Source organism: Chroicocephalus ridibundus, chromosome 2, assembly GCF_963924245.1.
Source record: "Chroicocephalus ridibundus chromosome 2, bChrRid1.1, whole genome shotgun sequence".
Taxonomy (NCBI): Eukaryota; Metazoa; Chordata; class Aves; order Charadriiformes; family Laridae; genus Chroicocephalus; species Chroicocephalus ridibundus.
Window position 1 is genome coordinate 92,877,815 of NC_086285.1, and position 64,540 is coordinate 92,942,354.

The 64,540-nt window shown below is 40.9% G+C and overlaps 2 protein-coding genes across 2 annotated transcripts; one reads left to right on the top strand and one right to left on the bottom strand.

The window, feature by feature from the left end:
- Positions 1 to 10,116: 10,116 nt before the first annotated feature.
- SRD5A1 (steroid 5 alpha-reductase 1) lies at positions 10,117 to 25,205 on the bottom strand. Its single transcript, XM_063326208.1, has 5 exons — positions 24,834 to 25,205; positions 22,502 to 22,668; positions 16,255 to 16,356; positions 13,989 to 14,139; positions 10,117 to 11,147 (listed from the first exon to the last, which is right to left on the bottom strand). The coding sequence occupies exons 1-5, from the start codon at positions 25,154 to 25,156 to the stop codon at positions 11,081 to 11,083; spliced, it is 810 nt and encodes a 269-aa protein (XP_063182278.1). The 5' UTR covers positions 25,157 to 25,205; the 3' UTR covers positions 10,117 to 11,080.
- Positions 25,206 to 25,374: 169 nt separating this feature from the next.
- Positions 25,375 to 47,054, top strand: NSUN2 (NOP2/Sun RNA methyltransferase 2). The gene is made up of 19 exons (XM_063326209.1): positions 25,375 to 25,590; positions 25,673 to 25,830; positions 26,106 to 26,210; positions 26,333 to 26,438; positions 27,087 to 27,158; positions 29,844 to 29,928; positions 30,706 to 30,898; positions 31,305 to 31,379; positions 32,526 to 32,656; positions 35,231 to 35,304; positions 38,298 to 38,428; positions 39,038 to 39,134; positions 40,260 to 40,435; positions 40,963 to 41,055; positions 41,734 to 41,869; positions 43,156 to 43,236; positions 43,464 to 43,602; positions 44,570 to 44,609; positions 45,280 to 47,054. The coding sequence occupies exons 1-19, from the start codon at positions 25,501 to 25,503 to the stop codon at positions 45,683 to 45,685; spliced, it is 2,388 nt and encodes a 795-aa protein (XP_063182279.1). The 5' UTR covers positions 25,375 to 25,500; the 3' UTR covers positions 45,686 to 47,054.
- The last annotated feature ends 17,486 nt before the right edge of the window (positions 47,055 to 64,540 follow it).

Sequence of the window (64,540 nt, forward strand, 5' to 3'; positions counted from 1 at the left end):
ATGTAGAGAAAGGCCTGGACTAAGAGTAAGGACAACAGAGCTGGAATGGACAGATGGGGGTGTTGGCTGGGGAACATGAAAACTGGCAGAGCACTTACTCATCCATCAGCACACGCATTTGCCCTTTGCTCTTTGAAAGAGATAAAGTCAAGGCCAGGGACCAGCAGAACAGTATTCAGACAACTTTCCCCCAGACTTTCTATCAGCACTCCAACTTTCTTGCACCAAATCCTCCTGAGCATAATACTGGAACCATATAGCACTTTACAACTTCCCCTGCCTCCCTTGGGACATGATAAACAGCCTCACCAACGGTTCTTTCCAGTGCATGGACAGATTGCAGCAGAGATCAGCTGGGACTTCTCCAGGACTTCTTCAGTTTGTCAGTACCATTTAATCTTGGGACCTTACGCATATGCAGTGGAAGAGATGTGACTTTGGGATCTTGAATACTGTAGATGAACAGGACATACTTAAATATCCCAAAGCCCTCTTGTGATGGCAATACCTGTATCTCTCATCTGTGGGTACTGACGGTGAACAGGATAGTTATCTGCCATGGCAGTCTCCACTCCACAGCCATGTGAACAGAGTTAAGAAGTTTGTTCATGATATTAGTGTGAACCTCAGCAAGCATGAGCTCCATAGTAAGTCCATGCTTCTGAGCTCCTGGGCTGTTGAGCGCTCTGTGGACATGTAAGTAACATGGAAGAAACAGCTTTCATTTACTGTGGTGACAGCAGAAAAGACATGAGAAAGGGGGAGTGAAATGTCAGTGTTGAAATAGATCAGGATTTCTGGTTGCCTGCAGAGCAGGCACCAATTTCTGGTGCTTAGGTTGAGCTAGGAGAATAGCTAATGCCCTTCCAGGCACATCATGGGCCAGAGCAAGGAGAAGCTGCCACTCCTGCTGCCACGTCCCAAGGTGAAACACCCATGAAGGAGCAGCTTCATTTCTCTCCCATGCCTCAAAACCACCATTGGCTTAGAGCATCCAGAAGGCTGGAAACAGTTCCAGATGTGCTTCCCAGCCGAGTGAGAGGTCTGACTGCAGCCAGGAGCCTGCCTTTGCACAGTCTGGCCTCCAGTACTACAACTCTAACTAGAAGCTGTTTGTTTGCTTGTCATAGTTGCTGCTAGATGAAGCTCACAATGGGATACTCTTTTCTTGCAGTCTCTGGCAGAGCTCACGGTATTGACTGATGCCATGGAGCAGATAGATGGAGCACTCATTCTGCTCACAGAAAGATGAAACTTGCTCAGCTGTCTTTTTCTTTTGGTGTGGTGGCAAGGATGCATGGACCTCCTTCTCATTGGAAAAAAGTTAATTTGGACTCTTGGCTGTGAAGTCCAGACCCCTTCAGAGTCTTCCCTTGGACTGTATCTGTTAGGAGTGGAGAGCAAAAACTATATGCCCGAGGTGCATAGCTATATGCCCTGCTGCCCTGAGGATGCGGAAGCTGCTTCTTTCACCTTTTGCCCTATATTTCTTCCTGCTGTTTTCTACTATCCTTTCCCGGCCCTGAGTGTAACATGTTTCTTGTTGAGCACAGGTTGTGGTGCATAAGGCGCTACTTAGCCTGGCTGTAAAGATCCTATTGCTTGGTGCTGGCCTGTAAACGATCTGTGGTTACTAGCAATGGCTCTGGCATAGGGCTAGGAGACAGGGTGGAAGTGATTTGACCTTGATTGTGCCATTTATGGGATAGACAGCTCTGCCTCAGCTTTCTGCACAGCTGCTAAGAACCATTTCTTGACATTTGTATTGCATGGCGTAATTCTTTGCTGGGCCTCGTTCAAACTCTCTCATTCATTCTGAACTCTCTCATTTGGGCCACATGGAAGCCAGCAAGAATTATGGGCAAAATGTTTTGGTCTCACAGGAGTTACATCTGCAGTTACCCACATGGAAGAAGAAATGGTCTGTGATGTCTCAGGGCAGATCTCCTCAATCACCCAGGAAAGTTTCAAAACAGATCTGCTAGAACAAAATATTTACAGTATACATTAGGAAAGATAAAACCTTTTCTAGATCAAGTAGAGCTCTGGCTGAGTGCCCAGCCTTGCTGCCAAACAGCTGGCCTTGCTTTTGGATCAGAAACAAGAAAAAGGAAGAACATTTCTCTGGAGGAATCTATGCAGAGGTTAACAGAGATAAGAGACCTTGTTCCTGGAGACCAAAGTTGCCTGGAGACTTAACTAATGTCCATTCCAAATGCTTGCTGGAGAGCCTTTAAGAAAACTGATTTACTTAAAATGAAAGCCCATTCAATGTCTGCCATTCAAGATGCCCGTGGAGGCATACTTCCCTAGGCTGAAAAATACGGTGTTATGGAGAACAATCTCTATAAAAAATAGAGCTGTGCTTTGTATTTTGTACTTTCCCCCTACATCTTATGCTACACTCATGTACTTTAGAACACATTTAAGTTGCCGGTTGCTAATAAATGTAAGACCAAACTCTGTTTGTGGTCAGTACCAGCATTTCCCTTTCTGCTCCTCGTCTAAAGAGTGTTTTTGCTAAAATTCACCAGCACAAACACAAACAGTTCTATGTTAGTGAGTCTTGCTATTATTTTTTTTTTAAAAACCACAATGAAGTAAAAAATAACAAAGTAAAATTTCACTTCAGTAAGCAATCTTTTCTCCGGAGTTATTTTCCAGATAGGTACTAATGCTGTCATACTAATGAGAATAGTAATGACATAATAATACAAAGTCATGTGAGTGATTTACAGAAGTTTGCTTTTCCTAGCTGGCCACAGCCTCCCTTGCTTTGCTTTCTGTGGATGCTTGGAAGGCCCCTCTGCTCATCCTGCACATATAAGGACCAGTCTGCATCATAGTTACTTTTACATGTGAGAACTTCACTTCTGGGAAATGGACAGAGAAGTTCAATTCCTTATGTGAACATCAGACAGTAATTCTGTTTGTGCAAATGGTTGTAGAATAGATTTTGTATTTATGTCATCACTTCAAATTGGTAAGGGAAATACATTTTGCTAAAAGGAATTTAATTCAGGACAAAAAATATGTTATAAAAGTTATATCTCATTAGTCATGAAACAGAAGGAGCGTTAGAGATGACAAAGCACAACGAATGATTTTCAAGTATCTGGTATCCAGTAACTCCTCTTGTGATCAGTTCATGAGATAGTCCATGCATTCACTATGTGCAAAACAATGTTACATGAATAAAACATTTAATAGTGGTTGTTTTTTTTTTAAAAGTCGAAGGTGTTTAGAGAAAATCTGAGCGGAGAATAGGCTAAATATACCATACCAGCAGTTGGGGTGGAGCTGCGGGCCTCAGAGCTTTGCATGCCCACACGCCATCAGCCGTGGAGAGTGAGGATCCAGAGCCGCTTGATGGATGCCCTGCATGTCTAAGCACAGTTAATGGTGGATCCGTACTTGTGCCTCTCTGCGTGCGTGTGTGCATGGCTGTGGGCAAGCGGGGGCTCTCCCAGCAACTGCAGTGGGGCTGCAGCCTCAGGGGCTCGTACATCCAGGTGCCAGTGACTGGGGAGGTTGGGATCCAGGGGCAGCTACTGAGCAGACTGGGTGCCTGAGCCCAGCAACTGGAGGGATCTGACTTTGTAAGTGGATCCCTCCAGTTTGTGTTGTCTTGTTTCCCACAAACAGACCTTCATCGTGATCAGCCAGAGGGGAACAGGGTGAGGCTGTTGGTGCCGTTTGTGTTTGTGTGTGTGCTGAGTGTGTCTGTCTGTGCTGATCTGTGTAGCCAGCCGTGTATATGTGTGTAGATGTGTTGTAGATGGCTGTTTGTACCTGCCCACTGGGAATACATGCTCAGCCTCACTGCTGATTGTACCCGGGGTTACGGAGTTGCGGGAGCCTGGCCTCTCTCAGGCTGCTGGATTTGGCAACCCCTAATACCTAGAAGTTACAAGTCTGTTATGCTTATACTTCATCATACATCTGTGGACATTTAGGAAGAAACTGAATCCCTTATATTTGTAACATTTACATTACAACAGCTACAGCAAGTGTGTCTGAAGCTTAACCCTCAGGGTAGTTGCTAGAATTACCAACTACTGGGTGAAATAAGGTTGCACATGCTTTAGTATTGTTAGCTTCTTGTTCTTCGCTTCATCTGATAATGCTGTTCTTTTCATCTGCTGCAGCAGACGAAAGCCCCCCTCCCTCCAAATCCTGACAAGAAAAACTCAGTCTTCCTCTGCTCTGCTAAGTCTTCAACACTAAAACGCAATCTTTGATCAGCAAGCCACAGCAAACCCTGTTGCCTCGAAATTAAGAGCTTTTAGATAGCTCCCACTGTGTGTACACCATGCAACGTTTAGAGACATCCTCTGTTTCCTACCTGTCTCGTGGGCCTTCATGCCTGTTTGCCTGGGTGACTCTAAAATGTTCTGCTCCCAGCACCTCTCCCATGCACAGTACGGCAAAAAATTAAGACCATTCTGGGTAGGACATCTCATTCTGCCTGCTCCTCCCCACCCCCCAAAAAAAAACCCCAAACCCAAAACCAAAATAACCACCAAAAAAACTTCCAAACCCATACTAAAATTGTAAGCTTCTGAAAGGCTGAATTTAAAAATTCTCTGTGGGTGTTTCCATCTTTCCTGGCCTGCTTGGCTGAGCAGGTGAGGCAATAGCAGGTGAGTGTCTATGACACAGGTGCTGGCAACGAACTGGTCTAGTTACCAGCAAGTTTGTAGAGGCTGGTGAACCTTAGTGAGGGCTACCATCCTGGGGGCTGGAGGAGACAGAGGATCATGAGCAGGAAGGTTAGCATCCCTTGTTGTTCTACACATTGTGCAACATAGGCACGGATGACTAGTGAAGACCTCTGCTGATGACATTTGGGTGCTTGTTTGGGGGTGTATGTCTGCTTCCGCGGTTCACATGTGGGAGAAGCATAACCCTGAACTAGGGCAGGGGACAGTCCTTGAAATTGCTACTGTGACTAGCGATTTCTGCTCTAGGCAGTGCTTTCTGGGGACTGGAAGAAGCTATGATGCAATAGGTACCCAGTAAGCACACATCTGTGCAGTGCCACAATAAGACAATTGAGAACAGGGTTTGACTGGATTTTACATGTAACAAAATAATCAGTTCATGTCTTAGTGCCTACTGTTAATGCAGACACCAGGTGCTAGAAGACGACATTATTACTTGAAAAATAAGGCATGGTTTTTTATCTGCAGCGTTACTTGTAATTTACCTTTTTTGACCTGTATCAGAAATGGGAATATTCAAGAAAATCTCTGCGATTTAGCCAGAGTAGGAGATGGGATTGCATTTGCAAAGGAGTTGCCTGTTTTGTCTACTTTGAATTGAAATTAAAAGGCGTTGCGATGGCAATTCATCTAGTATGAAGAATTAGGAAACAAAGTACAATTACTTCACTTTTATGGACTTTTGCTAGTAACCCTTTTAAAAGTAGTAATTATAGCATATTATCCATTGAGGTTTGAAATATCTGCCTTACAAAACGTTGCATGATAATTTCAGTTTAAGAAAACAGCTTAAAGCAATTGACAAAAGACTTTTGCCTACAAGTGCCATGTCATTGTTTAATTTTGCAATTTTATAAAATAAAACTTTGTATTGGCTTTGCGTGGCAAGGTTTGGGTAGCTGGGGGCCTACAGGGTGGATTCTGTGAGAAGCTGCTAGATGTTCAATTCATGAGAAAATTTGATAGCAACAGGAATGATGCATTTTATAAAAAGCTTATATATTAGAGGAAGTGACAGCATAACAGCAAAAAGACAGAAGAGGGTAAAGGAAAAAAACCAGATACTTTAAACCAAGATTTTAAAGGGCAGCAAATCAAGAAAGCAGGGAGTTGCAGGGACTAATCTACAAAGGAAAGATAAATTGGAGGAAGAAAATCCAGCAATAGCCACGTGATATCTAGTGAGGACACCAGTCCTCAGTGAGCAAAGGAAGTAACAAGTTGAGAACTGAGAGAATCTCATGAGTATGAAAATTTTGAATGGAACCTGACTTTTCTATATCTAGTTTTATTAGAAAGTGGACTAATTGTTTAAAAAACAAAACAAAAGAAGGTGAATTTATGAGTGAGTTAAAAACAAAGTGATATACATACAAATCTACCTCAGTGGACTTGCCTAGTTTAAGAGATAAACTTCAGTTCCACAAACATGTTATTATTTTTGTCTGGTGAGGTTTGGGGGGTAAGAAGGTGTGCTACGTCCCAGGCGCTTCCATCCTGATCACTCCAACAGTACAAACGGGTCTCTTCAGAGCTCTGTTAGAGGTCTTACACCTCAACTGGGCAGATGGCGTCCCTTCTCAGAAACTGCTCGGAGAGATGCAAGTGTATCTTCTTGGAGACACTGCTGATAAGACACTAGAAAGCAATGAGAAAGTTGTGCTCAATTCCACAAGCATGCCTTGAACAAGAAGGGCTGCTGCCACCGCATGTGCCATGACACCTTCCTCCTTCCTGCTCTAAGCCATGGATCTAAAAATGATGTCCAGGAATAATGCTACAGGAATGCATCTTCGGGAACACTTAGCGGGAATTGAACTATTAAGGCAGAAAAACCTTACCTAATTTATCTGCACCTAGCGATCGTGTTTCAAGGACGGTTTTGAGTATCCTCAGATGGGAACCTCCAGGTGAACGCAGGTTCAACACATAGCACCAGATTTTTCCTTTACTATTTTATCATTAATAGGAAATTATCGGTTTAAGTAATCAAATATATTACCATCTCAATTTAAAATTAATGAAAATTATATCCTGTTCATCAAACTGATTCTCTTTTTGCTCATGAAAACCTTGTTTTAGGCTTATCCCTTCAGTTGCCTTGCAACAGGAATTTCCACAATTGCTTGCTCCCGTGTGTTTTTATGTGGGCACACACATGCTAATAGATACATTGCATCACTGCAAGAAGTGGTGCAATTTTACCCACAGGTCTGTTCTCCTCACAAAACTGACTGAAGTAGGTGTGAAAGGCTGCCCCAACAAGTGCAACTGTTATTGGTAAAACTTAGGAGCACAGAACAGGCTGGAACAGTCTCATACTAAAGTTATTAATTTATTTAAATTAACAAACAGGTGTTTGGTAATGGTGTTTTTTTCCCCCCAAACAGGCTTTAAAACCTGTGGTAGGCATTCAGGATTTCTTGCCTGCTGAAAGAATGTAAATTTGTATGAGTCATTTGTACACTATCTTCATTCCTCAAAAAGACAATATGCTGCTGAACCACAATTAAAATAGTTGAAACAGCAGGTGCTATGGTTGTTCCAAATGAAAAGGCCACCACAAGCCCGAACGAGTAGCCTCTGCTTCTGTTAATCTCTACTCTAGACACAAGTGTAGAACATCTCAACTATGTACTTTGTTTTACATAATTAAGAATGTATCACTAGCCAAATTTATCTTCTGACTTTTAATTTCTGTTTTGAGTGCACTTTAAGTTCACATAGGCATCTAGGGTAATCTAATACAGCCTTACTATTACAGTCATCAAGACCTCATTTGGAATAACAAAATTACGTAGTACAAAAGCCTTGGTCAACCTCCACAAGTTATAGCAAGGATTACTAACAGGAAAAAAAAGTAGTATTCAAGCAAGACACTGCAAATCATATTTTATTAGAAGGGGATTTTGCGGAAAGATGTAGGCAGTCTGAATAAAAGAGTCTGTTAAAAATTGCTACAGATACTACACTCAATAGCAAGCATACATGTTTTCTCCTGGAATGGGCAGAGCACAGTTCGTTTTTACACTATGTAATTTCAAGAGAAGATTTTCAGTACCAGATATTTTCTAACAGAAAAGTTCTGTAAAAGCTGCTGAAAGGGGAAGGAAGAAAGAGTGAAGTACGACAAATAAATGGGATGTTGTTTAAACAAAAGGCAGTTCTAGCATTTGACCAAGTTGATTGTATGCTTTTCACCAATGTGCTTGAAATGCAAGAATCATGGAATCATTTAGGTTGGAAGAGACACTTAAGATCAAGTACAACTGCCAGAGTCCATCACTAAACCCTGTCCCTAAGCATCACATCTATACGTCTTTTAAATACCTCCAGGGATGGCGACTGAACCACTTCCCTGGGCAGCCTGTTCCAATGCTTGATAACAATTTCAGTGTAGAATTTTCCCCTAATATCCAATCTAAACCTCTCCTAGTGCAACTTGAGGCAGTTCCTCTTGTCCTATCACCTATTATGTGGGAGGAGAGACCGACCCCCACCTCGCTACACCCTCCACTCAGGTAGTTGTCAAGAGCGATAAAGGTCTTCCCTCAGCCTCCTGTTCTCCAGGCTAAACCACCCCAGCTCCCTCAGCCGCTCCTCATAAGACTTGTGCTCTAAGGAACTGCCTCAAATTCTGTACTTAGGCAAGTTCCAGCAGTATAATGAGAATCTAAAATATAAACACCCAGAGAACAAAACCTTCTTATCTGTTTTTCTTTTTCTTATAATCCAGTTAACTCAAATTTCAAGACACACTGACATTCACATCCCATAGACCTTAGCTTTTCTATAACAGGAGAAAGAACATGGATAAGCTGTTAGAGCAGCACTTTTCAGATCCTCATCCTGCTATAGGTAAACCATAAATTAACATTATGTGAGCTGAACTTTTAGTCACAATAAATATTTAGCAGCATAGCACCAGAGCAAGACTGAGGCATCAGTACAAGTTTTCTGTAAATGATTATAGAGACTGACTACAGAGAGCTATAGCTCTTGAATATAAGGGGACATACTGAACACTAAGCATTTTCTCTCACTGTTTATTATTAAAAGAATCTTTGTCTTTTCATAACCTTTCCATAAAAGGCCAAAAAAAAAAAAAAGAGGTGGTGGATTAGAGAGTAAAGTGCTGCAGCCAGATCTTTTTTACTAGTTGGTTGTTCCATTAGTAGTTTTTTTTTTTAAACAAATATTCCTAAAGATTAATTCATCATAAACCATGCAAGCATTATTTAAACACCTAGAGTAGATAATGCCCTTTCAATCCTGTACAGCATTTTTCCCCTGCTAAAACAGATTTTGATAGTTGGATGATTTAGATACCAAGATTTTAAAAAGTGTCACAGCGATGTGACAGGGTGTAGAAATACCTAAATATATAAGACTATGTTGTTAAAGTTCTCTTCAGAATATGCTTTAATTGATCCTGTTGAACTTCTGTTGCCCACTAACTCCATTTTAGCATTGGGTAAATCATCCTCCCCACCATCCTCTCCCCAGGGAATTTCATGGCCGAGTGTTCATCAAGACTGCTACGATTAAATGTCAAATTAAAGTGCAACAACAAAAGCAACAGGGCAAGTAAAACACTAAGGAAAGATGTAAACACAAATGATTAAACAGTTTGTGAATCAAGTAATGACACTGGCATCAATGGAATCAGTATTCCTATGTTCTTCAAAAGCAGGATCAGTCATCCCAGTCAACATTACGAGGAGCAACTGGCAGTCCAAGGGCTTAGCTGTAGGTAAGCTACCATCACTGCAGGACTAGCAACTTCTCTCCCCTCCTTCGATTATTTCAGTCAATAACAATAGATTATTTCCCCCACACACACACACACATTTATACTACTGAATAAATCCTTAATGATAGCCAAGATGTCAGTGCAGTAAGTACTATATTAAACATGGCAGGAAGGAGAGGAGGAAGAAACAACTGTTAAGCAGAAGCTTGGGTCACAAAGTCCTTTTTCACTGCCCATTTCCTGAATGTACTTTTTTTTAAACTAATATATACAATTTTTATATATAAGTCCATCAGATATGTTACTTTGATTACTACAGCAGTGTAACTCACTAGCAGAGACAGAATTTTGAGCTTTAGACAAAGCTTACTGTAATACCATACTGGAAAAGTCAGCAACTGGCAAAATTATATTACCAATTTGTTTTGAAGGACATAACCCAACATACACAGTGTAAACGGCTCAGAGGACACTTGGCAAAAGTTTTATTTCCATAGATTTCCAAAGTATATTAGCAGCAGAGTTTTGGGGTTTTTTTTGTGCGTGTTTTTTTTTTTTTAAAGCCAGTATGCCTGGAATCCCGTTATGTTTTTGAAACCCTTTTGGAGTCTTTGGGGGGGGGGGGGGGGGGGGGGGAGCGGAACCACAAAAAAAACGTAAGGGAGTGAGAACTGACATTAATAAAACAAGCAGCACTAAAAGGTTCCAGATTTTTGGAATATAAAATCATATAGACCATTATCAACAGGAGAAGGAATACACCTGATTTTTTTTTTTTAAACAGCATGGTAAGGTAATTTTGTAAAAATCTTAAGGTTTTTTTATAAGTTAGAAAACATTATACAATTTTCAGTGCTAGACTGGCCTAAGTATCCCAAATAAAGAATGCCTTCCAAAAATAGCATTGAGTGACAAAACACATACTGAATATTGAGATAGTTATCAAATTTGAAAGACAGATGACAATCTATTATTTGGGAAATTTAGCACTACAGCTGTTTATTTAAATGGCATTAAGTATTATCTATACAGTGTCCCTACCTGCATAAAAGTGCAAAGAGGGGGAAGAACACTGTCTCTTACCTAACAGCAACTATATTCATCTAATGTCCTTGGTCTGCATCACCCGTTCTCCTGGAAATGCAGGTGGGAGGAAGAAAGGCAAGCAAAAAAAAAGTCAACCCCATTTGTGTATGCAGGCAAATAACGGGCAGAACACAGCATCCAGAGTGCAGTGAGGGCGACTGTGCTCACTGCACAATCTTCAGGACAGCGTGGCCTCGCCAGGTGGAAACAGCAGAAGCCTGTACAGGCAGAAAAGGAAGCATCAGAAGTCCTGTACAGTACTTTCCATGATGTGAATACGGATGCTTTGCCTAACGTATTTATGATGGTGCGCCCCTGTTGGAAAAGCTTTTGTGTTCCTATTCACCACACCCATCAGATTTGGGTTTTCGTTAAGAGGAAAAGCAGTAACTAATAGCAGCACTGATGCAAAGGCTTTGTCACAGTGATGATCAGAGTGTTGTTAACCAGCCAACGCTTGTCAAGCATTAGCTGTTACAAGCAGCCGTCACTTCAAAAACAGTGTTAAAACCACAACTCAGTACACAAAGGGGATCACAATTTTTCTGCACTTTGGGTAGTCTTCAAATTTCTCAAGGTACCATCTGAAAAACAAAGACAGAAATCTGATGAGTATTGAGTCTTCAAAATGCTGTCCAGTAAACTAAGTAATTTTACATCGTGGTCAATTTAACCCATACATTTTCTTGGCTACAAACCAGAAAAATGTTTTTAGAACCTACTCTGGATAGAAAACTGCTGTTTACCAACTCATCCTAATCACCAGCTACAACAAAACAAAGTTATGCTTCCAGCAGTAGGAAATCAGACTAAACAGATGTGGCAAGAGCAGCCAGGGAAACAATAGCCTGTTGTAAGATGTATGTTCGTTATGCATCCTGTGTACTTGTATTTTAGAAATAGAAGTGTGGAAAAAAAAAACATTCAAAGGGTTAACATGTTGAATTGCATAACGACTTCATGTGGAAGCAAGGGATACTTCACATACTGGAATAACAGACAACCCTATTCTGGATAGAGACATCTTCAGTTCCAGTCAGGATGGGGATAATCAAACTGAGTGTGACAAACATTATGCCAGCCTTGCTGCTCATCCCCCTCAAAGACCATCACTATTTTCAAATCCAGACAATTTTAAGACTAAATGCATAGCACTACCAAGTGTTATTATTTGTCTGGTCAACTTTATATAACAAATACTCCCATTTTCACACTCCCATTTTCAAATATTTGTTCTTCTGCTTCTCTAAAATAAAAAAGGAATTAACTTCATCTGGGCTCCTCAAATATGCAGGTATGCACATTATCAATAGCTAATTTCAAGATGAAAGGTGGAATAAGCAAAGAACAGAACACACAATACATGACTACCTGCAGCTGTGGGATACCAGCATTACACCATTTACCCTTTCCAGCCATTTATTCTAAGTTTTTCCGACTAAACAGACTACACCAAAATATTTCTTCACATGTATGTATTTGCTACTTTTAGTTGGGCTTTTTTCTGTATCCCTCTTCCATTTTTTTGGGTTTTCCTGTAGTGGAAATTACTTCCTTCAACAACCCTTAGCTTTTCATAATGCTCTGTAAGTCAAGGGCTCTGAAAGAGTTCAAGGCTTAAGACAGACAGAAACCAACCATGGAATTTGAACCTGAAGAACATAACTAAATGAGGTTGAGGAACCTGGCATTGCTTAGTTTGGTGAGGAAGAGACTACGTGGCCCTGTTATTGCTGCCTATAGGTACTGGAAGGGGAATTAAGACAATGGAGGAAAACTATGAATGAAATGCAAATTCTTGCAGCTGGAATGCAGTGGCCCCATGCAAAAATAAGAGGGCCGAGATGGACTGGCTAGAGAGCAGCTCTGCACTAAAGGACACGGACATCCTGGTGGACAAACTGAACACGAGCCAGTAATGGATCCCTGCAATGATGAAGGCTAACTGCATACTGTCCCACTTGAACAAGTATAGAGCCACCAAGTCAAGGGAAGTACTTATTTTCTCCACTACTCAGCAGTTGAGACCCTGCACCTGCATTACTGCCTTCAGTTTTCAGCTTCCAGTGCAACAGAGAGGTTCACAAACCTGAGAAGAATCCAGCAGATGGTCATTAAGGTTGAGGGTACTAGGCTTGTTCAGCTTGGAAAAGAAGTTAAGAAGCAGATCTAATTGGAGTCTTCCATTAACTACAGTGATATTGGAGAGAAGAGAGAGCCATAACCTTCTCAGAGGTGCACAGCAAGTGGACAAGTGGGATAAGAGTTGCAATATGAAAAATTCCAACTGAACATAAGAAAAAACCCTCTTCCTCAAGAGGACAAGAAAAAACCTGTTCCAGTGCTTTGCTAGAGGCATGCTGAAACCTCCACCCTTGGAGACATTCAAAGGCCCCGGGCAACCTGGTATAGCCTTGCTGTTAGCTGTGGTTGGAGCAGGTCACACCAGATGACTGGATTGGAAATCCTTCAGATGTTCCTCCCAGCCTAAGATATTCTGTGACTTTGCTCAGCAACAGAAGGTGATAAAACAAGGACAGATGGTCATAGGCAACAGGCTTGGAATGTTCATTTGGATAGTATAAAAACTTGTTCACTGGGAGGGCGATACAGAACTGGAACACCCACAAACAAGGTGCAGGAAAAACTCAATTTCTGAAGGTTTTCAAGACTCCAATAGACATAGCCGTGGCTACTCCGACACTGTTAGCAATGGCTTTCTTTCAGCCTATTTCCTCTTATGCACTAACTTTCAGCATGAGAACCAAAGCAGGAAGCTGAAAATAACAAAATGAGATTAAGGTGTTCAAATTCTTTAAAACTTGCTATTTCTTTCAAGAAACAAGTCTTCTCCAACTATGATTCTTCTGCTAGCAGGAAAGTCACACTATGAACATAGTACATTCACAGTCAGACTATAATTATAGAGCAGAGACTTTATTAAATATAGCCTACCAGAATTGTTTTCATATTGTCTACATATTTGATTATAGACAATAGATATAGACTTGACTATAAAGGATGCCTGTAACAGAAGCCATCAGAGTGATTTTCAAAATTTTAATATTATAGAAATAAGTTTGAGCTGCAAGAGAAAGTATAGCATATGATCGAATGAAGAATTTTCCAGTTGTGTCTATAATCTTCACAGGTCCAGGATGAACTATGTTCATTCAAAAGCCATTATTTTGACCATCTCATTGTACATTGTGTATCTTTATGCTCCTCATGCTTAGTACTATCCCTTTGGAATTCTGCAGTGCTTAATACTACTCAAAGAGTATTCTCTGTCATAATTCTCCACTGCAGTAGCCAAGTCTCTCACAAGACTTGCTCTGCAACATCCCTATGGCATGAGGCATAATTTGTAAACTGGAAAGGAAGTGTAGCATAGAGACAACAGAAATTATAAGGCAAACACTTACTGGTGGTGCTGTTTTGCCCTTGAACCCAAGATGAAAAGCGTACACAATGCAAATGCAAGGCTTTCAATGGTGCAGCAGGCAAGGGCAAACCCAAACCATTCCAGGATCTCTCCAAAGAAGTTGGCTCCACTGACATACTCAAACATTCCTCCTAAAAGCAGGACAGAGTTATTCTAAAAGCACCAAAATCAAGGAGATGTACAATGCTGTCTTTTACTGTAAGCCTGATAAAAGCTATAACACCAATGTCTCTATTTATAGATTTTTAAAGGCAACAGGAGCAGTGTTTTTCAGTTCAAGCTGTACTAAGAAGGATCACTTCAGACCTCATTCTAAGACAGACCTTCTCCAGCTCCATTTTTCCTCTTTAAATCGTGGAAGAAAAGCAGATTTACCAGTATCAGAAGCAATTTCATGCCTCTAAGTAATTAACAGTGACATCAAGCTGGCTCTTTGTCATAAGCTAAATATTTTTTTAAATATGTAAAAATAGAAAATGTTTCCCTTTAAGAGTCACAGAAAATACTCCTAGGGTTAAGTTAAATTAAAGAAACTAAACATTGTATGCTAAGTAGTTCAGAAATTAAGTTAATTAGGAACATTATTATTATTGATTAAAGTTCCAAATTTATCCTCTGGCTTAAAATGTTCTTCTGTTCCTGCACCCCCATCAGGTCTACTACTTCAGCCCTGACACTCAGTGAAATAAGTAATTGGCAGTCTGCATTACATGTCTCACAGCCGATTATGCTTAAACAGTCAGTATTCACCTGCTGGGAATTTTTTATAAAAGAACTTTCACCCTGATTCCAAAGTTAGTGTACAAATTGATAACATCTCAGTATGTGCTTTACCAGTGGGACTAAACACACACATATTTGCCAAGTGTAATAAAGGACATATTTTGACCTTGCTTTAATTACTTTGCTTTTCTGACAAGAGAGAGGCAGAATTCTAGCACTTAAATTGGATAAGCAATATCAAAAAGACCAACTCCTCCTAATTGTGTAGCAAATAACATCTTAGTTCCTTCAGAACTTTTTTGTACACTGAACATAGCACAGTATGTCCATATTCATTTTTTTACATGGGCACTTGGATTTACATCTATTAAAGAATGAAGTTATCTTGGTGAAAAATAACAACCTACTGTCTTCTATACCTATTTCCCCCAGTTTTATTAAGAAAACTTCACTGAAATCCAAGAGATTGCAACAACTAAAGAAAAACTCAGGGAAACAGCTACATTCAGAGGTAACTTATTTCTCTGCTCTCACTGAGTTTAATGTACCTGGAAGAGTCTAATGCTTCCAAAAGTATCGACAAGTATTAACATTGCAGTAAGTGTTATCTAAGAAGTACTTTGATTTTCTCTATTTTCCCATGAAGGCCAGAACTTATAATGCCTAACTTCCTTTGGATTTCTGTCCTCTCTTACCGCAGCAGTTGTTGCTCTCTGATTACCTAAGATCCCTCCCTCTTCATACCTGGGACAACATAAGATGGGCCAAGCCATACACAGTTGCGTAAGTAGCCAAGTGCTTTCTGCCTGCCCCCCCCCTACTGGGATGATAATTTAAGTCTTCCTTCTCCACCTATCTGCTGATTCTCACGGAAGTTGCGGAATGCTATGTTACATTTTTACCACTTTGTAAAAATACAGTCAAAGTTGGTCATAAATTCAAGGACTCACACAAGACATGATATCATGAAACAGATCCCTTAAAATACTTGGCATAAGGGGGGGGGGAAATAATGTTTCCCACATTCTGAAATCACTTCTTAAGGTAAGACAGATGACTATTTCCCTTAAAATACACCAAGCTTTAGAAGGTTATCTTTACACAGAATCATTTGAGGTTGGAAGGGACCTCTTGAGATCATCTAGTCCAACTGCCCCTGGCTCAATCAAAGTCAGACTAGAGCAGGTTGCCCAGGGCCCATGATCAGTCAGGTTTTGAGTATCTCTACAGATGGAGACTCCACAACCTCTGAGTACCCTGTTCCAGTGTTTGACCACTCACAGCAAACAGTGTGTTCAGATGGATTTTCATGTGTTTTAATTTGTGGCTAGTGCCTCTGGTCCTGTCAAAGAAGAGTCTCCCTGGCTCCCTCTTCTTCATTCCCTCCCATCAGGTAGGTATACAGATCAATAAGATCTCCCTGAGCCTTCTCTTCTCCAGGCTGAACAGTATTAGTACTCTCAGACTCTCCTGATATGAGATGCTTCTTTTGCTATACAAATTCCTGTAACATTTTTACTCACCTCTTGGTATCTTATAACCAGTTTCCCCTGGTTTTCTCAGATTTCTGAGAATATGATCAGAATGAATATTGATTGCCATGCCGACCAACCACCCTATAAAGCCTGAAGAGAAATATTTAAATTAGTATCTTTAATACACTGAGCTGAAGTGCTTGATCAGAAAAACAAGCTACAGTCATATCACATATTAGGTATATTATCTCAGAGGTGTAATAATGTACACAGTATAAGCAAGTCTAGTGATACCCTCCACAATCCCAATCCCACACTGAGATCTTCAGTCAAAGGCTCACAGTAATCAATAGGTCTCTAAATAGGAACAGTACTCTCTGCATATAGTTTATTCTTATGTTGCTAGACTTACATAAAAGCATGCATGTGGATATATACAGATGTAATGTGTGTACTTCCCTAACTTCCACATAGAAAAATCAAATACATACAAATTTTAAACACTGAAGAATCAGACATTCCCATTCCTGTCAAAAGGACACATCCTGGTGTTGTCCTCCCACCCCTTTTTTGTACTGAAAATATACTAGCATTTCCACAGCAGACTTCTTTGCAACATAAGCAATAATAAAAGCGTGAAGGAATTGTGCACTATTTACTGTTCTCTTGTGTCATTTGGCAAGACAGCTTAACCATTTATACCAGGTTTTCATAGAAACTGAGATTATAGTAGCATCCCACATAGAACCATAGAATGGTTAGGGTTGGAAGGGACCTCAAAGATCATCTATTTCCTGCCATGGGTGGGGACACCTCCCACTAGACCAGGTTTCTCAAAGTCCCATCCAGCCTGGCCTTGTTGCCATAACTGCACAGGTTAAATCAAAAGGAATTCAGGACTGAAATTCAGTATTTTCACTCTTCCATTTTGAGTCTCTGGCTACGTTACCTATGTTATCTTCCTCTGAAGGCAGCATTCCTTGTTGCTAGAAGTAGACAACATTTGGGGTCTGATGGTAGATCATATTGCTTTGAATCCAGCTCCAAAGCCATTGAGTTTTATTTAAATTACCACGTAAATGCCAGTGAAGTGCTTCTAGAACAGTCACTTCACACTCCAGATAAAGAAAGCTTTGCCTTTTTGAACCCATAACTTGAGCCTTTCAGATGGTTCTCTTTCGATAGAGAGAAGCCCAGTAGTATGAGACTAAGTGGATACCCCCCCGATGCATAAGGCCACGTTACAGGAGTAGTAGGCCGTCAGAGTATACTTTACCAAGACTTAAGCTTATTTTGAAGTGAAGCTACAGATGTAAGTGGACCTTGCCTCTCAAACAAGTTGTGAGGCAGCTTTCTTCTCTCAATCCCTTGTGGGCTACATTTACCTAAAGGACCTAGCTGTCTGCTTCCACATGAATTGGGAGGAAATAACTGCTCTGCAGAGAAATTGAGGTTTCTCTATGAAAGCTCTTTCCATATTTACCTATGTGAATAAAAAATTTTGTTTTAATAGCTTGTTACAGTCTGCTTAAATTACAACACTTGTAGCAAAGTTTAATCCCGTGAACAAGCAAGTTTCTTAACCTTTTGTTCATACAGCACAGGGCAATAAGTTTCTATTAGCAAATCAAGGTCTGTAGGTGCCATATACAAAGTGTCTTTTGTAGTAAAATTTTATCATAATTCTTTCAACTATATATTCAGTGTAATTACACCATCATAACATAGATTAGATCAACATGAGGCATTTACAGACCAACAACAACATTTGAAATAATAATTCAAATGCTGTTGAATCCTTCTTTTAGGAAAACAGATTACTTTTTTTCTTCAAAACAGATCTCTATCTGAACAGATAATATTGAGCTCAACTGCATCCAGCAACAAAAAGTTTGCTTCTCTTAAGCATTGGTAGTTACATATCAATTTGCTAATTGCTGGAGAAGATTGAGACTACCTTGGAAAACAAAGGATGTTATTCATACAACTAAATAAGCAAGTTATTATCTCTATCCATAAAATAATTCAAAATGAAATTTCTTAATTAGCACACAAGTTAATTGTATTTAAATGTAAACAATATTTCTGCTAGTTTACTTCAGTCTTAGCACGAGGAAAAAAATCTATACTGAAAGTTAGTATCAGTTCTAGGAAGAATAATAGATTTCTTTCTCAGGAGAGGCAATGAGACCCTTTGATTTCTCTGAAATGCCACAGAAAATGTTGGAGAATGTTACCTGTGAATTCCATATTGGTATCTCTATGTTAGTATATGAACTACTAAGAACTTGTCAGATAATGAAGACTGGAACTTGCTCTAAGAGTGCCTAATTCCTATAGAAGATTAATTTGATTCTTTGCATTTTTTTTATCCCTCCTATTTGAAAACTACCACATGTCAGAAGGAAACAATCAAATCTCTCTTCATGGACAACAAGCCAACGAATGTAGGCTATTTTCACAGCAACCCTCTCCAATTTGAAGATCTACTTTCCCCTGAAGTACTGCATAACCATGTTCCCTGTGTCTATCCTCTGTAGGCATGGTACTTCACTGTTCTCACCATGGCTCAGCCCTGGGATGGCACTCTACAGAGTCAAGAGCTGGGTAAGCACCACGATCTGCATGACTTGGCTTCCACGTAAGGCAAACACAGATACGTAAACAGGAAGGGAGCCACAGCATACTCCAGTGGATTCTCAGAGCCACAGGATGCACCACAGAACATAGATGACCTCATGAGACTATTAAACTTAAGAGGCTTTTTACCATCATCAGGATAATCCTGGAGGTCAAGGACTGGGTTCATAATGGGAGAATACTTGCACAAGAAGGACAGTAACTAGGTCTATATTGCCAAACCACCAGCGCAACAGAAAGCTATGTGCACGTTGTTGTGCCCGTGCCCTCTTTGCCCTCACCCATATACACTCTCACACAAGAAGACCTACTCCTGCTCTGCAGGCTATTTCCAAGTGACAGTATGGTAACTGCTGTCTGGGTCACCTCCCCACTCTGGGTTTCAGGAATATGGAGTGGAAGATGCCATATAAAAGTGGCAGGAGGCCATTTTCTACAGCTGCACTGAAAGTGCCTGGTAGACACGTCAGGTGAACCAGTACCTCATCTCAGATAGCATGGTTATTCTTACCAAGAAGACATAAGATCATTTGAAGCATCGAGATGCCTATAGATATTGGGATAGATACTGACTAACCCTCATCCCTCAATCATGAGACACCATACCCCAGTACAGACAATGCCCATGCTCTCTTCACGTCTGTTCTGTGTGTGCTTAGCTGCCAAATAAAAAGCCTCTCGCAACAGACTAGGTGCTGATGTTCTGTCACCTGCATCTTCTGAGTTATTGGTACTGCTCTGTTTCGCAGAGCTGCTGCGAAAAAAGTGTTTTGACGCATGGAAAGGTTAGCCATCAACATTAAAAGGAAGTAATTTAATGGTGATTTAAAGGAGTAAGAAAAGACATATGGCATACTGCAAAGGGTTTGATGAAGCTAAAGCAAGAAGAGGAAGGAAGGAGTTTCCAACTAGAAGTGCAGACAGATTAGGAAAGAACACACAGGTGAAACACGCATATGCCCCTGTTTGTAGCATTCACTGCTTTAGGGTATCACAGGTGCTCTTGGTAAGTTCACAAGCTTTTTATTGACAAACATGCATAAAGTACCCACTGAAAGATTATGAGTTTGTTCCCACATTGGTTTACAAGCTCATGGGTTTTTTAAGTGTTGTACTGCATTTGAGGCAGAACATTTCCTCCGAAAACAGATGAGTTCATTGCTCTGAACTAAACCAGCACACCGTCCACAGAAACCATGAGGGAACCACATCAAAACTGTACTGCTGCTCCAAATCAATTGCTGGTGTAGATAAAAAGCAATTGCTTTCCCACAATTAACTCCTTTGCATCTGAAAACAAACAGTCAATCCAAATGCTAAAGCTCCACAGAGCTGACTAACATCAGTTGTTAGAAGCCTCCCACCATGATGGTTAATCAGCCTCACTCCTCCAAATTTCTGTCTTCACTGCAAATTTATCTCATTTCAGCTTCCAACTACTGAACCTTGTTTGGCTGCTACTTGTAGACACTCTCCCATTTCTCTTCCACATGTAACTTTGTATAGACTAAAGAAATATCTTGTTAGCTCTCAGCAAATATGTTTTCCTGCTATTGTTATTTTCTAATCTTCTACTCAATTTATTTTTTTATTAGTTTTAAACAGAGGTTTAAAGACACTGCCAGATGTTTTTGAAGAACTAGAATATAATAGTCTGGTTGTTCAGGGAGCATCTAATGTACAATACAGCACTTCTGCATTTGAGTTGACCAAAGCTACAAACACAAATGGCAGATATTTGGAGGTACCTAGCCAGGATGAATACCAAATAGCAATTATATTCTACTATGTTCCAATCATGTCGATGTGCACTACAAAACAAACCAGAAAAAGCCCAAAAGATATTGTAGTTACAGGAATAAGAGAAACAATAAGTCTCAGGTTTGGCTGTTTCATAGACATAGCAAACTATCTTAAGATTTATTGTAATAACAGTCTTAAAGCCAGCAAGTGACACTATTAAAATGGTTGGTCTGTATATCAGGAACCTTCACTTTCTTAGTTTTCAGCATAACATTTTAAAGCAGTATTTTGCCTGACAATAGCCATGAAAGCAACACCTTGCTTATGAATAGCAGTACTGAAAACAAATATATATAAGCATATATTCTAAACTAGTATTATTAAAAAAACACATGAAATCACACAAACAAAAAGCAAACCCAAATCAAATTCATACACAGAAGGCAGATGAACCTAACTATTATCATTTATACATTTACGCCTTTCAGAAATCCTTAAAGCTCAAAAAAAACCTAAGGAAACCTGGGCAACAGTCTTGCTACCTTAATTTTTTAAAGATCTTTCTGTAAGGAGGAATTGATTTATGGCTCCTGACTCATTATTTGTTTACAGTACTGTATTGAGTTATCTTTTGATTAAGGTACTAAACTAGGACACCAGAAATAAAGTCTGTGGTGCATCAGTCTTCAACAGTTTTGATCAACAGACCTTTTAATCAGTTTTTTGTTGGATGCAAGTTTAAGGAGACTAGAATTTCAAGAGTACCAAGAGAATTTCAAGTATATCCAAGTGCCTAGTGCCCACTGAAGTCATTCCCTTATACCTCAATTTCTCTATTTTCAGAGGCCAAGCCTCTTAACCTTGGCAAGAGAAACTATTTTGATTTAAATTTCTTCAATCTTATAGTCATGACAGCATTTAGCACAGTAGTCCTATATCGTCATCTGCAATAATACTGTAATAAAGACAAAATCTTCTTATTCTTGCTGCAAAAAGGCTTGAGAAATCTGGGAGAAACACTAACTTGCTTAGGCTCACAAACAACAACAAGAACAGTACCGGGTCAGACCAAGGATCCACACAGCCCAGTATTCTGCCTTTGACTGACAAGGCAAAATATTCCAGTTTATCTTCAGATCAAAGATCTTTCTATAAAGATTTCCTTGGAAAATGATACTATGGTTTTGACAATAGGCAGAAGTAGATGCCTAGGAAACAAAGAAATAGGGCAACAACAATACTTTGTCACTAAACATCTTAACCTCTTAATTGTATGCATGGCTTCAGGTAGAAATGTAACCTGACTTCCTGATAGGAGTGAATGACCAACTCCTCCACCCCCTTTCCTTGTGGGCCAGCTTTGGTCTTCGACAAAGCCAATTCCTATTACGTGGGTGTGTGGGTTGGTACACATGTGTGCATGCATGTATAAATATCCTAACACCAAGAACTTCTGGCATTAGAAGTGGTATTTAGCAGCTACCCTTACTGGATTTTTACTCCATGAATATCTTCACTTCTGTTTGACCACATAAAAACTACCTACAGTGTCAAGAAACAAGGGATTTCAGTTTGATCTACATGTTATATAGAAAGTCTGTTTTGTATATTCTAAACCTGTATGCTGCTGGTTGCATTAAGGCCTCAGGTTCCTATACTGGAAAAAAAAATACACGATCACATTCACTTTGGTGTTAAAGAATAAAGATGGCCATCAGCTCATCTAGCACTGACATTACAGAAAATGTCATTGTGTTCACAGTTGTAAAATAAAGCAAGGTTAAAAGGCTTCCAGCTACAGCAAACGAGAATTAACTAAGAGAAAAGTTATAAAATGGGATGAAGGTAAAATAAAAGCTCTGAAGACAAAGGAAAACTACTCCTAATGTTCTTATAGCATGTTTTAACTCACCTGTAATGAAAAGTGGATCTTTTAACCAGCCTGAAGGGTATTTTGCATAGTTGCTTAAGCTTCGGCCTTGCAAGTATCCATTATAAACACAGAACAGAAGTGCTAGCACAAAAGTGAAAAATGGTGTTGGTTTTCCTGCTCGGATGAGAAGAGGAAATATGAGCGACCTATAGCAAACAAAGGAAGAAGAAGTGTTGTATTAACAAACAGAAAAGATACTTTTTGGGTCCAAAACCGCAACCCATAGTCCATATCATTCTGCTTTCCAAAATCTTAGTGGAGTCTTTGATCCCAGTTCAGAAGCATAGTTACTTGCTTTTAACACCTAATTTTAATTTTATTGACTAATCAGAATTACAAGATCAGCCCAGTGAGAGATTTTGAACTTTGTATCCAAAATGGTTACTTTGACAAGAGCAGCGAAGGCAACAGATGTTAAGCACAGTGGGTTTTTTTTGTCCTCCTTTGTTCCCAAATCCTCAGTGGAATCACCAAGCTTTGTGAAACAAGCCGGGTCTCACAATCCATACACCAAATCCACCAGCACTTCCACAGGGAAAGCCAATCTCCTTGAAATTAACCTAATTGAGCTCAGTTTCCTCCTTGCCCTAAAAGTCACTTAAAAACATGAATTGCTTTGCCTTGACTATCTTGGTCTGCCCTATCACACCTATTACAGGCACAGCAAATCCACAAGTGCCATCCAAGTTGGGATAGGCACCTTGATTGCTCTTCCCAGGGGATTACGTGAGTAAACGAACAAGCTCCAAACAAGAAAAGCAGATGAATGTTTTTGTACCCTGCCTCATGTAGCTCACCAAGTGCCAGTCACCTATCGGTTTAATTACAATCTAGAATGATACAGGAGCAGGATTACTGAAGCCTGAGCATTCTTCACATGTTTTCCAGCTAGCCAAGGACTACTGCTTCAAAGGAGCCTTTCCAGTGGAAGCAAAACTGTAACAGCTTTCAAGAAAGCATAATAAAATCATTAATATGATTATTTAAAGCCCGCTACATTACAACAAATGGAATAGGATAACAGAGGTCTCTTCCAGCCTATATTCATCTACAGAACAGTCCGTCAGCCCGGCAACAGCAATAAACAACTGGAAAAGAAACTGCGGTACAGCTCAGCTTTCTCTACAAACCTTCGTCTTGTGTTTCTAGCTGTTCCCCGACATGGAAGATGAGTTAAGATCCCATGCAAAAGCTAATCCTCTCTTTATTCTCAAGAGTGGTAAAGGGAGGAGTAAAGACACACTCCTGGGTTTGCAAAGCCAGTCAGCCACCAGCCCAACTACACACTGCATCCCTCTCGACCACAAGGATGTGGAATACTTTTGGTCAGAAGCAGCAGCTTCTCACAATAAGAACTGGAAAACAACCATGTATCAGCCACACACTCATCTTAAAATTAACCTGGCAAATCTACCTCAGCTGTATTAGCATGATTACAAAACTACTTGTGGAGTACCACCAGTAACTTTTGCCAATGACTTGACAGGAAGAGCAAAATCTTATCTGAGCTCCACCCAAGCTGACTTCTCCTGAGTAGCTTCACCAAATACCATTGGCTACATGGGGCACTCAGCCTCAGTCAGCTTTGCCAGTATTTTAATGAATCCTTGAATATCCCGAACTGGAAGGGACCCATGAGGACGATCAAGTCCAACCCCCTATTGTGTACTCCAACTCCCAAAATGAGCAACACGTTGAAAGATGTAACAGGAAGATAGCTCCTGTTTCGCATTATTAAATTTACATTATATCAGCATCCACAGCTGATCTTTCCGTGTTGGAAAACTGTGTCCTTAAGACTACCTGGCCCAGTCACTGCGTGAAGGGGGGGCCACGACAAGAGGTACAGCTGTAGGGTACAGATGATATGCACACACTGAGAGTGCCAAACGCTCTGGTTTTATGCCATTTCCAAAAGGTGCCATGATGGCACTCCCCCGCACACCACACAGCAGTAAAATAAAGCAGTAATTACTTGCTCAGCTCCCATAAAAAACACAGAATAACTTAACATAAAGAAGCAGGAAAGGCTTTAATGATTTTGATATTAAATAATACACATGAATTAACAGCAGAATGTCAATCCCTGTAGTCAGAAAACAGTAGTTTATCAAGTTTCTACTAAGTTTTTATCTAACAGTTTTTATCAAGACCGACCCTGAACTGCTGCAGAACCGCACTTCTCTTCCCACCAGCCACCCCCGCCTTTCGGGCAAGCCCAAGCGGGAGCCCCCCGAGGGCGGACACCCCCACCCCGGAGCCCCGCCGGTGCCCGCTGCCAGCGCTCCCCCCTGCCCCGAAGGGGCCGCACCTGTGCGCGTAGTGCAGGACGAAGCAGCCCAGCAGCAGCCGGTTGGGCCAGGCGGCGGCGGTAGCCCCCCCGCAGGCGGCGAGCCCCAGCGGGACGAGGAGGGAAGGCAGCTCCTGCAGCGCCCAGGCGAGGCGGGCGGGCAGCAGCCAGCCGAAGCGGCGGGAGGAGTAGCGGCCGTAGGGCATGGGGATGAAGCGGAGGAGCAGGGCGGAGGCGGCGCCCAGCGCCACCAGCCCGTAGGAGAGCAGCTCCAGCAGCCGCTGCTCCTCCGGGCCCGACACCCGCCGCCAGAACGCGCACACGCCGCCGCCACCGACCCCCATAGCGCGCTACTGGCACGCGCCCCGCCGCCTCCATTCATCAGTCGGCAGGCGCCACGCCCACCGCCTCCGCCGACCAATCGGCGCCGGGGGAGGGGCGTGTCCCGCACCGCCTCCCCCCCCCCGGTTGGTGTAGCCGCGGCGGGTGGGAAGAGGCTCTCGGAAGCGGAAGTTTCGCCGGGGTGGCGGCGGCGGCACCGCCCGGAAGGAGGGCCAGCGCGTGCGCGCTCGCGGGGCGGGGCGGCAGCACGCGGTGCTGGTGCCGTGCGGCCCCGCGGTGCCTGCGGGCGGGAGCGGCCGCACCGACGGCGGGGCGGGCGGCGGGGATCGTCCGGCGGCTGGTCGCCATGGGCCGCCGGGCGCGCGACCGCCGCCGGCAGCAGCAGCAGCAGCAGCAGCGGCAGGAGCGGGGCGGCGGGGGCGGCGGCGACCAAGCGGTGAGAGCCTGGGCCGGGGCGGCGTGGCGTGGGGCGGGGAAGCGGCAGGGCCGCCGGGTTTGACGGTGTCGGCGCGTTTCAGGGCTGGGCCGGCGGCTACCCGGAGATCGTGAAGGAGAACGAGCTGTTCGAGCGGTACTACCGGGAGCTGGGCATCGTCCCCGCCGGAGAGTGGGGCGACTTCATGGCGGCGCTGAGGGAGCCGCTGCCCGCCACCCTGCGCATCACCGGCTACCGCAGGTATGGGGGCCCGGGGGGCGGGCAGGGTGGCCCTGCGGGGCCGGAGAGCGGGCAGGGGACCTGAGGATGGGCAAGGTGGCCCCGGAGGGACGGGGGGCGGGCAGGAGACCTGGGGCCGGGCAGAAGCCCGGTACCCCCTGCTCCCTCGGTGGCCCTGGTCTGGCAAGTACTGGCCGTTATCGCCGCGGAGGCGGTCCGCTGTTTGGAGAAGGTGGGGTGTGTGTGTGTGTGTGCCCTGACCACCCGCTCTTCTGGTGGTCTCTTCCCCCTTGCAGCCACGCCAAAGAGATCCTCCACTGCCTGAAGGAGAAGTACTTCAAGGAGCTGCAGGACCTGGAGGTCGACGGCCAAAAAGTGGAGATGCCGCAGTCACTGAGCTGGTAAGCAAGGGGGGAGCAAAGTCAGGCACCCTGTAGGTTCCTGACATCCAGCCCGGCGAATTGGTTGGTTTCTTTCTTTCTGCTTCTGCCCTTTTTTCCGCCCGTCTCTTTCCGCCTCTCAGGTATCCAGAAGAGTTGGCGTGGCACACTAACTTGAGCAGAAAAATCCTACGCAAGTCACCGCAGCTGGAAAAGTTCCATCAGTTTCTCGTTAGCGAGACAGAGTGTGTAAGTTTTGTGTAGATCTTGACTTTTTTTTTTTTACCTTCTCTCTTTCATATCCTGAGCAGTGGTTTATTTAAATGCATTATGAGAAATTGAGGCTGTACCTTTTCTCTTAGAAGTTGAATAGCTCAGAATAATCTGGATTTTACGTTGCTGTTGACAGTGATTCATCCCATGACTCTGGCACATAACCGCAGTTACAAATATTTCTCCTAAACTAATTGCAGGGATTTTTTTTTGTTTGTTTGAGAATGTGAAAACGGGTCCCCATAAAATAATTAGTTGCTGTTAAAAACCAGATGTTTAAGTCTGGTAAGAAGTGCATATGTGTACGTACCAAGACTTACCTTTGATGATGGATGTTTCTCACTTGATTGAAGCCAATTTCTTATCTCTGAGTAGAAACTACATCCGTAGAATGAATAAAATTGGAGTAAATATGCCATTGTCAGAAATTTCAGTTGGGTGAAATAGTGTGATATTTTGTTTGTTAAATGCTAACAAAATTTAATCATAAGTTTATAATAGCGTGTTTTTGATTACTTTATCATTTTACTACGTAGAAATTTAAAAAAATTATTGCAAAGTTGATGCGTTATTTTTAAATGGAATAAAAAGGAGTTTGATTTGGTTTTGTTTTTTCCTTTCAAGGGAAATATCAGTCGTCAGGAGGCTGTTAGTATGATCCCACCTCTACTGCTTAATGTGAACCCTCACCATAAGGTAACTCTAGAATATACCGTGTACTAGAGTTTTTTCCTGGAAGTTAGTCTGATTAAACCACAAATTACGACAGCAATATCAATGCTGATACACAATTCTGTTTTGTGTTGGTATGTTTTATGCTTTCTGCCTGTAAACCACGGCAATCAACTAGTGTTCCGATCACAAATAGACTGTCAGGAGAAAGTCTGCTTTTTCAGCTTTGTGTAATATCCTTTAAAAAAACACTTAGTTTTTAAGTAGTTACATAATCTTACTTTCAAAGTGTAAATGTATTTAGTTGCATCTAAGTTATATATTCATGTTTCACCCCCCTTTTAAAGTAAGGTAACTGTCTTTAACTTCCTGCTATCCGTCACACTATGAACAGATGTAGTTTTCCGGATCTGAATGATAATGTTCTTTACCAGGTAGTTTTCACCCCTCTCTGCCTTTTGCAGAAGTTGCAAACTTCTGCACTGTAAATCTGTTAGGCAGGATAACTTGGGTGAGCTGAAACATGCTGTTGATGGTGGCTAAAGAGTACAGATTGCTAACTTTAACTGAGCGTGTAAGGAATGCCCGTGATATTGGGCATTTGGATGGGAGACTATAGGAATGGGCATATCTGGTTGCAGACTTCCTGTTCTAACTTTAGTGACGTTTTCATACGCTACATTTGTTTGCAGAATTAATCTGTCAGGTGGCCTGATTCTCTTAATCTGTTTAATGAGCTAGTTAGAAGTACCTTGCTATCTCAAGCAACCATATTGTGCACTTCTTTCTTACATTTTTCATGACGTATCTTAAATTTTAAGTTTTTCAAACTTCTAGCATATATGTTTTAGAGACTCATTGGTACATGCTTGGTTTTTATATTAACATTACTTAGCATATGTAACTTTTCAGTTTATTTTCTTCTATTCTCACCCTAACCCAACGTATGACACAGGGCTGATGGCTATGTTACGTGAGGCGAGGTCTCCTGACCTCTCTTAAATGAATAATAAATTGAGTGATAGATTCAGTCCAAATATGTCACAGGCACATTTTGTATCTTTTTTGGAGTTGAACAGGTAGTGAATGTGTTCGACTTACGGTAAAACACAAACTGTGAGAAAGTTTTTGCACACATCTTACTTAGATTGCATATACTAAGATAGCAGTAAACATTTTTTGCATCGAATGTTTAACTTCGGTGACTATATTTCAATGAGAGCTTTACAGAAATGCCTGTAAGATTTCACAAATTTCCTCATAAATGAGACTCAGAATAGGTTCTTTGTCCTCTCTTGTGACAACAGAGCAAATAGCTGCTGTAGCAATGCCTTGGCTGTTGTCATTTAGGACTTTTTATAGTTCTTAGTGCCTTATTTTCTGAGCTGCTTGTTATGACCAGAATTGCATGTTACTTTTCATGCTTAACCAGCATGTTCTGTACATCAGGTCTTAAATGCTGATTCTTATCTTACACAAGGATCAGCATGAGGACTGTCAAAATTCTCTGTAGTTGTGTTCATTTTCAAAATACTTTTCACGATTTAGTTTTCCTTCACCATCAGTTTGCTGGACAATTTCAGAGCACGTTTAGGCTTGCTTGTTCTTCATTATCTTGTGCATTAGCTACAAAAGTAAGTAGAAACCAGTAGGGTAGCAACTGTTACTTTAAAGAGCGGATAATGACACTGTTGTACTGAGCGTGGTTCCCGATGCATTAACACTGCTGCATGGCAGCACTCACCTCACGCTCTCTGGAGCTCTCTGTAAACGTTCCTTGCATTTCTCTGGGGTCTGTCTTCCCGTTTAGTCTTGTTCGTGCTGGGAGCTTGCATGAGGATCTGAGCAGATCCGTCTGCATCTTTTCTCTTGTTTCACGACTTCAGCTAACTTCTACTGGAGCTAAAGGTCCAGAAGGTAGACAGTCTTTTATGTTTCTTAAAACATTTCTTAAAACAAGAGGAAAGACTGTAAGCTTCCTTAGTTAAGAAAACAGCGTTAGCTGTCAGATGGCTTGCTGTGAAAGTGACTGTATGAATGACTCGATCACAAGCCAAATTTGTGATGAACCAGGAGGGAGAAATACACTAGAAATCAGGTGTTGGTGTCTGTGCTGTTCTGTTCTGCTGCCTAAGGGCAGTTCGAATACTCCCAAGTGCTTCTTCCAGGTTATAGAAACAAGCAGTTTATGCTGCCCTGATTTTTTGCATTAAAATGCAAATATGTGGGGAGGGATAGCCGTTCATTTTTTTAAATCTATTTAATCAAATGTGTCAGTCTCCGATTAATTTACTGATAGTTAAAGAAAAGTACTACGTGCTCTTGAATGTAACTTTGCCCTTAATGTATGTGTGTGTATATGTAAAGTTCCATTTAACTTCAGTAGGAATTGCTTGTAAGTTCATAGAAGGACCATATCCCCATATGTATATTCAGATTTCTCTTTCAGATTTTTTTCAGCTGATGTGATGTATTTCTTCCCTACAAACCAAATTCCTTTTTATGTTTTAGACCCTCAGAGATAAAGCCGCATTCTGTGATGCATGCAAGGAACAGAACTGTACTTTGTAGTTTTGCGAATCAGTGTTCAGAACAATCATAATTCTGCAATTGTATGCAAAAATATTTAAACAAGAATACTTAGTAAATTTCTCAAGTACTTAAAAAGCACAAGGTAGGACTTTTTTTTTAACTTTCTGGTGTTTGTAGATTCTAGATATGTGTGCTGCACCTGGATCTAAGACTGCACAACTCATTGAAATGTTGCACGCGGACATGAATGTTCCTTTTCCCAGTAAGTCTGGAAAAACTACCAAAAACTTTTGTGACTTTGAATTTCCACTTTTTCTCGTAGAAGATTATTTTTAATATCACAGATAAGCATTTAACTACATATTGCATTCCCAAAGTGGTTGAGTGATATGAGATGGGAAGTACTCCACCTTTTCCTTGAAACGTTGTGGACTTCCTTGGCTTGAAATATATCTTCGCAGTTCAGACTACAATAGATGTGATTAGAGCTTAATTTTTGTATATAAATGAGGTTTACTGAGCAGACGTGGCCCATGAGCCCTTGTGGTTTAGTGGTATGCTGCAAATACTGGGTTAATCTGCTTTAGCCTTGAAATCATCATGATATTTATCTTTTTCTTAAGCTTCAGAATCTTTACTTTCAGATGCTTATAGAAAATACTGCCTACAGAAATGCTGAAGTTGGGGGAGGAGTGTATTCTTTTCATGTTCTGCTGAAAATCTGCTGACATGCAGAGATTGTCTTTGATGGCAGCGGAAGTTTTCTCTGTTACAAGGATTTTACTTTGAGAGTGAAAAGTTGAAGGGCCCTTGGTTGTGTCTTATTGCCGCTGCATGCAAGCTAGAACTCTTGAGACTATATTTGACACATACTTTATGTTATTTTATGTTCATTAGGGGGTCCTCTATTCATAAGAAGTCTTTTAAGTAAAGATCTCTAGTGAAAGGTTTACACAACTTTGAAAGTAAGGCAATAAACTATGTAAAATTACTTAGCTTTTGAAAAGTAAAGCATCTTTCCACTATTTTATGTTCTCAGAGGGTTTTGTAATTGCTAATGATGTCGACAACAAGCGCTGCTATCTGCTGGTTCATCAGGCTAAGAGATTAAACAGTCCGTGCATCATGGTGGTCAATCACGATGCTTCCAGCATTCCTAATCTACAAATAGATGTTGATGGAAGAAAAGAGGTCCTCTTCTACGACAGGATTTTATGTGACGTCCCCTGCAGGTATCTTGCACGTGAACTTCAGTACACAGGTTTCATTATATTAAGTGCAGTGCTAGAATTTTTTTGTTACTGAGTTATGCTTTTTGAATAGCTTAGGGAGTTACAATTTGTAGTAAGTTCCAAAACAGGTGAATGCCTTAAACTGTCTTAGATAAGGGGATACCCAGTCAAAGTGGACTTTTTTCATTCCACGTTGTACTTAAATTTAGTCAGCTGAAGGGCCTCAAATTTCAAACTTATGCTCAGGGTACTGAAATACAAAGAATAGTGTAGAAATAAAGGGTACAGCACAGGAGAACTAGTTAACATGGGAGAGGGACTGTTAATTTTTTGCTGCTATAAATGACTTGGACGTGAAATGAGTTTTACCCACAAATAATACAAATCAGTTCAACCTCTGTTACAGTGGAGATGGAACCATGAGGAAAAACATTGATGTGTGGAAGAAGTGGACAACACAAAACAGCTTGCAGCTCCATGGGTAAAAATGCTTATTACACATCTGCACTTCTTTTATTTCCGTCTCCTCCTTTTTTCATATCTTTGACATCTGCATGCATTCACATGTTAATATATGACAAAGCAGAGACTTAGAAGAGTTGCTTTTCTCTCAAATCAAGAGCTTATGCGCTATTCAGAGGAAGTGTAGTATTTTAGATGTGAGTGGAGTGTGTGAATCTAAATTGCTTGTATTATGAATATCTGACATTAATGTTCATTGAATTAATTTAGACAAGGTAGCTAATAAAACAAGGAGCTAATAATTTGGTTGGAATTCTTAGTGTTTAGGCAGGTAAAATACTGTTGGAAAATGCAGAAACTGGTAAAATTTAATAGTAATATTTTAAAGTCTTTAGGATATTAGAGATCACACATAAACGGTTTCAGTTACCTGAGACTGGTTTACATTAGCTGATGGTGAATGAGTACTTAGCTTAGTGCAGGCACGTGGTAAAAAGCAGTAATTTAAACACAGATGAAAAAGCTTTGAACATCTTACTGTGCGTTTGTAACAAGCTGGGAATGCCATCAGTTACTGTGACTCATCTGACCCGTGGTGACTTGTTACTGCTTGATAACTCATTCATAATTACAGGTTTTATTTTAGTCCTAAGTATGCAGGTAGGATATAAACTGGTTCAGCTGATCCAGCTCAGTGATACTTTTCTCAGAAGGCCACTGCTAGCTAAGCTCTGTTGTCAGTAATAGTTGTGATAGCCAGATTGCTCCTCATTTTAACTCTAGATTTCTGAGAAGAAGAGTCAGTTTTTGGGGTTTGTTTTCTAGTGTTGAGTACTTGATAATAAACTTGATGGGGCACTAGAAAGAACAAAATACAGAATGTTATGTTGAAAGTTATCATGCAGTAGTGTTAATGCTTGACCTAATTGCCATTTTAATAGGTGTAATTTGAGTGTGTCCGCAGTATAGACTGCACTAAGATGACTTAGTTTAAAACTGAATGTAATTTTTGTACTGGTGACCGCTGTGGAACTCAGTAAGTGCTGGCTTAGTCCATGGAAAGTTATGTGTCAGAGTTATGTTACAGCTTCACCTGTAAGAAATTTGATGGCAAATCTTTCTGGTTGCTGAATGATACCTGGCTAGATCAAGAGTGTTCTGTTAGATTGCAGTTAAGAATTGCAACCCGTGGTGTCGAACAGCTGGCAGAAGGCGGGAGAATGGTATATTCTACGTGTTCATTGAATCCTATTGAAAATGAAGCTGTGATCGCGTCTCTGCTGGAAAAGAGTCAAGGTGAGAATGGACGGAGCGGGGAAATCCTTTTTTCTCAGCCCAAAAAAGGATATGTGTATGATAGTACTAGCAATAAGCTTAGTGTAGGTAATGTGCTCTTCATATGCAAAACTGCAGCCATTTTTTGGTACCAGTAGAATTTCATCGGTGTCGATACAAGCAGTGTTCTTAAATAAGCCTAAATCAGGTGCAAATATAAAACCTAAAGAAGTTGTGTTAATGATACACAAAAGACTTCTACAGATCAGTGGAATTCAGTCTGTGTTACCTGGCCTCTGCTAACCTATTCCACTGGTTGGGGTCCACGCCTGACATTTGTATTTCCTTTGGAAAACATGGAATGGGACATTACTGCTGTATGCTATGTAAGTAAAAAACCCAGAGTGTACTTAAGCAGTTAGAGGACTGTTATTGTGCACGGGTAGGTGGGAGTCACCAATACCTTTAGCCTCCTTTGACCCACATTTTGACATGCTTGGAATTTTAATGTCTTTAAGCTCCTGGATTTTTTTTACGTTTTTGGCTTGCATATGAAGGCTTGCTTAAGTTGCTGTTAAGTCTCCATCATCTGAAGTAACAACAGGTGGAAAAATTGAGATGAGCTGGAAAGCTGCACTGCATACGTTTGTGATAGTAGGGCTTAGTAGCCCAAATTTCTGGTCTTGAGCTGATGGACACTGTTTTTTCTGAGTCAGTGACCTGAAGTTGGGAGACATTTAATTGGATTTTGCATGAAAAATTCCACAGATTTTGTTAAGATGAACCCTGTACAGAGCAGAAGCAGCTGTATTGCTCCTGGAGCTGAGCTGGTTCTGGAAGTAGGGTAGCCTGCTTTGTGTAATGTTTCCTTTGTGCCAGTCACTATCGTGGCCCCAAGTTGCACATGAAATTTCATTGTCTCTGAAACAGCAGTTGATCTAAAATGCCTGCAGATAATTAGGAATTGACTATTTAATTTCCACTCAAACTACATCTTTATTTAGAGGTAGTTTCTTTGGCAGGCTGAGCGAAAGAAGAACATAGACGTGTTTCCAGTACATTGTAGTATGCTTGGCTTGTTGAAGGTTGTGGTACACTGGAGTTACGTTTAACTACAACCAGAGTGGGAAGTGGTAAGGACTAGTTTGGGTAGGAGCAAGAAGCCAACAAATGCAGCGTCTGGGGAAAATTCAGTACTTGGAAGTAAGGATCTTGACTGTCTGTGGCATTTGGATCTTGTCTCTGCCCGGTTGGAGGTATTTTGAGGCTTATTTGGAGGCTATGATGCAGCAAGCAAACAATATCCTTGGGGCTAGAGCGTAGGTGTAGCTAAAGAAGGGTGAGGTAGTGCAGTGGTCTGCAAGGGGCACCTGGACCTCAAGGATATGCTCAGGTCAATCCAGAATGTTTGTTGGTTCCTCAGTGTTAATGTTGCCCCTAGCACCGTGTTAACACCGGTACTTGTGGAGCAGATCAGAGATTGCTTTCCCCTTGGGGCTGAAGGAGTAAGGAAAAGGCACTTTTGTACCGTTTCTCTACTGGGAGTTGTACTTCTGACAGACTATTTGGTGCTTGATCAGTCTGATGTAGTCTTGAGGCATCAGCTGAAGTCATGCTGTAGGTAGGCAGGAGTATTCAAAGGACGGATGCAAACATCAAGTTTAATCAGATTTGAAATGTCATTTTGGAATTTGTCTATGAATTCAAGTGTCACTTTTCCGTTTATTTAAAAGACTTGCTTAAACTGTCACTGTAAGAGTAAACGGTTAGTCACATAGAACAGGCTGACAAATTGAGTACAACATGAGGAAAAGCCTACCTAATTGTTAAATAACCAAATATTCAGAATCACAAAAAAAAAGTTTTAAAGTTGTTCTTCTCTAGAGAGATCACCTATTTAAACAGTAAGTTTTATATCAGTCTTTCTGGACTTGGAGCAGCTTGGAGTTTTTATTCAGTAGATTAAATTATACTCTGTTGATGTTTCTTATAGTACTTTGGCATATGTTAGCCATGTTAGGCCTTTTGTCCTGTTAGGTTGATAGTACTTACCTTATTGTTAAACGGTTTGGAATTTTCCATTTAAAAAATAGTAAATTCTTTTTCCTCGCACACTGGAATATATTGAGATTGTAAATTCATAAAATGAGAATGTATCAAACATTTTAAAAGGCTCAGTCATCCCAAAAAGAGTACTTCTCTGAAAAAATACTTGATCAGTGTAGGAAATCCAAATACTAAGTAAGTGGAATTCAGTCTGTGTTATCTGGCTTCTGTCTGGAACACTGATGTTTAGTGATAGAGGTTGTAGAGTATTACTCTATGCAGCTGCTACAAAAAGTACCTAACTATTATATTCTCGTTAATTTATAGGTTGCAAACTTCTGTAGTTATTATGAACTGTTCTTACCATCTTACCATCTTTCTCGTTAATTTACACGGTAGTAATTGTGTAACATGCTCCTTGAAAGCTTTAAAAAACAATGGTCTTTAAATGGTCTTAAACTTTGAAGGAAAACTATTTTTATGAACGTTAGTTAGGAACATGACTCTCAAATTCTGTTTTCAAGAATGTTTATATTCTTGGGATTTCAGGTGCCTTAGAACTTGCTGATGTCTCTTCTGAGTTACCAGGTTTGAAGAGGATGCCAGGAATTACCAAATGGAAGGTACTTACCTAGTATTTCTGTGAAGTTCTTGGTCTGTGGTAGAGTGTTAAATTAGGGAAATTTTGAAGTGTAACATTTCAAAACAGTAGATTAAGCCGAAGTACTGGTAGTGATTTGCTAGTAATTTGGTAGCGATTGTTCTAGACAGTACAGCATCGTAGGAGAGAGGGCTAAAAATCTTTCTGATGGTAAGTTCGCGTCTTCTCATCTGCTCTCCTGTTTTCCTCTAGCTTCCTTTGCTCTGTCTCCTATACTTTCTTAATATAATTCCCTTTTCTGTTGTGTGCATGTGGCCTGTAGATGGCAACATAATTTCAGCCACTTTTTAAGTTATCCCTCCTCCTTCGTCTTTGCAGTCTGTGAGTGTTAAATTCTACAGTTCTTGAGCTGATCCACTTGAATCATTTGGAAGTAAAAGCTTTTAAACCCTTTCTGGAAATAAGCTATAAAACCTACAGTGATGTGAGTAATCCTAGAATATTAATAGAATCCTTAGGCCTTATGTGATTTCAGTTTTGGAAACAGACTAGTAGGGAGGGGCAAAAAGCCCCAAAGCTTCTTCAGCTTCTTGTTAAGAGTATAGTTAAGAAGAGTAGAAGGCCATCCTGGTAGTAGGGAAAGAAGCTCAGATTAAATTTTAATTATGAGCGTGTGCCTTTGCAACGCCATTGTTTGTTCTCTCTTCTCTCACCATTTCACTAGCCTCTTGCAATGGCAGTCTGCAGATTTATGCCTCAGTCTAGGCTAATGAACAAGATGCATGGAATAAAGATTTGCTTATGTTCTGCCATTGGAAATAGAGCTTAGAAACAAGCTGATTTCTTTCTTCTTACAGTTCCAAAAGTTTAAATTGTATGCTGGTACCTGAAGGATAAATGTAAAATGCATAGTTCTATAATCTTAATTTTACTTTTTTTTTGTTATTGTATAAAGCTACAAAATGTATATATAAAGATCACTAAGAGTATATTGTATTCCCTGTAACATTTCTGTGTTTGCAGTTGAAATATAAATCTCCCTAATGGGTATTTTAAAAAGCAGGCTAATAAAATCTGTTGAAAGTTCACACTTATTTGCTGCTACCCTGTTTTTTCAAGCCTGATTGGCTAGCTCATTCTTGAATGTATTTGCTTGCCTTGGTGCTGCTTTTACTTGGTTTAGTCTTTTGTTTCCTGGTGAAACATTTGTTCAGTGGGAGCTCTGTGACTTAGTGATTATGTTGACTATGCCTGAGCATCAGTTGACTGTAGATCTCTGGAAACGTCAAAATAAAAATAAAGTTTTGTTCAAGGGACACTTAGGCGCTTGAAAATAGCATTCCGTACTCTCTCCTTAAGACAGATGATGAGTGAGCTCAAATGAATTACTTGAGAGTCTTGAAGGAAGAGACCTTTTTAACTCCAGATCTGGTAATCTACTTCTGCAACACTTCTAGTCTTCATTCTACCCTAACGAGAGGCTAGTGAAATACGCAATAGAGAAGAGTTCAGCCTGTTGTTTGATGCTTTGTCATCCTACCGGTTACATTGTGCAGTTAGGCTGGTAAACCAAAACGGAACAGAGCAGGGCTGTTAGGCAGTTGTTCTAGTACATCCAAAATACTTCTAAACTTGTTTGCACTTCCATTTATTTATCACTCCCACTGGTTGTTTCTCTCAAGCTGAACTCATGACTTCCAAGGAAGAGCAGTTAGTTCAAAATCGCAGTGTGTCTTGTCTCCATCTTAGCAATATGACATATAGCGTATTTGGACTTGAAATACTAATTCTGGAAGCACAGTCAGTCATTTCTATTTCAGGAACGTGCAAAGGCATAATATTTTAGGTGTGATCTGATCAGTGTCTGAGAAACGCCAGACTTCATGACGCTGAAGTCTGTGTTCTAACATTCTTAGTGAAATTGCAATCTAGATAAATCTTACATTTCAGTTTCCAGTAGAACTCTTAATTAAACGTCCAAATTAATCACAGTGAGGTGGATGAAAACAGTTCATCATACTTGCCAGTCCTGAAGTCACCATCACTGTGACTTCTCTATTTTGTTGCCTTAACAACAAAAACAGGCCTTCATGTCAGTCATTAATTTTATGCATTTGCCCCACAGATTCCTGGATGTGACCTTTCTTACAGCCCTAGAGTCCAGTACAGAACCAGGCGTCTAGAGTTCTGAAGTCAAATTTTCCCTGTTTTTCTTCCCAGTTTCGTATTCTTGCTTAAAGAGCATTCACAATGCCTTGCTACAAGAGTTGTGGCTCTAACCTTCTGCTTGTATCTTAAGAGTCCTTCAAAAGCTTTGACCCTTAGACGGAATGAGGTAATGTTAATGCCCACACAGTACCTTGGAGTGGATTCATAGAGGTGTTCTGAGTCCTGGATAAAGATGCAGGTATTAGAAAATTCATAGGGACATGGTTCTTCAGTAAGTTTCCTTGAAAACATCTCTGTCTGTGACCTGTGTAGGGCTGTATGCTTAGCAAGCTGTTGTGTTGCGCTCTTGCATCTTTCTTACGTAATGAAATTGGGATTCCTTGTTTCTAATCTCTACTAGACTGCAGTACCCTTTTCTTTTGTATACTGCTGGGAAGCTGCCTATAGCAGAATGTCTCAAAGCCAGTCTTGTGGAGAAAAAGAAGTAACGTATCCTAAATCTGATGTCATACTAAACTTGTATATTCTACCACTGTCTGTCCTTTGGGTTTTGGTGTTCTATATGTTCTAAAAGGTTAACAGAGATCACTGCAGTTGATTCTCCACCGGTCTTTAGTTGACTGCACACTTTGCTCCAGTTTTTATGCTTCTAAAAGAGGTACAGCTGGCAAGAATCTCCTGCACTTAAATGTGCAGAGGAATGATACACTTTAAAAAACTTGATGTACTATACCAGAAAATAACTTATCTTTAAGGCATCTGAACCTTCATTTGAAAGTATTTTAATTAAAACTTGTAAAATGTTGACCCGTATTCTTCACAGTATTTATATTTACTCCTTTGAAGGTAATGCTGAAAGACGGACAGTGGTTTGAAGAGTGGAAAGATGTGCCTTCAAATAGACAAACACAAATACGTCCCACTATGTTTCCAATAAAAGATGAAGAGAAGCTAAAGGCAATGAATCTAGAGCGTTGGTAAGATTCCCCAGAGTAGATGTTATGACGTTTTTTGATGGTTACCTTGTATGGTGGTGGGCAAATTATAATTCAGTCAGATTAGGAATGTATTGCAGTATAGACCTTGGTTTGTATAGGTCTGAGTATATTTTGATTGCTTCATGTATAATGGCAGTAACACAATATTTAAATTCCAGTGAACTGAGAGTAGTTATTGAAAGCTTCTTACAAGGAACAAGTACTCACACAAACAGGTCAAATTCTTTGCATCCAATAGAGATACATAGCCAAAATTATTGGAAAAATATATAAAACTTTAACATTTTAACAGTGTGACTTATTTTCTATGAAAGACTTTTCATAGCTATTCTAAAAATAGTGTTTAGAAATGAGTCATTAAAGCTTAGATGTGAACGGTGAAATGAATACGTTGCACTGATGCAAGTTATTTTGCCAAGATGCTCTATTTTAGATCCTGTTTCTAGCTTGATAAATCAAATCTGCACAGTCCTGTTAGGAATACTTAGTCTATCCTGAAAGTAAATATAAATGTGACACAGTACTTTGTGAGAGCTTGAATACTGACGATGAATACATGGAAACATTTATTATTTTTTCCCTCCCTAGTCTTAGGATATTGCCACATCACCAGAACACAGGAGGTTTCTTTGTGGCTGTGTTAATAAAAAAATCTCCAATGCCATGGAATAAACGCCAGCCTAAGGTAACTTTTAAAAGAGCTAAAATGTTAACCTTTAATAACATTTCTGGAATTTTTTGAAAGCTTACATAATAGAAAATATACTATAACTGTGGTATATCTGCCCTTCAGTTATAGTTCAGTGTGTCAATTAAAAATAAATTCCTAAATCCCTTAAGAACTTAAATTTTTTCCAAGTTAATCTCCTTTTAAAATAGGGAAAAAAAAAAAGAGGGAGGGAATTTTGAAATCATCGTAAAATAGCGAGATAAAATTTGAACCTAAAATTAAGGCTTTGAAAGAATTACAGAAGCAGATTAGATTGGGTTGCTAATGCTGTCACTTCCTTCAGCTGTGTGCGGTGCCTCTGCCGAAGGCTGTTTCTGCTGTGTTGTAAGCTAATTCTGATTTCAGTTTATCTTAACTCTGTGGCTGGCTGCTCAGGAGTGATTCACTAGCAGATTAGTCTAGCGGATCAGCAGCAGGGGGAATGGATGTAAAGCTGTGAGGAGCCGCAGCAGCTTCAGCCATCTGACTTTAATCCATTTGTTGTCAATCGTCTTTAAAATCCTGTCAACAAGATTTTAAGTTGACGTGATTTTTTTTGATTGCTTAGACCGTTCGTATCTTTGAGAGAAACTTCTTGTGTGAATCCCTTTCAGCTGTTTCTGTTAATTTGTTTTGCTTCATTAGAACACCTTATGAGTAAAACGTGTGTGGCAGTACGGAAAAAGCATTTATTCAGAAGCAAGCGTCATCCAAATAGTTGATGCTGTTCTAAATTTAATGTTGTAGCACTCTTACAGAAAGTGTGCAGCAGCAGGATATGTGTGTCACCTTGAGTGCTAGGAGGAAAGCAGCAGATCCTGACTTAAAAGACTTCTCTTTGAGTGCTTAAACATGAATTTGTAAATGGTATAACAATAGCTTTCTTGGACGGTTGGTAAGAAACTGTGCAGATCAGTGCTAGAGATAAATGCAGCTTACAGTGGTATCTTGATTTAGTAATCAGATTAACTGCCTAAATTGATCTGTTTAAGCACTTCAATTTGATAAGAATTAAGCACATGCAAAGAGAGAACATAGGTACCTTCTATTACAAGTTAGATACTACTTTTGCTTTGTTGAAAATATTATAATTTAAAATAGGTTCATCAGAAATTGCCACAAAGAACAGGAGAAACTGAAGTGACAGCAGCTAATTCAGATAATGGTTCTGAATGTATTACTGAAGAATCAACGCTTGCTGAAAATGAAGAGTCAAAGAAAGCACAAGAATTGCAGAATTCAGACCTTGAGCAAAGCAAAAAGGAAGGAGTCTGTGGGTAAGAGACCATGTCTAAGTATTTGTCCTGTGACAGTTTTGGAATTGCTGAGTATTCTGTAGTTCTTTTGTTATTGGACTCATTTAGAAGTCGATGAAGAGGAGTTAATGAATTTCCTCAGTTGTCCTATGTTTCCACATTTTCTGTCTTGTATATCAGCAAGTTAGGAAATTAACTTTTCTTATTAGCATTTGCAAAGTCTGTTAGTCCTTTCTTCTCTGTTCAGGAAAAAACTGCTTTTAGAAGTTAACCTGTGGAAGATCTTTACTGTCTCCACAATTACTCCCTCAGAAATCTCTGCTTACTTGTTTTTGTGGTTTCTCTTTTCAAGCACTGCTTTCACTTCTTCATTTTAAGAAGTTAAATTGTGGGTAGTGTTGCCTTAGTGAACCACAGGAAAATGTCAGTATTCTGTTTGGCATACTGTCATTATCATAAGGCAAGCATTTTCTAAATGAATTGAATATACTGATTTTAAATCATGTATTTTTACTAAAATTGACAATGCAATGGTATTGTCTTTTTAGACCACCACCATCTAAGAAAATGAAGTTGTTTGGTTTTAAAGAAGACCCTTTTGTGTTTCTGCCTGAAGATGATCCATTGTTCCTTCCTATACAGTAAGAAAAAAATGTTTCTCTTTTGGCAGTAAGATTTGTAGTAGTTCAGGAGTATTAGGAGTTCAGTTCATCACAAAAGATGGGTTTTGTGTTTCTCCCTGAAGAAGATCCGTTGTTGCTTCCTATCCAGTAAGAAAAAAATGTTTCCATTTTGGCAGTAAGATTTTTAGTAGTTTTGGAATATTAGGAGTTCAGTTCATCAAAAAAGATGGGTCTAGTTGGTCATACGTAAAACTTTTCCCCTAACTTTGCACCAGGTTCCCCTCTCCTCAACACTTTAAAACTCTCTTCTTAAATGAAAATAATGGTGGTGGAAGCCCCATCCCTGGAAGCGTTCAAGGCCAGGCCGGATGGGGCTTTGAGCAGCCTGGTCTAGTGGGAGGTGTCCCTGCCCATGGCAGGGGGGTTGGAACTAGATGATCTTTAAGATCCCTTCCAACCCTAACAATTCTATGAAAATAGACAACTATAGTTTGCATCGGAAATTTTTGAGCGTATCTTAGTGTCTATGACAGCTTGTCTTTTCCGATGTCATGCATCTTAGAAAGTCTAATCTTTGTGTTCTGGACCCAAAGTGTTAAGTGTTTGCAGAGATAGCTTGAGGAAATGGGCTAACCCGTGCATTCTGAGTATGTAATTTCATTGTTCAGTTAATCAAAACAAGTGTTATGGCCACAGGAAGTTTTATGCATTGGACCCATCATTTCCCAAGATGAATTTACTGACTCGAACTCAAGAAGGGAAGAAGAGACAGCTGTACATGGTTTCTAAGGAGCTAAGGAATGTGCTTCTGAACAACAGTGAGAAGATGAAGGTATGGTTCATCTCTTCAGGTTTTCACAACAGAGATCATAAGCATCAGTGGTTGTGCCCTAAAACTTTATTGCCAAGCTGATTATTTATATAGAGGATTACCCTCTGATAGGCCTGGTTTTTTTTAGTCTGAATGAATGTGTTCCTCTGTTAAAGAGATGAAACGTTGTCTCTGAAAGGTAAATAACAGTCTCCAAGATTAAAATTGGTATGTTTTTTGGCAGGTGGAAGGGAACTTAAAAGTAGAGGAAGGGACTATATAACTGCTGCATGTGTACCAGCATTGTTATCTGGTCTTCAGGTACCTTCACAAGTTTACATTGACACACTTGTATTTATGAGCCCCTTAATTGTAAAAGTATTAAGAGCTTTGAAAGCCTACCAAAAATAACGGATAACTTCAGCTGAATTATTAGCTGGCTGTGTTACGTGAGGACATTGTTTCCAAGTAATTTCAACATCTGAATATTTTGAGAAGTGGTTAAGATGAATGATAATGGGATAAGAAGTAGGTTTTTGTGAATTAGAGGGGAAAATAGTAATTTATTTTATATGACTCTCCATGGAAAATGCCTTGCAAATGCTAAAGATTTGTCTTCGAAGCTGTTGAACAATTTAAGTTAAAATAAGGTCATCTAGTCCAGCTTCCTTCCTACCCCAAGCAGGGCTACCTTCAAAGCTAGATCGGATATGTTCAGGGCCTCATCCAGTCAGTTCATGAAAATTTCCAAGGATATTCATTGCATCTTTGCAACAGATCTTTGAGATGGATAAATAATTACCCTTTTATCCCACACACAGAAAATGGCTATGTAGTTGACAAAATTTTAAGAAATGGGTGCATCATAATAGGCAGTGACACTTTGAGTGCCACGAAGCATATAGTGTCCTAATATTGAACACTTGTGCATTTTTAAAATCCCATCCTTGATTGGCTTTCACAGAATCGCACAGAAAATTCTTCCTCCAACTAAAATTAAAATTAGATCTTAATAGTTCATTGTCCTCATTTTAAGACAAACGCTTCCTCACAGTGTTTGTTTTCAGCATGGAAAGGAGTAGAAGGTGTTTATATTGAGAGAGAACTATGTTTTGATAGTGGGAATTCCTTTTTCCCTCAAATGAATTTTCACATGAATTTAATTCAGTGTCTGGCGCAAATGAACAAACTTTACGGCAGAATCGTCCTTTCTTCCTCCTTTTAGTCAGTTGAGGAAAAACAAAATTCAGAGTGGTAATTTAGAGTTTATACCCCGTGATGATGCTTGTTGGCTTTGTCGTTTGCAGGTCATTAACACAGGGATAAAAGTCTGGTCTCGCAACAGTGACGGTGAACAGTTTGGATGTGCATTCAGATTAGCACAAGAGGTAATTACATAGCATTGTATTTTCGAAGGAGATAACTTTGTTTTCCTCTAGAGCCTGTAGCACAGCTGGCATTAGCTCTGTCAGATTAATGACAATTTGCGTTTTCAGTATGGTTTTAAAATGTGAAAATCGTTTTGTGGTATTAGCTAAAGGGCATACTGTTTTTAACATTTTCTTCAGAAAGTAGAGACTGCATTTTGAAATAATTATATTTATTTATTAAACAGGGAATTTATACTCTGTACCCATTCATTCATGCAAGGATTATAAATGTCTGCATAGAAGATGTTAAAATCCTGCTAACCCAGGAAAATCCATTCTTAAGTAAATTCAGCAGTGAAACACAGAAGAAAGTCAAAGATATGGGTAAGCCTTCTGATACGTGCTATGACAAAATGATTATTATACAATACACGGAAGACTGAAAATTCTGTCACGTAAACTATGTTTGCTAAAAATTTTGACTAAATTTATCTTAAATGTACTGGTTAATGAGGTAAGTAAGCATTACTGAAACCCAGTGTGCTACTAGAAACTGTAGTCCTTTCTGATCATGGCCTTAAAGGTTTATGAATTCCGGAGAACAGAAGAGTTGCCACACTTATGACTTCTGTGAAACAATGCTGTGATGCGGCATTTTAAAAAGTCTGATGAACAAAGATTTTATATATACTACAGACCTTTACGCCTGTTAGTGCTCCAGCTGAAACTGTTTGTCATCTGCAATTGTTTGTCATGATTTTATGCATCAAATATAGTTATTCAGAGATTGTCTTAAATAAAAGGTGCAATGTCTGCTCATTAAATTTTTATTCCCTCTGTGCTGGATGCTTGAAGAAATGAAGACTGGTTTTCAGTCGTTTGTTTATGTTGGTTTATTTCCAAGTCATCACTTGTCCTTGTGCTTCAGTGTTTGATGACACAAACTGGGGAGAACAATTTTTCTAAAGTTTGGGCTGGCATACTCCGATATTCATTTTACTTAAGTAAAAGTCCCTTGCTAGATTCACTGACTAAATCAATCCACTCTGTGGTTTTGTATTTTAATTTGTTTGTTTGGGTTTGGGAGAGGGCAAGGTTGGCGGTTGCTTTTGTAACTATATAAATACTTCAGTCTGAAAAAAAGAGAAGGGAATAAAACCTGGTGTTGTCTATGGTTTACTGTACTGATGTAGGTAACTGTTAACCAGCTCATGCTGTATGGCTGTCTAAAAACTTGTTTTCTTGAACATTTTCAAATTACAGTCATTTTAACACTGTACCAAGTAACACATCTGGTTTTTTATGTGGTTTTTCTTTTTTTTTTTTGTTCCCCCACCTCCCTTCCCTGCAGCAATGGGAAGTATAGTTCTGAAGTACGACCCAGATCCTGAGTAAGTAGATGTGTTGCTTTCCATTTACACGTTTTAAAACTTGGACAAGAATTTATTTTCACTCAGCAAAAACAAAAGCGGAGGCATAGAGATGCAGTGAAGTCAACGGTAAAGCCAGACAGCATACAAAGAATATAATGGGGAAAGAAGCTCTCTTGCCTGTGTATTCTTAAAACAATTGTAGGATTTAGCTTTATAAAGGAGAGCTAGTAGTTCTGCCAGAGGTCCACAGCATCACTGCATGCGGTTGGTTGGTTGGTTTGTTTGTTTCCCTGTGAAGTCAGCATTTGGAATAAAAAAAGTTTCACTTTTTCATTGTTCGTTTTTGTTGATAAGGTAGTATCGGAAGTTCTTGAGACCTTTTTAAACGTAAACTTTCATCTTACTGTTGCTTATTAGTTTTGAAACCAGAGCCAGAAAATTAGTTTGGCTGTTGCAGAAATTTAATAGCATTGAGCTTTTTTTTTTTTCCCCGCTTGCCTGCTTGTAGACAAGCAGGTACCTGTTTACATATTGAAGCTAAGACCAATGTACTCGCATCTTTTATAAATAATTATAAAATGCATTTACTGTTAAAGATTGGGTGCTTATTTATCAGGGCATGGCTATAAAATTAAGTTCTGAAGATTAACTTTCTCATAGTTGACGGAACGTAACTGCTTGTTTGTAGAAAACCTGATGATCTGCAGTGTCCTATCGTGCTGTGTGGGTGGCAAGGAAAGACATCACTCCGTGCCTTTGTCCCCAAGAACGAGAGACTTCATTACCTGAGGATGATGGGAGTTGAAGTGTTTAAAGCAAAGAGGAAAGAGGAGGAATCGGAAAGTAAAACGGAGGAAGAAGTTCAACATAGGCTGGCTGAAACAGAGGAAGGAATGGATGTGGAAGATAAAGAACATGATTTAGTCACGAAAATGGAAGCAGAAATAGGTGAAGAATCTTCCCACAGTCCTGTGGAAAGCAGTGCTATGGAAGTAGAAAATAAAATTGAGGATTTAGATCAATCTAGTAAAAATGCCAACAGTCATGTAAGCCAGGAAAGCAAAGACACGGATACGAGTAATGTGAAAGGTTAAAGTTCTTCCTCTATTACTCGGCAGCTTCCATGAGGCTCACATCCAGACTTTTGCTTTTAGCATGGAAGTATATTGTAAAATTTCATTTGGAATGGGATGTTCCTCTTTTAAAGTTTCACGGTTTTATTTTTTAAATGAAAACTATAAAGAGAATTTCTCTTCACGTGTGTTGTCTTTTTACCATTTTAAGCTCCGTATTACTGGTGGGTTTGTGTCTCTGTTGCTGGCAATGGACCATGCACCGGTAAAATCTAAAGCCCTTAATTGAAATGGAATAATGATGTGTACAAATGAACTGCCTGCGTAACTGATCACGAATTCCCTCAGAAGAGAAAAACTGCAGTTTCATTCAAAGCACACAAGTTCTAGAAAAACATTTTTTTTCTCTTAAGATTGCTTATCCCACCTCCCACCCAGTCTGATTACTACTCATGCAGGTTCTTTAATGGATAAGAGAATCGGTATGAGTATGCATACAAAGGCGCATACAGGATTTCTAACTATCAACCCGGTTAACATTTATTCAAAATAAAACCATTCACAGCATCCTGAAAAAAAGAAAAGGGCAGAATGCATTTTGCCAGCGACTGGTGTCAGATTTTTCTCCAGAGTGGTGAATTGCTTGACAGGCACAACTAATAAATGTCCTTAACTAGATCTTTGGGTATGCTGAGCATGCCTCGAACTTATATCTTGAAATGTCCCTGTTTAAGGGTCTGTGACTGCCCCTCAAATCTACTGCAGTCGTCTGTTTCTCTGCCATTTCTTCAACTGGGCGTCATCTCTAATTTTTGCAAGATACTTGTTTATAGCTGAAATAATCGGAAAAAAAAAAGTGTGGTGGTGTATATATATAGTTGTATAGTAGATGTTTAAAAGAGGTTATTTAGGTCCAAAAGGGTAATTTACTTAATCTGACTTAAAAAAGAATAAATTAGTTGGCTACCTCAGAAACTTAAAATATAAATTCCATCTTTTGTGGCTTAGTTTCAGCAATACTCTGTACTTGTATCAAGTTGACCTGAAAGGAAGGTGACCAGTGGTACAAGGTATTGTCCTCCACTAGGACCATGGTGATGGAAATATTTGTGTTTCTTGTCAAATTAAATTTTACCATGTGTATTTTTACTGATGGAGTCCTAATGTGGCTTGGATCCATTTGCTGTACCTTGCTACCACAGATTCTGATGCCTGTCCTTGAACTACTTCATCAAAGGGAGTATTCTTGAGGGAGAGACGTAAAAGTGAAATAATGCCATGTCCTCTTACAAGATATTAGCCTTATGCAGCGAAGAACCATTGACGGGACTCATTTTCCTCTTGAGAGTCTGTAAAATAGGTTAATAAAAAATCAGTTCTTGTCCTTGTATTTTGTGAAGGTTTGAATTTGTTCTTTGAATCAGGAGCTGTGATTGGACAGGTTCTTTTTTGTCAGCTCTGTGGGCTGAAGAACAGCATAGCAGGACCTCCTTCTGAATGGAGATGTAGGCAAAGTATAATTTTTAATTCTTAAAGGATTTGAGGAAAAAAATTACAGCAACTTGAAACTTCAAGCGTGAAACTGAGCATTGATTTTCATATCTTTGCATTTATTCTGACATTGGGCATTTGAAATGGAAGAAGGGTGGAAGACCAGTGTCATTTTTAAGTCCTCATCACCATCACAGTCTGCAGTGCTTGACCCTGGGGGTGACTGATTTTAATCCTGCCCATCTTTTTATGCTCTAGTGATCTCCATAAATTATCAGAAGGTCAAATGTTAAAACTTATGTGAAGAAACCAGAATTTGTTTAGAATTATGCCTGCTGCTAATGTATGTACTGATGTCCCTGAGCAGCAGGTTAAACTTCCCTTCAAATCAGTGGCTCTGCTAAGGATACAATTTGATGACAAGTTAAGCTGATATGAATGCTTGTTGATACAGACAATCCAGACAATTAAATCGGTGAAAAGCTAACTGTATGGAAAATGAACAGTCCAGATTATTATTTTTTTTGACTGAGCTTACCACTGGCAGACTAAAATGAAAGTAGGAAGCTTTTATCTGGGAGCTGAAGAAAAGTAGGTTCTTGGATCATAAACTGACTGAAATTGGGTATAACTGAGACTTGTAATAGAGTAACAGCTCACATCTGCATCACTTTAAATCCTTTAAGTAGACCCATTTTCCTGCATTATCTATGAAATTTCGCCTTGCTCTTGGCTTTTTTGAGTTCTTTTCTTCCTGTCAAGTGCAAATGGGAGGTTTCAGACAAGAAACTGGGAGTCTAGTTCTCTTCTGCTGATCAGCAGTTTTATTCCATATCTCAAAAAAAACCCCAAAAAACAACCCCAGAGACTGCAGATTTATTTTTTTTAAAAAACTGCGAGTTTTCTTGCACCGGTTTGCTCTGTCCCAGTTACTCTTGCCTTGATTGCCAGAAAGGAAGATGCCCAAAACTCTAGTTAGTGGCTGAAGATGCTGTCCTGGCTTCCCAGTCCGGGAGCCCGACGAAAGGGGGTGCGTTTTGTTTGTCTCTCTCTACTGAGCGATGTGCCGCTGCGGCTCTGATGGTCAGGTGGCCAAACCTCTGCTTAGGTGGTTTTGAATGTGGGTTGCCGCAAATAATTTAAAAGGAAGACGAAAAAGAAGTGATAGGTGACTGCGTGAAGTTTTAAAATGTGAGAGTCTTAAAAGTCACTAGGTTTGAAGTTCAGGAATTAAGGTCCATCCTTGTAAGCAATCCCTATTCAATGTGAGATTTCTCTAGTTAATGTTGCTTTTTTTTTAAAAAAAAAAACCAACACAGGACTGTCGATGTTTGCACTGATGGCAGGGGTTTTATGTGTTGATAGAGAGGAAACAGGAAAAATTTCCTGCATCCAAATGAATGGACTGTTTACGTTCTCCTTAGAGATGCCCTCAGGAGAAGCTGCTGGAGCCTTCAGAAAATAATCTGTTGACTGAAAAACCTAGAAAGAAAAGGAGGGGAAATACCACATGGGATAATCCTTTGTAGATTTTTCTTCAGTGTTTAACTAATGTTAGTCATTGCTTTGGAACTTTGTTAGAATTTTCATACTTTGCCACATTACATAGTTTGCCACAAAGTTAATATGCCATAATCTACTGCCACTGGGGTGTTTTATTTTTTTCTTAAACGTCTGAGTCCTCTTAAAAGTCAATGAGACTTCTCAAAGTATACAGACCCCTTGAAAAATTCCTGCCTATAAACTTCAAATTTAGTCTCAGCAGTAACAGAAAGCAATTTAGCTCCTGCGACAACCCCTGTCAGAGGCTGCGGCAAAGGGAAACCTGTGTCTGTCTTTCTTCCAGTGGGAAAAATTCCAGCCTGGAATAGAAGGGGCGGTGTGCTCCTGCCGCGTTGCTGCCAGGGCTGAGCTGGGCACGCCGTCGTGCCCCGCCGCCTCGCCAGGACAAATCTTGTAAACAACCCCCGGCAGAGCAGTGCGGGTACAACAGCGGTTCTGTTATTCCCAACCAAACGTCCCGATCGAGTGGGCTGGTGGCACCGCATGGTTTTTGCCACTCGTTTTTTTGCAGCTGGCATTGGGGAAAGTCGAGGGAGGGGCCCTGCATCCCGCAGAGAGGTGCAAGGCACCATGTTGCCTGCCCCGGCCACCCGCAAGGGCACCTTTTGGAGGGACCGAGGGCTGCCCGTACCCTCAAGGTGGCGTGTTTCTTGCGGGGTGTCCTCACCTCTTGTCACTCCAGGTGACAAGGTGACACTCCAGGTGGATTTTCCACACCTGCCACTGATCCTCTTATCAAACACGTGGTTGTATTTAATTATTTAATTTCTTGCTCTGCGTTTCTTAAACCTGAGCATTGTTTTTTCATGAAAATCTGGTTTAGTTCTTACGGTGTGGCTGCTTGTGTTATGAATTTGAGTTAAGTTTCTTCCTTCTGCACTTGGTATTCCTATGCAGTTGCACTGAAGCTGGCTGCTGGCTGCATAGCTATCTGCCTATAGGCCTGCTTTTTTTCTTTAAATGAGTTACCCACGCGTGGCTCTGGCAGCATGGGTAACTCCAGGCACTCCGTCACCAAACCATCCCTCGGGACCGTGCCTGTACACTCCTGCTTCACCTGCGTAGCTCTTTGTATTTCTGATGCTTTGCATCTTCCACTCCCGTTTTCCATTTGTCTTCCCTTGAAATTATTGACCCCTCCCCATTTGTCTTTTTCTATAGCTCAGAGGCTTCCAGGTGTGTTAGCAATTGACATTTGCCTGTTGCTAAAGGGGAAACAGATATGAACAGTGGCCAAAACAATTCTTACAATTTTTACAAGAACAGGGCAGGCATACAATGATCCTTGCCCAGAATATTCTCCCAGACTCCACTGGTTTCTTGGACCAGATATATTGTCTTTGAGTTTAATGGTCCTTTGAATATTTCTCCTCCATTAATTTGCCAATTGCTCCCTGAGACCACGTGAGCTTCTAGCGCTCATGACATCCTGTGGCAGGGAGCCCCCAGGTCCTACCTGTTGTGTGAAGTATTACCTCCTTTTGGTTACTTTGGCTCCTAACAGTTTTGGTGGATGATCCCCACTTCTTGCATTGGAAGAGACAGCACACAACTGATCGCTGACTAGTTTCTTCAGGACGCTTTTGATTTTATGGTCTTCTTGTCATATCCCTTATCCATCACCTTTTTTCCCAGCTGAAGAGTCCTAGCTCACTTGTTTGTTCCCTGCATGGAGACTACTCCAAACCTTTCATCATCTCTATCAAATGTTTCTGAACTTTTCTCAGGTTTTATGTCCTTTTCCAGATGGGGGAACCAGAACTGCACATGATGCTTAGGATGTGGCGGTTGTGCAAGTGTGTGCTCTCTGTTCTAACCTCCAGTCGTCTGGTTGGTGGGTTTTAATGCTACTAAATATCAAGCCGATGTTTCAATGGAATTGCCTGTCATAAGTTCATTATTATGTTCTGAACGGCAATAGAGACCCTGTTGTTTTACGTGTGATGTTAGCATTATTTTTCCCCATGTAAATCACTTTTATCTGTACTGAGTTTCGTTTGCTGTTTTATCACCCAGTTGCTCAGTCTTGTAAGGTCCTTCTGCAGTTCTTCAGAGCTGGACCTAATAGCTACTGATTCAACAGCTACTGATGGAATTGTAACCCACCCAGAATGGTTTTCTGGCAGTCTGCAGGCCTTTGGCAGCTCTGAAGGGATCCTGAGCTAACTGTTTCATTATGACAAGATCATAGGAGAGGAATTTCTCATCAAAATGCTGATGAGCGGGATGACTGAGCAGCAAAGAGAATATAGTATTTTCTTTCTAGTATTTTAAAAAATTAAATCTGTCCACAAAATGCTCTCATAAAATGCTTTTCTTCTGGAAAATACCAGCTTCTTGGAGGAAAATAAGTGTCCTTAGGAACACGGCAGTAAGATTTCTGGCAGTGTCCCCTGAATCTTTCCCAGTTCTCCTCAACCTAGAAATCTCTCCGTGAGGCTTTTGAGAACCACCCCCTAAACTCCCATTTCCTGTGGCTTCTCAGGCTTCAAATTCACCAACTAACTTGTTATGCAGCAAGGTGATACCCTGAACGTTGTGTTACCAGGATTTCTTGCCCTTGTAGGTCTGAATGTCTCCCTGGACAGCTGTCAGGCTGGTACACTGTCCACTTGCCTGCCCATGTCTTCAGCTGACATTCTAAGGCAGTGAAGAAGGAAATGGGGGAAGTGGCCTGAAATACTAAAAATGTCTGTTTCAGATGTTCCAAGTGGATTCTTAAAGCCATTTTACCCTGTAGAAAACGTTGCATTTCAACTCCTCTTTCTCCATCATCTGAATTTTTACAAATGCAAAATCTCTGGAATGAAATTCCAGGTCCTGCATGGTAGCAAACAGCATCATGAACCTAACACTAAGTTATAACACTGCATTAAATATGGGAGCATCTCCCAATAAGAAATATGAATGTAGTGACAACCAGCATAATTAAAACTTCCTAAAATGTTTTTTGAAACCCACTTGCTGACGTATCAGCATTTGATTAGTTTCTTCAGCCAAAGAAAAAGGCAGAAGTAAGGGGGAGAAGGCAGGACAGAACAGAAACTGTTCAGTAACACCCACGGTGCTGGTTGCAGCTATGTAAGATGTAAACCCAGGTGGTGGGTAACTTAAACGTTTCAAGGTGAGCTAGCTGGAGGATGGTTCTCAGAAGCTATTTTTGAAATGTTACAGGAATTGTATGTTCAGTTAGGCAGCCTTGGAGGTTCCATATTCTTGCCACGGAGAGGTGAGCCAGCCTGAGCTTGCAGATAAAGACCTGCTACAGACAGCAGCTGAGGACAGCGCATCAGGAGACAGTCGATCACAGAGAGTTGTTCTAATTATAAAATCACAGAAACACAGAAGGATTTAGGTTGGAAGAGGCTTATGGAGGTCACCTAGTCCAAACCCCTCCTCAAAACAGGGCTAACTTCAAGGTTGGGCCAGTTTGCTCCGAGCCTTGTCCAGATCAGTCTTGAAAGTCTTTAAGGATGGCGGTTGCACGACATCTCTGGTCAAGCTCTTCTAATCCTTAACCATTCTCCTGGGGAAGAAGTTTTTCTGTGTGTCCGGTTGGGAGTTTTCCCTGCTGCAACTTCTGCCTGCTGCCTCTTGTCCTATCACTACACGCCCTTGAGAAAAGTTTGGCTTCATCTTCTCTGCAACCACCTCTTGGGGTGTTGAAGAGAGCAACTGAAACCCCCTTAACAGTCCTTTCTCTAGGCTACGCAAACCCAGCTCCCCTCTCCTCATTCGACATGCCTCCTAACCATCTTGGTGGGCCTCCTCCAGTGGGCCTTTCCAGTATGTTGGCAAATCTTCTCATGGGGGAGCTATGCTGGGCCCAGTACTGCAGATACAGCCTCACACACAAGTAGAGGGGAATAATCACTACCCTCAAACCCCTGGCTACTTCATGACTGTTTTAAATTTCAAGAAGTTTATGCCGCTGCAATTATTCTAGAATATTCTCAGTGGGTTTCCATGCCTCGTAACTTCATTTTCATATTCTAATTTTTCAAATTGCTTTTCTCTTTACGACAGAAAAAATCTGTGCAGCTGTGCAAAATGTGCCGATTTACTTAACAAAAAGAAGATATAACTAGCTTTGCACAAAGGTCTCTTGAATACGAAAAGAAAACAAAATGAAATGCAAACATTTTTCGGTAGTCATTGCTTAAGAGCTTTTTTTGTGGTGACAAAGTCATGATGATAAATAATGTAAATTATTTTGAACAATGACTTGAAAAAATGTCATATTTAATGTGTGGATCATCTTTAATGCAAAGATACACACCTTCTTTTCTAATTCAAAATACGTACCTCTCATGCAGAAAGGGGCTGGAACTTGTGGGACTGCCTCATGATCTCCACTTAGTGGACCAGTGAATTGTTCTAGAAATAGAGGCCATGGAGGCAGAAAAGATGTTTTTCAGGTCTGCCTGCGGTACAGAATGGACCCAAAGGGCATGGCTACATCTTGTTAAAAAAAGGAACAGCCAGAAGCTCCCAACTTCGTCCACTGCCTACACGCATATGTCCTACAGGCAAAGAGTGTCTGAGCTCTTTGAGTCTTGCTGTCTGGGTCGATGTATAACGGGTCTGCTCCTGGGGGCAATCTGAAAGTACTAGCAAAATGGCAATGCAGACTGCTTCGCATCCCCTTGTCTGAGGTCCTGTCTGGATTTCTGAGCGGGGGGGTCTCCACCTTAGCTTGAAATCCTCTTAAACCTGCAGGTTAGGGTTTTAGATAACAGAATTTCTGATCCCAAGGAGGGTTGACTCCAACCAGCTTCCCTCTCCTAGGAAAAAAAAAAACCAAAAAACTGAAAGGATATCTCTGATAGAGGGAAGGATGGAAGATAATGTGTTTTCTTAGGTTTTGTCTGCTGCTAAGAGTCCTCTAGATAGCCAGGGTGGTAGAGTATGCGCACTATTTGGTGTAAGGCCTTCACAATGCTAACAGGCCTCTCTGATTGCAACGGGTTACGTATCACACTGATGAAAAAAACTCTCTAAACTGTGGAGAAAGAGGAGACATGACTTCTTTGAGCTTTCACATTGTCCCACTGGGTGGGGTGGGGTTGGGTGTTAGCGGCCCGCAATCAGAGATCCATCTTTTCTGAAGAAACCTCCCTCTGTCTTCTGTAACATAATTTCTTAGTGCCTATAGGGTCTTAAGCATGAATCCACAGAAACGATGAGTTGACACCTTCTTCCTGAATCGCAGTTTACAAGGACAAAGAGGAAACAACCCCCCACTTTCCAAAATGGTCGAACATTGCTACTTCTCTTGTGCAACATTAATTGCTCCTATGGATATTTTAACACCACCTTGAGTTTTGCAGTCTCAGTCAGTCTGTTCTTTGTTTTTAAACCTGTCATTTGCATAGGCACAGACCTTATGGTGGTTATAACTAACCAATTTTTTACATATGTTTCTATATCCTGTCATTTCCTAGCTTTTAAAGTGTAGGGGGTAGGTGCACTCAGTTGGTCTGAAGTGGTCTACACCTTAGGAATATGTGTTCTTTTACACCTTAGTAATATATTTTCATGGGCGAGGGGGGGCAAAGTTTAAATCTATTGCTGCAAAATCAGTTTAGGTTATCTGGATTTATATTTTTTATTGCTATGGTAAAAATAATTTAGAGCTTGTGAAAGGTGCCAGATCGACAGCCTAAAAATTAAGCTGATTGCTCCATTATTTCCCAGCTCCTCTCTTTCAGCCTTTCAAAGGCATCTGCTCTTCTTTAATCTCCCGTAACTCAGTTTTTCAGATGACTGCTAAGGCTTCTGAGACAGTGAGAGCCACTTCTCTAGGTATCCTTAGATGATGTTTATCAGGCTTGTCTAATTTGAAGATGTCTGATTTATTTCATTAGGTCTAACTTATTCCATTATTCGCTGTCTTGTTCTTTTTCTGGTCCCCGAGACCTTTTCACCGATATTACGTGCATGAACAGCCTCATCTTTTTAAAGGGCTAGTTCATCTTTTTGGATACATTAATTACTATTTAGAGAGGACAGATTCAAAAGAAGTAATAGGCAATCCAGCTTGAAATCATCTGCTGATTCCTTTCCCTTGAATATATTTATCAGTGTTTTCTTTGGGCCACTCAACAAGGTAATAACAAACCGCAGAGAATGATTTCTTGTTATCCTGTAATTCTCTTGCTAAATTGAATCTCATTTTGCATGTATTTCTTCCTTGTATGCATGAATTCTTTTACATTCCCTTTAGCAAACAGAAGTTTCCACTATTTTGATGAGTCCTTTTTCTGCTTAAAAGTCCACAGGTGGAGGACCCCTCAATGTGGTTAGGAGGCTGGAGCCCATGCTGTGAGGAGAGGCTGGGAGAAATGGGTTTGTTCAGCCTGGAGAAGAAGTAGTAGGTGAGATCTAATTTCTGCCTTCTGGTAAATTACAGGTGCCTATAGAAAAGACAAAGCCACTTCTCAAGGCAAAGTGACAGGACTCACAAAAAAGGATACAAGATGCAGCAAGGGAGACTCTGGTTGGAGATGAGGAAAAAATTATTCCCCACAGAGGAGTTGAGCACTGGGGCAGGTTGTCCAGAAAGGTGGTGGATCTCCATCCTTGGAGATCTTCAAAATCTGGCTGAGCGAGGCCCTGGGCAAGCTGATCTAGCTGGGAAGGTAGCCCTGCTCTGAGCAGGGGGTGGCTGGACCAGCTAACCTCCGGAGCCGATTCAAACCTCAGTCTTTTTCTGATTCTAGGATCGTTCCCAGAGTGAATGCTTTGCACAGAAGATCACAGCTCTCTGAGACTCTTCTGCTCGATACACCTTCAGACGCCCTCTGGCTATTCAGACACCAAAGTACTGCATTTAGCAATTAGGGAAGCATGTGCACATGTTTAACTCAAGTTAAACCAGAGTGCGATGGTTTAACAACACAGTCGCTGCATCCCCTACTGACTATGTGCAGTAGTTTAGTATTGCTAGTGCTTTTCATTTACTGTAATTCAAGTTAATTCAGTGGAATCTGCCAAAATGCAGTAGGAATAGCTTTATTGTTAATTCAACTATATCATAAATTGGAGGATAAAAGAGGACTGAGTTGAAACTGTTGATGAAATTGTTAACGTTAGCTCGCTCTGGTAGAAACGGGCCTCCACCTTGGCTTTTTGTCTCACTGCCCCATACGTTACTCCAATAACACCACACAAGGTACAAAGCTGGTGAATTTTGTCCTGTGTTTCAAAACGCTGCGCTCCTGGCTGAAGGAGGCTGCGGTACATGAGTAATGTCAGGCATCTACAGATCTGAATTGTTCCTGTTTTTATTAAGTCATATATTCAGCTGTAAATGTTACATCGTCTCTAGAGGCAAAGGATGAGCTGTACACAGTGACTGTGAATTTAAGATAGAAAGGGCAGATCTGAGCAATTCGCTTTGTTCTAGACGGCTTGTGAGACAATCTCAAAAATGGTCGGTGGAGAAAAGTAACACATGCGTGTGCTGATGGGCCTCCAGGAGGTCCCATGTGACGTCAGCCAGTCCTGTGGAGAGGTTTCCGATGCTCTAGAACACCTTAGAGACAGTCAGAGACAAGGTTAAGGCAACTGAATGTGACTTCCCTGTGTGGGGGACTTCAGTGTTTGGCTAATATCAAAAGCAATTCAGTTAATCTGCGTTTTCTTTCAAAAAAAAATCATTTGGTGGTTTTTTTAGCAAAACCTTTTCAAGCAACACTAGTACGCCTTGCACTGGAAAAAAGGTGAGCTAAAGAAAAACACAGAAAAAGTGTGTCAAATAACAAAAGCGATCATCACCACTGACAACTTATTTGCTTCCTATGGAGAATCTGTTTTTTCTGCTTTTCACATCCAAATAGCATTTGAATCCACATCCAGTGTTCAGGAAAACTCACATAATACCTCACTCAAACCCCTCAAATAAGAACTCTTTAATGCTTCCCTTGACAAATTGCAACAGGTCGTGTAAGTGACATGCTTTATTAAGAATTGATGTCATACAAAAGGGTTTGCAGGGTTAAAATAATATGAAATCTCTGATCATGCTATTACAGGGATTGTGCTGTTCCCTCTGAGAAGAAATAGGAGGGATAATGCAACACTAATGGTGAAAAATATATTTTTCTGAGGAGTCTGAGCACAGGGCAGAACATTAACATTTTGTACTGCAGTCTGTCTTGGTACAGCGCCGCGATAACAGGGTAATGCTGTCGACCTCTGTGAACTACATCGAAAGGAGAGCCAAACTCAGCCATATTCTTTCCTGAAGTTCATAGAAAAGCACGTTAAATCAGATTTGATCTGAAAAGGTAAACGTCATGAAACGGTATTTTCCCTGATATATTCTTTGAGGCATACCAACCGCCTATGAAAAGCTGATGTAATTTTCCATCTCTAGCTTAATTTCCGGGCTATGCTCTGAAGCAAACAAGGCTGTGTTTCAAATTGGCTCTGTCCACTAAACCAAGAACAAGGGATCATGGAAACAGTAGAACAAGTTGGGTTGGAAGGGGCTTGGGGGTGGGCGAGTTGCGTAGTGCAGCCCCCTGGACCACAAAGGGCCAGCTTCAAGGCTGGAGCTGGTTGCTCAGGGTCCAGATGGGTCTCGGGAGTGTCCCAGGGTAGATGGCCCACCGCCTCTCTGAGCAACTGCTCCAGCGCTTACGCACTCCTGCAGAGAAGGCGTTCAGCAAAATGTAACTAAACAAAAGTCATCTGGCCCTTTACACAGCTGTCCTGAAATACTGTATTTTCCTGAAATACAGCATATGTGTTTAACACCAAAAAACCCCAGACAGTACGTGGGAGAACAGAGAGGTCTCGGTAGGGAATGAGTGGTTACCAACAAATTACTGCTGATTTACAGAGAGAACGTACAGAGATTTATACGAATGATACCTTTTGTCAGCCTAACTGCTTAAACTGCCAACGGAGGGGCTTTACTGTGCAAAAACGAACAGCAGATGCTGATCATAAAAGGAAGTTAAAAGTCTCAAGCAGCTGGTAAGGAAAACACTTGAATTTATGGCTGGTAGCAGCAAGCAAAGCTGTCAACTGTTGTTTCCAAGCTAGGTCTGGGGACAGGAGTCGAACAAATGCATCATGATGACTGTGTTTGCCTCCAGACCCCTGACTGAGCTCGAAGGTCACAGACAGAAAGATCTAGAGCTGCTCACCCCCTTACATGCAGAAGATGTGCGCTGACAGCAACAAATTGCTTTCACATACGGCACGTGTAAGAGACGGCCCAGAAACAACCTGTCAAAAGAAGCCGAAGCATATTCAGCCTGTGATAACAGCTCCACAAGCTCTCATTATATAAATGTTCTTCAGAGTGGGGCTGACTGTGTTCAACAAACTGTTCAAAACCGCTGTCTCCCGGCACCCCTGGAGGACGTAGGACGGGTCTGCAGGACCCTGAAGAAGCACTGCAGAGCGGAGCAGTGTGGACGAGCGATGCTTCCTCGGAGGAGGGCGAGCAGAAGCATTGAGAACACCAAATAAAAGCCTCTTCCTCCGACAGGCGTTCCTGCAGCGCTTCCCTGGGTTAGGGGAAAAAGCTCGCTTGGCCTGACTGTGGATTATGCCCTTAAATGCTGCGCCTGCTTCTTCTCATGCGGATTTCTCCATTCACAAACCGCTCTGTGCTTCCTATCAGGGAAGTGAAATGAGCTGCGCGCCCCTGGGGGAGGCTGCGAGGGAGAGAAAGCTCTGGGGAGAAGGGATGAACTGGATGGGAGGCGGGAGGGCAAAGGATAAGCACTAGGAGAAACTTGGGAAGCTGGGGAAGATAGCTGGGGGAAAGAGGAATCCTGCAACATTTGGAATAACAAGCAAATGGAAGAAATTGCAGCTGGCTGTGGATGAGAGGAATGTTAGAAGGATTTTGAAGATCAAATATCCAATGTTAAAAGGAAAAGCTGCACCTGGGGCGTTGTGTGTATGCACAGCGCTAGAACAGCGGCTTTCCAGGAATGAACAACACATTTAAGCACTGATGCACTTACTGGCTCCAGCTCCTGGGGGAAGTGTGTCCACGCGAGAGCGGATCTCTTGAGTGCCTAAAGGGAGCAATTAAGGGCACCGCTCGCAAGCTACATGAGTTCTTAGTGGCAACCGCCTCCCAGACAATGTTGAAGACAAGCCAGTTCTGGGCTTGGGAGTGATGATGAAGTCTTACGAGAACGGGAAGTACCAGAACAAACTGGTGAACAAAATAGTAGGTACCAAACCAAAACGGCACGTTAAAGAGCAGCCTGTTCCGACAGGCCCGGTTGGTGTGTGTTCAGGAGCTTGGAAAGGACATAAGCCTGACACTGGAGAGCTGCAAATGAAGTTATGTTATAGTATATAACATCATAAATATTAATGCATACTCTATATTCAATGTTTATTAAATAGATTTACTAAAACTAATTTTGTTGATTTAAATTTATGTTAAATGCTTATGTTGAATTTATATTTTAAATCTATTATTTTTAAATTTTACTTATTTATAAACTATATGTACTATAAGTTATATTACATACACTATTTACTCTATATGTATATTGTTATATATCTGTATAACTCATAGCATATAATATATGCATGTGTTAATTATTCATAGATTGTATACTATTATATTACATAATGACACATATTATTTAATATTATTGTGTTTTATATATTATATAATAAAATGTAAACAGTTTTCCTAAACACATTTACACATATTGCATTATACATTCTATCTATATAAATATGTATTGCATAATGTATAAAATAATATATATATATTACATATTAAAGAACCCTTAATTTCTCACCGAAACCTGATTTTGTGCTAGAGGTTTATAGATACATAAAATACTCAGTGTCTGTTTTGTTCTGGGTTTATTTTCAGAATAAAGAAAAAGCTTTCTGGGTGATCCAGAGAATCAAGAGCCAGCAAACATTGTGCCTGTAGCTGGGAAATAGGTTTAAAAATCAAAAAAGAACAGATAAAGGACAATATAATGTAATTAATCATTCAAAAACCTTAGAGGAAGCCCTTTCTTAGCAGCTATAAAAATGCAGAATCTTCTTATGGCTACAAATCTGGCCATGATACAGAAAGCAGAGTACGACTGAGAAATCAATTTTCAGGATGGCGAAAGATTAGAAACGTCAAAATGTTTAAAAAAATTAAGCCTCAACAGTTGATCTGCATAATGTATTAAATACTTGGTAATTTGGAAAGAGGATCTGAACAGTGAATTAGCAAAATCTGCAGAGGCTGTTTGTTTTAGTTAAAACCTGAGAATATTACAAGGCGAGTCAACTGAAGAAGAACCTAATGAAAGACAAATAAATGGAGGATACCGTGACGAACGACCCTCCATAGTGAATACAAAGGAAAGAGCACTGGAGGGAAAAGACAAAACTCTTCAAGCGCTTTTTTTGAATTTTAGATGGCAAATGCCATGATGGTTGTGAGATCTGCGTGCCTCTGTACGCAGCTCAAGGGAGACCTCTGCTTGATGGGTGATTCCAGGTGGATAAAGCACCGAGACGCCAGGTTGAGACACAAACTGGGAAAATGTAGCAATTCTTTTATTTCTTTTTGAACTGTTTTTATTCGCTTCTCCCAAATGCAGGCTCCTCTGAGAGTTGCTCATGAAAGAAGAAAAGAGCCAGCAGCCACAATACTAGTCAGAAAGGAAAAAGTCAGAAGGAAAAGGTGAATCACCCAGAAGGTGACTACGCACTGGAACAGGCTGCCCAGAATGGTATCGGGAGGTCCACCTTGTGAGATGTCTGGGACTCAGTTGGACGATGCCCTAAGCAACCTGATCTAAGCTTGAAGTTGGCCTTTCTTGCAGCAAGGGGTTGAAAGAGATCATCTCCATTCCAGCCTGAATCATTCTGATCCCCAGGACAAGAGTCTGATGCTCCTGTCTGAGCCACCAGGATACAGAATTAGATGTCTGTCTCATGCAGCTGCACAGTTCATTTGTACCGATCTCAACATCTCAATACTATATCAAAAATACAAACCAGATGCCTGTTTCAAATCTTGCCTAGCACAAGATAAACCAGTAGTTTTTATTGCACATCATGCACACAGAATGGAATTTGCAAGTAATACTGAAAGATTATGAGATATAATATATATTGTCAGGCATTCTTCAGGAAAAGCTTGTAGGTTTGTACAGCACGTTCAGAGTCTTCAAATGCCCTGGCAACAAAGTTACAGACTAGCCAAAGCTGCCCCACACACAACAATATGAAAACTACAGTTCCTTTTTGATCAGCTTTGAGCATGCTGAAGTTTCCAGTGGGATCAGGTCCAGTAATAGACAAAATCAGAGCTCGCTGCAAACTGTGAAGATTTGGTTGATGAGAATTTCAACATTAGCCGATAACGTGCACTCACAACCCAAAAAGCCAACCATACCCTGGGCTGCATCCAAAGAAGCATGGCCAGCAGGTTGAAGGAGGTGATTCTGCCCCTCTACTCTGCTCTGGTGTCATCCCACCTGCAGTACTGCGTCCAGCTGTGAGGCCCCCAACGTAAGAAGGACATGGACCTGTTGGAGCGAGTCCAGAGGAGGGCCATGAAGATGATCAGAGGGATGGAGCACCTCTCCTGTGAGGACACGCTGATAGTTGGAGTTGTTCAGCCTGGAGAAGAGAAGGCTCTGAGGAGACCTTAGAGCAGCCTTCCAGTACCTAAAGGGGGAGACAAACTTTTTAGCAGGTCCTGTTGCTATAGGACAAGGGTAATGGCTTTAAACTAAACGAGGGAAGATTTAGACTAGATATAAGGAAGAAATTTTTTACAATGAGGGTGGTGAAACACTGGCACAGGTTGCCCAGAGAGGTGGTAGATGCCCCATTCCTGGAAACATTCAAGGTCAGGCTGGACCGGGCTTTGAGCAACCTGATCACGTTTAAGGTTTTCCTGCTCATTGCAGGGGGATTGGACTAGATGACTTTTAAAGGTCCCTTCCAACACAAACCATTCTGTGACTCTATGACTACCATCCTTTTCAGTTGCCCCCTGAGGGTATGCACAGCTCCGAGGCAGCGCCAGTGCCTTCTGTCATCCTTCAGTCCAACACCCAGCACTGTGGCATTCAGAGCAATGTGGAGAAGCCATCAAATCCTCCGAATGGTACACAGGTCCCATTGAAGTCCACAATTAACTCTTCCACAGGGCCACTTTCCACTTTCTGAAATAGTTGTGTCCCTTTACATCAAGTAACAGGCTATTTTTTGTTTGAGTAAAAAGCATGCTTCTGACAAGTGCTGCTTTTTATTTGGTTTGGGGTTTGTTTTGTCGGGTTTTTTTTAATTACTTTTGTCTCTGAAAATGGACGACAAGGTGAAGCTTTCTTTTAAGCAATTTCTCGGGTTCAATCCAAAGTGCTACATTGCTCAAGAAGGAAGAGACTGATACATGGAGGCAGGGCGAGGTTTTTCCTATGAGCTGAGATTTAACTGTGTGAGTCCCTTTTATGGATTTTTGCCTTACAGATAGAAAGTGGCAAACAGTGAGAGTACAGAAGGAGCGACATGAAGGTGGTTGTCTGTCTCAGCTGAGTTCATTTTCTTGTCCGCTGATCTTCTGAATTTTCTCCCTTTGGCTAGATTGGTAACACCTTTGCTGGTTGCTTGGTGTTAACTTTGCTTTCCTTTCCTCTCCCCTTACCCTGCCCTACTCTCCTCCCTCCATTTCTGCCCCACCAAGAGGAATCTGGTAGGTTTATCTATTAGGCAGCAGCAGATGATACAGTTGGAGAAAACGCTGGGAAGGTGGAAAGGTACATTTAACTGAATGGCTGCGCCAGGCATGTGAAGTCATATAAGAGAAAGAGGTATAGAGAAGAATTTTCTGGTAGTCTTTCAAATTTCTAGGTACCCCCTGATTTCTCATCCTTTTCAGTTTGGCTTTCTTTACCATCAGGAATTTATGTTCTTCTCTGTTGAAAGAAGATTTCAAGAGAAATCAACAGCATAAACTGAAGCTTCTCCTTCAGGAGGCTGCAATACCTTCTGCTTCTTTTCCTTCCAAAGAACTCGTCAGTTCTTCCAGGAACGTGGTTACCTACAATAATTTATGGTCACCAGGTGTACTGGTGGACGCTGGTTCTGTCTTCTCCTTTGCCACCTTCACTGTGGTGGGTCTCACCGTTCATACCCTGGTTCGCCTACTTACATTTATGCTTTTTCACAAAGAACTTACCATGGTTATTATGGGCAGTGTCCAGTTGTCCCTTTCTGAGAGCTGGTGCACAAATTGTAGAGCAGATGGCTCCAACTAGGAAGTGGATCATGTCATCTGTTAGTGATATTCAAGAAACACATTCTCTCTTCAGGTCACTTCCAATGGGCAGGAACCTTTGAGTTGATTACTGCCAATGCCGAAAGGAAGAGCAGAAATGGCCTTCAGATAAAATTGTCATTTATGCTGCAGAAGATGTATATGTAGTTATGTTCCGGGTTTGAAAGCCTTTTGGTTGTTCTGGTGGAAAGAATACCAGAACAGTCTGTTTCAGCTTTGGTCGTGATTCGGGTCCAAGTTTCCCCTGTATATATATAATATACATACATATATATGTAAATATAAAAAATACGTAGAAAAAATTTAAATTACCTCAAAAATAACTGAGTGCCTGTAGAGTAACTGTCCAGAAGGTCAGGCCAAGAGTCAGATTTTTTTTCTGCTTGGTGATGGAGGCGAAGTGACAGGCAACTCAACACAGATGATACACCTTGTTTGCAAGATGATACCCCCTGTCAAGGCTGGCCACCCCTTGTGCTCGCGGAAAGCAGCAAAACTGCTCTTGCCACGCTTAACATTCAAACCACCGGCACCTCCAGTGTGACTCCATTTTGCGCCGGGCTGAGCTGAATCACAGCACTATTCACTGCTGCAATGTTAACAGCTGGGCTCTAGGGCCAGTCACTTTGAACACATTGGTCCTTTGTTCCAGCCCTTTGTTTTTCCAAGTGCTCTGACTGCGCTTGTGAGGGAGGGGTACTCGACAAACACAACTTTCTCTCAGAAATGGGGTCAAAATAAGTGCAATCGGAGAAGGCTTTCCTATCCAGGAACAGCGAGGCAAAGCATACCAGGGAGCAGGGAAGGAAAGACAAATCCAGGTCTTTGACGCTACAAGGTGGGCAGGGGAAATACGTGTATTGGCTGGATTTGAGGATCTGTTGTGCAGCAGAATGGGGACATCAAATGCAAGCAGATGAGCTGTACTGTGATATATTCCAGACGAAAGTCCCTGTCAGAAATGCCACCGAAATCCTTTTCACCTCAGATGTTAATTTGCAGAATGTTTAGAGGATGCAGGTAAAATCAGGGCAAGATTGAGACCAGGGGCTTTGGCCCTAGGAATTCACCTTAGCAATCATGAAAGCCTTGCAATGTGAGACAAGGTCAACTACAGTAAGTCGCTTTCCAAAATTTAAAGATTTTTCTTGCAGAAGATCCATGTATAAGCTCCAGGCTTGCTTTCCGTGGTTTCCTTCTTATTCTCTCTACTGAGGGAAGTATTTTCCCATCTTGCATTGCAGGGAAACAGACAAGAAGAAAAACCTGTTAAGATTAAAATTCTTCAGGGAAAAGAGAATTAAAAGTTTTCTCAAAACACGGAAAATATTTATAGCAGTGTACTGTCAGCTTGTGTATGCATGCAAAAATTTTAGTGTGGATATGCTGATTAGTGATAACTTCAACAGGTGATTGCACAACTTTATACACCTACATCCACGCAGTCAAGTTAGAGCACAGGGTGCTTGGAAGGGGGTACTTTACACTAAGCACCGAATCATGATGCCCTTCCTGGAGGTTAGCAGCTTTAT

What these genes read in the sequence shown, in the direction of transcription:
- SRD5A1 (XM_063326208.1), bottom strand. Translation starts at nt 25,156, where the DNA reads ATGGGGGTCGGTGGCGGCGGCGTGTGCGCGTTCTGGCGGCGGGTGTCG. An exon ending in GTCCTGCACTACGCGCACAG is followed by an intron (nt 22,669 to 24,833) that starts GTGCGGCCCCTT and finishes TGTTTGCTATAG; the next exon opens with GTCGCTCATATTTCCTCTTC. An exon ending in TGGTTATAAGATACCAAGAG is followed by an intron (nt 14,140 to 16,254) that starts GTGAGTAAAAAT and finishes TCCTGCTTTTAG; the next exon opens with GAGGAATGTTTGAGTATGTC.
- NSUN2 (XM_063326209.1), top strand. Translation starts at nt 25,501, where the DNA reads ATGGGCCGCCGGGCGCGCGACCGCCGCCGGCAGCAGCAGCAGCAGCAG. An exon ending in GGGGCGGCGGCGACCAAGCG is followed by an intron (nt 25,591 to 25,672) that starts GTGAGAGCCTGG and finishes GGCGCGTTTCAG; the next exon opens with GGCTGGGCCGGCGGCTACCC. An exon ending in GCAATGAATCTAGAGCGTTG is followed by an intron (nt 38,429 to 39,037) that starts GTAAGATTCCCC and finishes TTCCCTCCCTAG; the next exon opens with TCTTAGGATATTGCCACATC.